The sequence below is a fragment of the Strongylocentrotus purpuratus genome, unplaced genomic scaffold (genome assembly GCF_000002235.5).
Source record: "Strongylocentrotus purpuratus isolate Spur 01 unplaced genomic scaffold, Spur_5.0 spur5_scaffold_21, whole genome shotgun sequence".
NCBI lineage: Eukaryota > Metazoa > Echinodermata > Echinoidea > Camarodonta > Strongylocentrotidae > Strongylocentrotus > Strongylocentrotus purpuratus.
The window spans coordinates 21800505-21872593 of NW_022145607.1; the positions used below are offsets into that span (position 1 = coordinate 21800505).

The 72089-nt window shown below is 38.8% G+C and overlaps 5 protein-coding genes across 5 annotated transcripts in view; 1 reads left to right on the forward strand and 4 right to left on the reverse strand.

Moving 5' to 3' along the window:
* Window positions 1-1181, reverse strand: part of LOC115928298 (S-methylmethionine--homocysteine S-methyltransferase BHMT2-like) — a 1829-nt gene extending 648 nt beyond the window's left edge. Inside the window, exons 1-2 of the mRNA XM_030995385.1 lie at window positions 1001-1181; window positions 521-602 (exon numbers count right to left, since the gene is read on the reverse strand). Coding sequence (XP_030851245.1) covers window positions 521-602; window positions 1001-1120 — 202 coding nt within the window. The 5' untranslated portion in view covers window positions 1121-1181. The remainder of the gene's footprint in view (window positions 1-520; window positions 603-1000) is intronic.
* A 6611-nt stretch (window positions 1182-7792) lies between these two features.
* LOC588895 (betaine--homocysteine S-methyltransferase 1) lies at window positions 7793-12145 on the reverse strand. The gene is made up of 7 exons (XM_788559.5): window positions 12130-12145; window positions 11413-11603; window positions 10833-11027; window positions 10145-10256; window positions 9765-9967; window positions 9074-9155; window positions 7793-8284 (listed from the first exon to the last, which is right to left on the reverse strand). Exons 1-7 carry the CDS (start codon window positions 12143-12145, stop codon window positions 7998-8000), a joined length of 1086 nt encoding a protein of 361 aa, XP_793652.3. The 3' UTR covers window positions 7793-7997.
* A 2801-nt stretch (window positions 12146-14946) lies between these two features.
* Window positions 14947-21967, reverse strand: LOC105447246 (betaine--homocysteine S-methyltransferase 1-like). The gene is made up of 7 exons (XM_030995371.1): window positions 21781-21967; window positions 19793-19983; window positions 18821-19015; window positions 18121-18232; window positions 17219-17421; window positions 16236-16317; window positions 14947-15323 (listed from the first exon to the last, which is right to left on the reverse strand). The coding sequence occupies exons 1-7, from the start codon at window positions 21794-21796 to the stop codon at window positions 15025-15027; spliced, it is 1098 nt and encodes a 365-aa protein (XP_030851231.1). The 5' UTR covers window positions 21797-21967; the 3' UTR covers window positions 14947-15024.
* A 10502-nt stretch (window positions 21968-32469) lies between these two features.
* LOC592537 (macoilin) lies at window positions 32470-53690 on the reverse strand. The gene is made up of 11 exons (XM_030995358.1): window positions 53357-53690; window positions 46182-46326; window positions 42934-43060; window positions 41735-41867; window positions 40464-40654; window positions 39315-39930; window positions 38701-38859; window positions 37996-38163; window positions 36392-36518; window positions 35047-35218; window positions 32470-34653 (listed from the first exon to the last, which is right to left on the reverse strand). Exons 1-11 carry the CDS (start codon window positions 53569-53571, stop codon window positions 34268-34270), a joined length of 2439 nt encoding a protein of 812 aa, XP_030851218.1. The 5' UTR covers window positions 53572-53690; the 3' UTR covers window positions 32470-34267.
* A 16327-nt stretch (window positions 53691-70017) lies between these two features.
* LOC115928283 (terminal nucleotidyltransferase 5C-like) overlaps window positions 70018-72089 on the forward strand; it is a 2913-nt gene continuing 841 nt past the window's right edge. The window contains exon 1 of the mRNA XM_030995360.1: window positions 70018-72089. This exon is cut by the window's right edge and continues 841 nt beyond it. Within this exon, the coding sequence (XP_030851220.1) occupies window positions 70256-71662 (1407 nt within the window). The 5' untranslated portion in view covers window positions 70018-70255 and the 3' untranslated portion in view covers window positions 71663-72089.

Below are 72089 nucleotides of genomic sequence, written 5' to 3' on the forward strand. Positions count from 1 at the left end.
AATTGTTAAGTTATGGGACTCAATTCGAAACTGTACCTTACACAATCTGTCTGTAACGCTAACGATATTACTGGTCAACACTATCCCACTTCAAGGATCAGGACCAGAACAAATTCAGATGCAGAAGACAGATGAAGAGAAATCAAAAGTTTTCGCAATTATGACTTCAGCAACTAATGGCTTAAGCTACGGGGTACATCAAAGCGAAGAACGCGGAAAAGAGAAATTTAGCAAATGAAGAAGAAAAGAGGGGGCATGAAAAGGAGACGACACGGCCCCCACCAAACACCCACCCCTTTTATTTTTTAATGGCCTTGTTAAGTTGCATTACATCCATCGAGCAATTGTGTACGTGCCCAGCCCCTCATCTACGCCACGCCCCTACCGTACACTGATGTAAAACCGAGTGATAACTGCCACAAATAACCGTTTATTTGCCTTTTTCTTTCTTTTAGTTTATTTTCCATCATCCCATGTGGACCCCCCTTGATAGGGTTTGTGTCTGTACACTACTACTGACCTGTCTTTGGGTCCGGCAATGAATGGAACGAAGGATACTCGTCCGTAGTTCTGTAGAGTACTGGCAGGACGGCTAATGGCACCTGATGATTAAGACATAAACAGAGACGGATATTTTTACCATGGACCCTAACACGCGACAATCTGATGACCGACCAGCAAAGTCAAAATCTGAGGACTACTTTCTTATAACTTTGCTTGTTTAATTTTCATCGACCCTGTACGCAAATTTGGTCCAACAACCCATTCAATATAGTCACCTATACACCCCCACCCCCTGTGAATACACAGTAGTATTAACTCTTCTTTGTGTTGCCGCTCACATTTCAATTGTCAAGATATTAAAACAACCGGTAAAGACTTTCATAGAATGTATTTCAAGCACTTGGATGGATTGTCTATCATAGTTGATTTACTGTAATTTATCTACGAGACAAGACGGGAAGTGTATCATTGATCGACAATTGAAACCCTTGTTGACCTTTATCCCTGCATTGGTAGCACTCTCAACCAATTTCATGATGGTTTCTGGTCCTCGTGTGCAGTTGAACCCAACCACATCAGCTCCTGCCTCGACCAGTCGCCGAAGCGCCTCATTCATTTCGACCCCATCTATCGTGCAAGGTCGGCCCTCATCGTCGTACTTCACGTGTGACGACAGCGTGACAACTGCTGGAACGCCTTTTTATTGCAAAGGGAGAGAGAGTTAAAATAAAAGGATGTGAAGCGTCATCATATTATCATTATTATGTAATTATGCAATTCTAACTTTATCCGATCTGATTTGACTTTTTTTTAAAGCAAATGCAGCTGTGAACACTTTTAGGCTCTTCATCATCTGCCTTGCAAAAATCCGGGTGATTGATTTTAAAAACATGCACTTTTCGTTTAGATATAAACCACTTATCCTAATAAGGCTATCATTAAAAAATCACTCAAAAAATTAATGCATGCGCTGTGTTTCTTGGTTTTTTCAGACGTGTTTCGATCAGATATGATTATTTACGTCTGGGGACCGACCTTTAACATCACCATCCAAATTCGTGACTCAGTTTCGAACCGGGGTCCATCTGAGCCAGTTTGTAGGCGAAGATAGAGAGCTGACCAAGTGAACGTGCCGCTAGACCAACTCTCATATCCATAATTATGCTGTACACTTTTACTGTGTTATTACCTACGCTACTAAAACCTTTGTAGTCAATACATTAGCAAGGAATTCAACACAGCTTTTTTCACTGTTAAGTTTGTCTACAATTTCGGTCCAATCCTTTTCTAACATGGCGCGTAAAAAAAAAAACACGCCAATCGCTGACGCAGTCGTACGTCAGAAAATGACCCTCGTGCGCAACGAGCATGTATCTTTAAGTTGCAATGATACCCATTTCATAACACTGAGAGGCGTGATATGCCTGACGCAGTACTGCGCAGGCGCGGATCCAGGATTTCTTAGGGGGGGGTGGCAAATTTGAAATCAATTTGGAATTGAGTGTGCTGAAATTTGAAAATCATGCCTGCCGATTTTCCCCGGTTTGGAGGGGAAGGAGGGGGGGGGGGAGTGAGCACTAATTTCTTTTTCTTTATTTTTTGCCCCTGGAAATTTGAAAATCGTGCCGGCCGAGATTTCGCTCAGTGGGTGGGGGGGGGGAGGGGTGGCATAGTGCCTTGGGGCAACAGAGAAAAGGTTCATTTCTGGTCACAATTTGTTCGGGGCCTGCATAATGTACAGTGCACACATTTGCATTATGAGCTGAAGGCCTTCATAGACCTGATAGGTGCGGGTAATGACGCATTAATGACCCCCTACCTCGACCCCGGGTGCAAAAGACATTGAACTTAGGCTGTATAAACGTCATCGTCTTGATTTGCCCCAGGTGCCGTTTCTAGCGCCTACCTTTGCCATATTCCTTGATGGCCTGTGCTGCAAGAATGGCCTCTCCGACGTACCCAAAGGTCTCACCCACAATGTAATCGGCTCCTTCGTCAACAGCCCACTCAACTTGTTCCTAATTAAAATCCAAAAATTTAGGCAATCAGGTAATACCAATGAGATTAATAACTCACTTTTTTTCTGACCTATGACTTAGAAAAATGATACGAAGCATTACCTTTTCTTCTCATATCCCAATTTTTCTTGCAAGATACGATTGCCAACCGCATTTGCATTGATGGAGTTATTCAAGGATATTCATTTCAAGATTACAATTTGCATTATTTGTCACTTTTATTTTTTTTGCAACGACGTATCTTAATTCGTTTTACTTTACATCCCCCCTCCCCCTCCTCCACCTCCCTCCGCTTACGAAATTTATGAGCAGTTATCCAGTTCTAGTGAGAAATGCGTTCGTCAAGCATTTCCATGTGATAGAGGAATCAACAGATTTTTGGAACAACCTGGTGGCTAAGTCAATTTGATCTATTGGCTTCTCTGCCATTGGAAGGTTTTCACGAGCACTGTGTACATACTATATAAACCACCATAAATAATGAATCAGAAAGGATTAATAAATGTATAAAACTATAAATGAGTGTGCAAATATCACTGTGCAAATCAATTTACAAGCCTCGAAATGTCCATTACAAAAGCACGAACTGCGTGACTGTACATGAATGAGTGCGCAGATAATTTTTTCAGGGATCTAGGGACCTTTTTTTTTTTTAAACGTCGTAACGACAACGCTGCCTTTCCTTTCGAAAATGACATTGAGCTCGTGCAAATTTCGATGACATGTTAAGCATATATTATCTCTAGAATTTTAGAAATATTCTAAAGTCAATATTACACGAATATTTAAGGGAAAATTCTTGGCTGATTTCATATCGAATCCTAAGTCCGGCGACGTAGGACTCCCTTATGATACAGACACCCGATATTCTATTCCTCCTGTTTTACCTTGAACATCTCCTTCGTTTTCTCGATCGCCTCGTCATTGTCGGGTTGGTAAACGAACGTGTTACTGAGATCACCACACATCAGGGTCCCAGTGCTGTCGGCGATCTCCCGTGCCATCTTGAGGGCGAGACGGTTTTGTTTCTCGAGCTCGTCGCCGCGACCGACGATGCCCATCTTATATCTGTTTCCATAGTACTGACACAATAACACATCGATTTTCATGTGAGTGTCAATATGTCAAATAGTATTCATCTCAATCGCTTTGACCTACAGCAGTTCAATGCCTCCTTTTATGTTACATTTAAATGATATATGTTGATCTAGAATGCTAGCGCTTAGAGACTTCGGTGGTAAGCGCTTTATAAGTAACGTTTTTATTATTATTATTATTATTATTATTATTATTATTATTATTATTATTATTATTAGGACTCACAAGTAGGCGTTGTGGTGTGCGCCTGTAATCTAGCTAACAATGGAAGTTACAAACTGGTTCAGCCGAGGACGCAGGTTCGAAACTGAGTCACGCCTTTCGGATGGTGACGTTTAAAGGTGGGTCCCCAGACGTAAATAATCATATCTGGTTGATACACGTCTGTAAAAACCCAATACGCTCACACAAGCTAGGAATCACACATTATGCATGAACAGTGAGAGAGAGCTGATATCACAGAAATAGTTGAGTCAATAAATCACGCAGGAGCGGCTGGACATTGGGCCGTTCGTGAATAAGGGAGATATAATTGTACATAATTTGGAATCGAGGTGCCAACATTTTGGGTGTACACAATTGGAATTGTTAGTTTTCATCTCTGGACAAGAGTAAGGGAAATACATGCATACACGGGGAGTAAAAATCATGCTTGATACCAATTAAGTTGTCTATCATTTTGTTAAAAAATGCCTTTTATAGGTAACAATAATTATATTGACAGGGCTTTTTTCGGGGAACGTCATATATACATATTGACCGCGCTAAGACCACATTGCCTTCGTCTTCAACTCGGGGCAATATGGTCTTAGCTTGGTCAATATGTCTGATGTACCCCTCAAGCCCAGTCAATATAATATAGATATTTACCGTGAAAGCTTGGACTACGTCACTTCCTGCGCGCACGAAATCTTTGTACATCTGACGTACCAGCTCGGGATGATCCATTACAACTTCAGGGGTGTACGGCCCTGCTTTCAGGTATCCCAGACGCTCAAATGCAAATATATACCCCTCAGCAACAATGACAGTTTCCCCATCTTGAATGCGTTGTAGTAGACCTGTTGGTCGAAAAGGAACCTGAATGACACACGAGAAGACTTCCAAATAACAAGAAGATTCATGTTCGAATTACGAAGTATGTCAACTTAAACATAAACTTTAGTACTAGTAATGCGATTGCATTGTGAAAGGAAAGGTGTGGAAAGGATCAGAAACAGTTGATCATGTAGCATGTAAGTATTGGTGTGCACTGCAAGGCTCTGGAGTCATCAAAATCATAATAAATTTGACCGAGTCTTGGTAAAGTAACAACCACAAAACACAGAAAGCTATATATGGGACAACACACATGGTGTCGGGGCTAGTACTACCTTGATTTCCTTGTCTTTCTATGCTCATTACTCAGCCAGTATACATTTTCTTCCAAAATTGTTTGGCACATGTCATTTATTTGTAATCTTGAACATTCAGTGTAAGTTTTGTTTGATTCTGTGAGAATTAATTTTCTTTTTTTACCAGAACTGGAGTTTATCTTTAATGTTCGCAGATTTGAAAAGGTGACGTGCATTGCCATTGAAATTTCGATTGAATAATAATATTTTCTTACGAATTGCCCCCCCCCCCCCCCCCTCGCCGCCGACTGGATCCGCCCCCGGGTCCACAATTTACAAGCTCTGCTTTTCAGTGGACCACGATCTCCATTTCCACAAGTGTATTAATTTGTTGTATTACTTCTTCCTCTGTCAATTGTTATAATAAGTTTACATACAATTTGCATGATATTATTTTATCTTTTGTGGGAATGAAATAAATGAATGAAACCCATACAGGCATGGCCCGCAGAAAAACAGCCTATAGCTCTGACACCTATCTAGGGCTATCGGGAAAATACATTTATAGTCAATATTATAATCGAGTCATTTTGCGGTGCAACTCAGGTATTAGAAATGAAAATAACAGATTGTGAGTACATGAAACAAAGACAGATACACCCAACAAGACTCTCATAACTTAGTAGGTACATACCTTTAGCCTTAGACATCCTCAACGACTTCCGTTTCCAGCACGTTTACAAGTCGGGTACAGGTTCAATGATAGCGACGTCTATATTTACTGCCTCTATTTTCAATGATTTCATGCACGCAGCAATATCAAATCATAACGGAGGCTCAGTTTTTATAATTCAATATCCATTGAAAGGTTACATTTGATTATTCGAGCGTTGCGGGCAATATGCATGTATTGTAATATTCAACAATATATATTGAAGTTTGATCTAATTGTGTTTTTTGCAATGCAGTTTCATGGATAAGAATAACAAGATTGCCTTTGTACATGAATCGAATATGGTTGCTAAAATGTTGGTTAACCCATTACAAAGCAGTACAAAGTTCACCTCAGACTTGTCGAAGTTCAGGTTTAGTAGCTTGTTGTCACGGCTGGCAGAGTTTGATTAAAATAGTTTAGTTTTGTTTCTCTTATATCTGTATGTGTTCCCCTCTTATTTTTGTTCATATCTACATGTAAATATGTCGGTTTTAATAATATGTTCCCATCTTATTCTTGTTCATTGTTTAAATATACATGTAAATATTTTATATGGACCTCTGCTCTTGCAGCTGAGTTTGGAATAAAGTCTTAAAATGAATTGAATAGAGTACATACACAACGTACATCCATCTTCTCCATTTTCTTATAGCAACGACTAGTCTGCCGGTACAGTCGCTTATTTGACACTAGACCACAATTCCTAAAGCCTTGAGCAGAGCCTTGCTCTGTCAGTCTCTGGCTTGGGGAGTTTTGAGTTGGTCTAGTGGTACGTTCACTTGGTCAGCTCTCTGTCTGAAGGCTGGCTCAGGCGGACCCTGGTTCGAAACTGAGTCACGTCTTTCAGACGGTGGCGTTAAAGGTCAGTCCCCAGATGTAAATAATCGTTTGTAATTGATACACATCTGTTATTACCCCATTACACGCACACACACACACACAAAAAAACACGCACACAAATACACTACAAAGGACAAGGATTTGAGCCTGCAAACTCACAATAGTCAATAAAACCATGATTTTTTTTTTTTTTTTTAATTTCTTCATGCGAATATATGGTTACTCGTTTATGTGAAATGTGTAAAGTGACAAGAAAAAAATATTCATCGAGTTGCATTTTTATCAAAAAAGTGTCAGAGAGAATTTCTTTTAACGGGGGAATGATTATTGGTTGGTGTTCTAGAATTTACATGTCTTGAAATGATATAGTAATGGTGCCTGGGCCCTTTTCTGATAGAGGTCATGAATCAGAACCCATCATAATTATTGCTTAAGTTGTTTGAATAACGCTGGTGTTATGAGTGTTATATTTGACTATGGACAAAGTAGGTTATATATTCTAGTTTGTGTAGATTACAGGGTTTTATTATTATGGTTATTCAATATGGACCTGTTTTGACATTGGTTGTAAATTTTAAAAAAAGACTTTATCCTTATTAAAATACACTGAGGTTAAGAGCGCTATATTGGACTCTTTTTAGTTTGCTTAACAGTGTACTGACATTTTATGACATCCGATTTCTCCTGAGGTAGATTTAAAAAAAGGAAGAAAATAGCGCTGATCCAACACAACCTTTACATATAGTCACATATGAGGTAGAGAACAACAATAAAATATAATTTCGAGATCAGTTTACTTTAACTTGTGTCCCTTCACTAACAATACAACGGCGTCTCACATCCATGACATCGGGGTGAATTAGGCAGTGTAGCTTTATTCTAAATTATGGACACGCTCTACGGTTCGGTTCATGTATAACGAGTGCTCAAATAGTTTAATTGATGATTTGTATTCGCCAAGCTTCCAATATACAACAATATACAAGAATAACAGGTCAAAATTAAGTCAGCTTGAACAGGATAACCCATGAAAGCTCGAGAGCTTATTTTCAGTAGCAACTACATTGTTCAATTGATGGATAATATCGCAATATTATTGAGCCAAACTGGAAATACATGTACATTATTATGTCAGATTGGAGGAAAGTGATTTTGTCACCATAATGGCAGTAATTGTGTTCCACAAGTTCAGAATTCCTTATTTTGTATCCATATTCTCTCGTCTCATTCATATTTCGATGCCGATTTTGTCGCTTTGGCATGTTGATGATGTATTTAAAGACACCTCTAGCGTCATCTGGTCAGCTGTATGGTTCCAGAACTCGCTGCGCTGAAAAGTGGTTTATCACATAATTTGAGCAGTGTAAATTTTGAAATATGGGCACATTTTTCTTTCGTAACTTAGTGCACGTAAAATACACCACATTGTATTTTTCTAAGCGGCAACAACCACCCCTATATCTAGCTAACCAGTGATTTCATCTATTCCTACTTCTTTACGTAGCTTGAGGAAGTTTTGTGTAGGTCTGTGTAATATGTATTGATCTTGGTGTCATCCGTGCCATACATCCCATGGACCGACATGTCCGGTGAGAACTTGGACGCCTCAGTGACCCTCCCCAGAGTTTCGGCCATGGCTCGGGTGTAGTGAGGGGCGTTTCCGCAGCACAGTCCCACGTATGGTATCTTGAGTTGGGCACAGCGCTGAGTGAACTTGACAACGTCTCCACGTGAGCAGAGGAGACAGTCCAGATCCAAGGGGAACGCCCTTTCACCTTGGAAAATTTAGACAATACACAAAGTATTAGGCTGTAAGGCGTATACGTCCCGGCGATAATTGATTCGCCTTTAAAGCCCACACCAATTGAATTCTTCTTATTAACCCTACATCAAGCAATATAAACCTTAACCCAGTCATGCTGACCATAACCATAAACATACCTAAAGCCCTCTTGCCAGCCACACCCTCAACCCTGTAAATCTTTCATAAATTTGGAGCAATTGTCACTGTATGTCGACGCGCTACACAATAAATAGAGACTTTTGTATAATAAATAACTCTGCTAATGTTTCAACGACTTGCATTAACCCCATTGTCCACCATATATGAAAAGGACCCATAGGGCAACACAAGCTACCTACATTAGTCTCTTAAAATACAGTATGTGTGTAAAAAAAATGGCTAAGTGATTAGGTTTCAAAAGTTTAAATGGCTATGCATGCCTACACATCCGGTTAGTCCGAGGTGTCCCTCTAGCCGAGTTGGCCCTGGGTTCCGTTGCACAAAACGTACCATTGGTGATAACTTTGCCATTAATGGCAGCTACCATGGTAACAGGGGCCAACAGCCAATCAAAGTCAATGTTTCCATGGTAGTTACCATTGATAGCAAAATTACCCTAAATGTTAAGTTGTGTGCAACAGGGCCCTGATCCGTTGAAACATCCCGTACATTTAGGAGATGTATAGGGTGTTTCCGGATCCAGTCCAGACCAGTTACCTCCTCGTATCATGATTATAGGCTTAGATTGTAAAGGAAAAGAAACGTCCACACGATGCCATACCTGTCCAAGGATCTGGTAAAGTAAAGAAACTCGGTTCTTTGATGGTTGTCCTGTATAACACGGGAAGCGCCGCCAAAGGAGCCTATAAGAGGATACACAAAATATTATTTCAGGTGACAGATCATAATTGAAAATCTACAAGTAATTGTATATTTACATGCTTCTCGTCTTCTCTTAAAGCCCCACTGCACTAATTATAGCTGCTTGCGCCCTCTATATAACAAACCATGCCTAATCGGTTACTGTTGGTTCTCCATGGTCCCCTTTATCTTATGTTTATTGAGAGCAGGGAGGTCTAATCCCTCCTGGCCAAACTAGTGCAGATGGACTTTAATCATCACAAGTCATGTTGTACGTAAACGCATCTTAAAGTCCTTTAATGACATTCTATTTCGAGAGAAAATGTCTACACTAAAGGCCATTAATACCTCAGTCACACCAACGAAACTGACATCTGGGGGGCGTTTCACAAAGCCTTTATTCAATGACAAATGACAAAAAGTAGTGACAAATCTGCTGATAACCAATCAGAAGCAAGGATTTCAGTAGCTTATAACGAAAACTGTCATTTGTCACTGATGACAAGTTTTGTGAAACGCCCCCAGACCGACAGCAGACCAAACAAAGAATTTTACTACCCCAAATGGCGAAGTAACTATGGTTATTTTGTTCGAATGTATTCCATCATTACCCCAATGTTGGCCTCCACGGCGCTCTCAAGGATGGGTATCATTGACCGAGGTCCTCGGGTACAGTTGAAGCCGACGACATCGGCACCTTCGGCCACAAGACGTCGAAGGGCTTCGTTGAACTCGATGCCGTCCGCCGTGGTAGGCTTCCCCTCCGTCGTCGTCTTAGTAAAGTGCGTTGCTATGGTGATGACGGCAGGTACACCTAGATACAAAAATGGAATGGGTTTGGTATCTAATTTTATTGAACAATGTATGTAAGATGATGTCAACATTGTCGGTATTGTCATCATTTCAGGTAAGAGTTGTAACCATTTGCTCATCATAAGTCCTTTAAAGCGGGGGTTTCCTAAGTATGAAATGTATTGTGTCATGAATGTACCTTTTCCGTATTCTTTGATTGCCTTGGTTGCAAGCACAGCCTCTTCAAGGTGACCAAACGTCTCGCCCACGATGAAATCGGCTCCCTCGTCCACGGCCCACTCGACCTGCTCCTAAAATAGTCGGTAACAAACAAAATAAGCTCCTACACATTATAAATGTTCTTATGAATTAATAGAATGTCAGAACTACGGAAGCTTAATGTGCAGCGAGAAGGCGACATGTTTAACTCGCCAAGGCACCTTGTTAAGACCAAGAAAGCGTAAAGGAGAATAGTTAAAACTCGCCAAAGCATATTGTTAAGACGAGAAAGCGAGAAGGCGAGTTGTAAAGTCATTGATTTTCCCGCCTTCGCGTCATAAATAAGGCGCTTTAATTGGTGAGTTTTTATAATTCGACTTCGCGCTGCCCGTTTGAGCGTCCGTACAAAACTAATTAAAGAAAGTAATCAAAAATAGAACGTATAATGCAATTTCTGGTAGAATATAGAAAATTCTACGTAATTGACAAAATTGTTTGTTCTTTATGATCTAAGTCATGTTATACATTTATTTATTGTAAGTTTGTTTAAACCAATTAGCAACGATGCCTTGCATATGACAACTTGTTACATTGTTTTATTTTAACTCTGTAAATGAAAATAAAAGGAATGAAATGAAATTGTGAATTGAATCGGGGCCCAAACTCACCTTGAACATAATTTTCGTCTTAGCAATTGCCTCGTCATTCCCCGGTTCGTACACCCAAGTGTTGCTGAGGTCACCGCACATCAGGGTGCCCGTTTCATCGGCCACTTCTCTCGCCATCTTGAGTGCGAGACGATTCTGCTTCTCGAGCACATCCTCCCGCCCGACGAGCTTGAACTTGCTACGGTTACCATAATACTATCGGCAAATTGGGAAGAAATGTAGGCGATTTTGAGCAAAATTTTCCGAATAAACAAACGGAGCAGGAGGTGAAACATTTGCTGTGCGGTTTTCAACGACTCAAAAATCATGCAAAGTGGTCAACCTATAGCTAGTAAATCAACAGGTAACGCCACCAATTGCCAACGAGACCGACATCCCGCGGACCGTCATCTCAAAGGACCGATAAAACAAAGAAAAGTATCAGGGAAGATAGGGGAAAATATAGGCCTCCTGGGCTGTGGGTCTGTGAAACCTCTGAATAGTTGCCACGATGCCCGTGATAGGGAGACTGTTGGTCTCATGGACTATCGACCCTAATGGGCGTTATCGAAAATGTCATTTTTCCTCAAACACCACTCACCGTAAAAGCTTGGACTACGTCGCTTCCAGCACGCACGAAATCTTTGTACATTTGCCGTACCAGCTCGGGATGATCCACTACAACTTCAGGGGTGAACGGCCCTGCTTTCAGGTATCCCAGACGCTCAAAAGCAAAGATATACCCCTCCGCAACAATGACGGTCTTTCCATCTTGAATGCGCTGTAACAGTCCTGTTGGCTCAGAATGTGAGAAAAAATAAATTTATGTTAAGAGAATATTTTATTACTAAATCATTTCATAGACGGGAACAGGCTTGGGGGTAGGGGCAGGCTGGGACACAATGTCTATAACTTTCCCGACGTAAATGGGGGGGGGGGGGGGGGCACAAGGTGTGCAGTATTCTGACAAGCAAAACAATGAAGAAGAAAAGGTTATCAAATTTGTCAGATGCATGATCTAAAAAACAGGTACAACAATAATGAGTACCGGAAGATATGAAGAAGGAGAAGAAGAAGGAGAAGAATATACATAAGAGGCGGTTATGTAGAAATGAATAAAAGAAGAAACATTGCAAAATCATGTTTAAGAAAAAAAGCGAAGAAATGTCAGCCAATTTTACTTGCACACTCTCACAGACTATTAAATTCTTTCCACCCTGCACAGCTATCAACGGAGATTTTTTTTCTCAATGCAACAAATTCAAGATCCTAATTACAAATTAAAATTCATCTTTAATTGTATGTAACATTTACATACCTGTAGTCTTAGACATCCTTCGGGGTCCAGATACAAATGTTTCCAATCGAAAAGGGGAAGAGAAATATGGAATAAAACCGATCTTTTCGCAGCTATGGCACACAACGTCGTCTAGTCCCAATATCAAAAGATGTCCGATTAACAACTAACTGGGTCATAGTCAGAAGTGGAGTCACAAGACCCAACTTTATATGTGGCTAAACAAACAACATTTATGTGAACTTTCCACCCGACATCTGTATACATAACAGACAAATAAATACTTTACAACTTTGAAGGACCAGTACACTTTCCCATGATCCACATATGCCATTTTTATATAATGTAAGCAAATTTAAAGGGACTTGGTAACATTGTTCAGATGAGAGAAAGTGGTGCTAAAGCTGTGACTTCAATGCTAGATGTGATAATCTGAAAGTTTGAGTGAAAACGGACCATTATTAATGATGTAAATTGGGAAAACTGATCTGATCGATTCCTTTATTCTCCCAACTATATTATTTCAATTCAATTACATTTTAGGTGAATATAAATCGTCACAAAGCAATGAGTCTGCTCTATATATCATTCCAGACATTAAGCGATGAAAGATTTTTAAAAGCCTGTCTTATATCTTTTTTTCCTGGAAAAATGGTTGGGAAAATCCAAAGTTGGTTGGGAGAATTCACGGTTAATCCCTGTTAGAGGGTGTTGCACAGTGACACCTTCAAGAAAACCAAAGATATCTTTGTGTTTTGAGAATTTTTTCGGGATTGTTTGCATGTTAGAGGGTTAGTACAGTAAAAGGAATATAATACGTAACATTTCATTAAAAAATTGGACTAGTTATTCGAAAGAATGGTTTGAAAAATCTTGCACCGATGACTGGAAGAATAGAGGGGAGGAGGAGTAGGGGTAGAAGCGGGATTCTATTTTAGACCAGACCTTCACTACGCCACAACCCTCCCCTTTTCGCGTGACTATTCTCTATGTATATATACGTACTACTTTTTTGCTGTTATTTCGTTTTCTGCTTAATAAGGATACTACTACTAATAATAATGGTGATAATAATAATGATAATGCATTGTTTTCCAGGGTATCCTTATTAGTTATACTATACTCCCCGAGGACCCTGCAATCATATCATTACCCAGGCTTTATTGAAACTAGCAATCATATCGCCTAGAAAATTAAGGAATTTTTTCGAAACCCAATACCAATCATTATAGACCGGTTTGATCCATTGCACACGAGGCGTAATTTTGATTTCGTTATTTCCTGCGCTAACCGTGCCCCTTAAAGACGCATAGCAGTGGGCTCACATGGGGAATTCGACACCATTCGGGTGTCTATCCATTAACAGGTGTTTTTAATCACCAGTATTGCTAGCCTTCACTTTATGAACAATAGGCTTTATGTAATGCTCTGCATTTTTCACCCACCATATGGAAAAGTCATTATCTTACATTTCCCTCACCAGAAGACTCTCCGAGAGAGTCGATGGGACCACTCGTGTCCTATGTGCGAGACTTGTACACCCATTCATGGTTTTTCTACCAAGTCTGGTGTCAGAAAATGATGTCCTACTGCACATGGAAACTGACTACCATCTCCCTGTAAGCCAGTTGGCCTCCTTTATAGAGTTATTCAATGCAGTGTTTGTAGCCTTTTTCCCCACTTTTTTGAACGATGTTACTCTTATCGTGTCATGTCGCGTCAAAGACCACGCCATTTGCTGACGGAGCGATACGTCATCAAAATGACGTCACGTGTGCAACGGGCATCGGGTTTAAAAATGTTCACTGCCTCCAAGGATGGTGTGTCACAACCATAGATCACAACACACCGTCATACAGAACGCCACATATAATTAATAAAGTTTTAACAAAAATCAACAACAACAAAACGGCAATGAAAAGTCCACGGTGGTTGAGACTCTCACACAAAAATCACAAATCAGAACTGTAAAATCAAAACTGTAAAATTTCAGTGTCGTTTATTTCAATCAGACTACAGGGAAAAAGTATTGCATACCACATTACATAACACAAACGTTTTAATCTTTTTTTCCCCATGCATATTCGCACTGATATCAATGAATACTAGGAAAAAAAACTTCATAAAGTTCACTAGTTACACTTCCACAGATCATACATAAAGACTACAGCTATTAAAAATTGCTGCAAAACACTACGATTTGCCTGTAAAACAGATTTGCTTTGTCATTTTTGTCAGTTTGTTGCTATATTTGCTTAGATTCAATTCAATAAAGATGATTTCATTGAAGGAAAATAGTAATTCTACTTGCATATAGTGAAAGCACCAATACAAAAATTTCCTTTTCAGTGTTCACAATAGAAAAAACGTAAACATGCCATTGTCACTGTGCATTCACAGATCAGTACAAAGACATCCCATACTACACCATATTAATGGCAGACCCATCAAAGGCAGACCCATCAAAAGCATTTAAAAGTTGAGTAAATAAAATTTAGGGAACTGTCTTGTTCATGATCAAATAAGTAATACTTGAAGTAGGCTTTGTGTAATTTAAATGGGTTTTTTCTAATAACTTTAAAAAGTCTTTTAAAGTCTATCACTTGTAGAAGTAAATAATATCGTTAGCCTCAAACGTAAAATATTTATTTTGCTGTACATAATTATGATCGAATTGTTTGTGTACGTTTTTCATAAAGACCCTTTTTTATTTATGATAATCTTTGAAGCTAGACTTAGTCTACAGGACTATGCTTTACATTTTGAAGATTTCCTTTCTCTTTTATCTCATTTCTGTTCTATTTCTTCTTCTCCTTCTTCTTTTTATTCTTCTTCTTCTACTCCTTCTGCTCTTCCTCTTTCCCTTCTTTTTTTTCTTCGTCTTTCTCTTCCTCCTCGAGACGTTCGCCTTGTTTTCTATTCTTTTGCGGTCATAGCCTTAGTTGCTGGCAGGTCTTGGGTCATCTTGGTGTAGTAAGTGTTGACCTTGCCAGCATTCGTGCCGTAGAATCCGTGTAGAGACATGTCTGGTGAATACTTGGACGCCTCGGTGACCCTCCCCAGAGTTTCGGCCAGGGTCCTGGTGTAGTGAGGCGAATTTCCGCAGCAGAGTCCCACGTACGGTATTTTGAGTTGGGCACAACGCTCAGCGAACTTGACGATGTCAGTGCGAGAACAGAGAAGGCAGTCGAGATCGGTATAAAATGCTCGTTGTCCTGTAAAGAAAAGGCATAATAAAATGAAGAAAGAAAGGATTAAGAAAGAAAAGGGAAACAAATATGATATCGGGTGGTGATTTCAGTTCTTGTCAGCTAGTAAGAAAGTCACCCGGACGTTCCCTGACATTCCCGTTCAATGCCCGTTCCCTCAAATTAAATGCTCACGGTTGACCACGAGGCGTCATTAGGGACTTTTAGATTCGCACGAAGACAATAGGTCTATGCTACGATCGACGTCCTTTTAAAGCACTGCCGTGAATGGATGCACCACGTATCAGTCCACGCAAATCTAAAAGTCCCTATTTCCCGACGAATGAACTTGCCAGCTAGCAACCGACGTGGATGGGTATTCAATGACGCTGTCACATGGAGGATATGACGCACTGTGACGTCAGCAAATGCATCTTGTACATTGGGTATAGAGTACCGAAGGGTGACACCATAGGCCTATACTGGCCAAGTTGTCAAGATTGCCGGTTCCTAACAACTTCGGGCTTAACAATGATATGTTGTGCATGGTGATATGCACACCAGCCCCATAATAAACACAATAAATTTGCCCTGCTCCATCTCTAATTTGCTTATGCGCAGGCTCTGTGTTTAGAACCAGTAACATGGATAACGAGTGAATAAGACGTTAGCACTTCAGTAATCTATTAGCCAAGTTTAATAATGACATTCGCCCTTTACCTGGTTTGAAAACAACCGTCAAAGCGGTATAAATTAGGATCGCGTTTTTGCGCGCCTGTAAAACAGTGTCTAGTTCGAATGCTACAAAGAAGAGGGGAAATTGACCAAATAATTCATTTAATATCCCCCTTTGAGAATCAGTGAATCAGAATCGTAAATTACCGCATCGTAAAAATATATATGATATTTACATTTCTATTAAGTATTGAAGATTCATACCTGATACGGGATCTTTGATGGTCGTGAAGTTTGGTTCCTCCATAGTAGTTCTGTATGGCACTGGCAGGGCAGCTATAGGAACCTACGCACGAAAAAAAAAAAAAAAAAAAAAAAAAAGTGTATATATTGGCGTCAGATCATTTTCCCCGCGTGTTATAAAACTTCAGACTGTACTTCGGCCTAAAAACAAATATATTTACGGGGGTGTAGCATGGGAAATACTGGTTAACGCCATCTACGACTTGTTTTGGACAACTGCGTTCGCGAAACAGACTGAAGTTCTCCTCACGCTTCGGTTTCACGTATGTACGTTTGCACGCAAGTGAATACTGCGGTCGCGTCGTCCGTAGTCATACCCAATTGGCCCCGAGTCAGGCTACGGAAAAAACACTTAGTCTCGTCATGCTACAACCCCTTTAAGGAATACCGCAGCAAATACCGAGGCCAGGCTTCAATATAATCGTAACCAGAACATTTAGCAGTACACTGCACATAGTTGTATTAGATACCGCATTCTGCATGCGACTCCTTATTAGAGAAATTTTGTTCAAAAAAATATCCATCAAATGTATTTATTTGTAGGTATACGAAATGCAACTCGTAGGCCCGAATTCACAAAGGAGGTTTGTCGACAAACCTAGGTTTATGTGCGTCATTTGACGCGTCGAAACAAAAAGGGGTTTGTCGACAAACCTCCTTTTTTAATTCAGGCCAAAGTGTTTGCGTAGTGCACATGTCTTTTTGTGTTCAAATGTTCAATGCGTGTGAATTTGATGTGCTAATGTGTTGTATACAGAAAACGCAATTTCCAAGACAAAACTTAACTGTTATGACCCAGTTAGCAGTGTAGCGGTCAAAAGCAAAAGCTATGCTCACTTTTGACCAATCAGGGGCCTAGATTCCCGAGGTTCATTACAATATCACTTTTTCAACTTCAAAAATCATTTTTTCTTTTGTGTTAAAGACAAGGATTCCTTAATTACCCCGATATCTGCCTTTGATGCGCTCTCAAGTAGAGGCAGCATGGACGTAGGTCCAGACATGCAGTTGAAGCCGACGACGTCGGCGCCTGCAGCTACGAGACGTCGAAGAGCGTCGTTGAACTCGACGTCGTCGGCAGTCAAGACCTTGCCATCTTTGGAGTACTTGCTGAAGTGCGTTCCGAAGGTGATGACTGCCGGTACACCTGGGGGATGAGCAATTAATGAGATGGTTGGGTTCTGAAATGATTTGTTAAAATTATTTGTGAGTTTTCTAGCCCCCCCCCCCCAAGGGGTAGCATATCATAGTAGCTATATAATTGCTTTTCATATGAAAAAGATTGTGCTTGAAGTGCTCTCTTAAAATCAAGTGAAATAGGTTTAAAATAAAACTGGATCGAATGCCTCTAACCCTCCATTTAAAAATTGATAAACATATATGTCTCTTTGTATAAGCGATGGGATACATTTAAGTTATAAGATACATTTAAAAGGTTTTATTTTCATAGTACGTTACACCCAACTTCAATGTATGTTCTTTAACAAAAAGCAGAATACAGCAACATTTTCATAGAGCAACGAAAAGAGAACCTGTCCGATACAAAGTAACGTCATCAGATGTTGAGAGCCAGGAGGAATTGAACTGAAAGTAAAAGTATCAGATAATGTCCTTATGACACTGATCAGCAGGCACGTAGCCACGGAGGGGGGGGGGGGCACGTGCCCCCAACAATTTCCAGGATCGGTTGAACTTTTTTAGACCCCCTTTTTGTTTTACCTCGATCGATTACATGTTTGTGCCCCCCCCCCCCCTCCCCCCCCCCCCCCCCCCCCCCAACATCAAACTCTGGCTACGTGCCTGCTGATCAGAGGATCAGAGAATATACTGAATATTCAATGCTTACCTTTTCCGTATTCTTTGATGGCCTGGGTTGCAAGCATAGCCTCTCCCAAGTGACCAAACGTCTCGCCCACGATGAAATCAGCCCCCTCGTCCACGGCCCACTCGACTTGTTCCTATTTTATCAAGATAAATAAAGAACCATAAAAGACACGAGATACCTTCTGACTGCCAACTGAAATCATCTTCTGATCTTATACTTCCGAAGCCTACAGGGTAGAAGTGATGCTGAATTTTTTCCAAAGTCCAAATTTAATAATAAACAAATTCAAGCGGGACCCATGTAGAAAATGAATGCCAGAATTTCAACCTCCCCCCCCCCCCCGCCCCCATTGAAAATTATTATTTTCGAATCGCACCTGAATAGTTAAATGAACGACGATTTGCTGATAGTGGGATTATCGTTTTGTATTTGAGCTGATGCTACGAATAACTTCTACCAACAGTCCTACTGCAGCCAAATATGCAGCCTTTATGCAGTGCAGTCAGTGACGGTTCTAGAATGGGCTTGAGGCTCAAGGCCCCAACCCCCCCCCCCCCCAAAAAAAAACCCCTCTTGATTTTGAATTAATTTAAGAGAGGCCCATGTATGAATGCAAGAATCCCTAGCCCACCAAAGGCCCCCACGGTGATTCTTCTAGAGAACCGTACCTATACATTGTACTAGGTAAACATTTGATATTTTTAACGACATGTCTATTTACCTTGAACATCGCTTTTGTCGTAGCAATCGCCTCCTCGTTACCAGGTTGGTACACAAACGTGTTGCTGAGGTCACCGCACATCAGGGTTCCCGTCTCATCGGCCACTTCTCTCGCCAGCTTGAGTGCTAGACGATTCTGCTTCTCGAGCTCATCCTCCCGTCCGACCAGCTTGAACTTGTTACGATGACCATAATACTGTTTTGAACGAGAAGGGGAAGTTCCTATGGTCAAATATAATAGAGATAAGAACTTTATTTGATTATAAAATAAGTGAGGAGAGTGGATCAATTTTCATGATTAAAAGAAAGAAGTGTATAAACGAAACTTGAAATAACTGAATACAAACGAGCTTTTCATTGAGTCAATCCAAGATTACTATTTTCATCAATTTGTTATAAGGTTTACATATTGGATATCATATGGTAATATTTTATGGGTCTTTTCCAGAAGCGGATCCGGGAATATTGGGCAGCAGGGGGTGAGGGGGGGGGGGGGCGCAAATCAAAAAAAAAATCTCTGACATGAAAAAAAGAAAAAAGAAAAGAAGAATCAACAAGAAACAAAATAGAGCAAAAGGCTTTAGGGTATAAATTTGTCGCCGAGGGCCCAAATGGAGAGACAATTCCATGTTATGCTTGATGTGATCAAACAACATAATCGGAGGGCCAAAGTCAGACAAGAGGGGTTTGCCTGCCACTTCCACGGAATACTATTTTTCGTCAAAAGGGCCTCTTTTTGGACGCCCCCTCCAAATAAGGGGTGTTCGCTACTGACAATCTGACATACTGTGTATCATGATAAAATGTTTAGAATGAACAAGGTGTGCTTAGTTTGTGTGGTAGTGGCAGGCAAACCCCTCTTTTCTGACTTTGGCCCTCCGCTTAACATGCCAATTATAAAAATTTAAAGGGGCCCGTGCCCCATGCACCCTCCCCCCCCCCCCCCCCAGATCCGCCGTCGCATAAAGCTTACCGTAAACGCCTGTACTACGTCACTTCCAGCGCGTACAAAGTCCTTGTACATCTGACGTACCAGCTCGGGATGATCCACTACAACTTCAGGGGTGAACGGCCCTGCTTTCAGGTATCCCAGATGCTCAAAAGCAAAAATATACCCCTCTGCAACAATGACGGTTTCCCCATCCTTGATCCTTTCCATAAGACCTGTGGAAAGATAACGAAATGACAACACTGCATCATAAGAGATAAACTTACAATGTTTATCTATTGTAATGCGAAGTTTGAAGTTCAAGTATCAACTATCAAGTATCAAGTTTATTTGTCTTCCAGTAGTCACATGTAACAAAATATAATAGAGCATAATCATAACAGTAATACAATGTAGAATAAAGAAAGACGAGGAGATTTTGGTTGAAGCACAACTTGTTAAGTTAAGTTAAACAACTACTCAACGATGCATCGGCCACAGCATGGACCTCCATGACCACAACAAGTATATATAATCGTATCCGGACACCTACCCCCTGGACATCCACCCCCGGATAACCACCCCAGTCAACTACCCCCTAGGACAATTACCCCCTAGGACAACTACCCCCTAGGGCAACCACCCTCTAGGACGACTACCCCCGGGACAACTGCCCCCCAGTAAAATACCCCCTAGGATAGTTGTCCGGGGGTAGTTGTCCTAGAGGATGGTTGTCGTAGGGGGTAGTTGTCCGGCTGGTAGTTGTACTAGGGGGTAATCGTCCTAGGGGGTAGTTTACTGGGAGGTAGTTGTACCAGGGGGTAGTCGTCCCAGAGGGTGGTTGCCCTAGGGGTAGTTGTCCTAGGGGGTATCATTGTATACGGGATAAACGGGGTTTTTCAATGATACCAACTTCAAGTATGATAATATAGTAACAAGAGAGATGCCAACGTTAAAACTTGAACTACAAAACTGTTTTTTGTATAGGAGTTTAGTATACTATTATTATTTTGTTTTAAAATAAGGCTTGAAAATTTCGCAGAGACGCAAAAAAATTATTTATGAAATAGGAGGGGGTTATAATTATGTCCGGCCGGATAACACTGTTTCCCTTTCGGAATATATTCAATACAAGTATTACTTACTTATCAAGTTAAAAATAACAGCTTCCTTGAATATGGACTAAAAAAAAAGAAAAAATCATTTGTAATCACAGCCAGCTAAATCTTTTAAAATTACGGACTTTTCATATTGCATGTGTATCCCAGAGATCGTAAATGTATGATTTGTTCAATCACATTATTGTTCTACCCCCTCCGTTTTTACCAGTTTTGCACATAAAGGAAACCTTATACCTTACCCCAACTAATAATAGATTTATTGGATCTTGCCCATTAAAAATTCCACACCAAAGTGTATGAAAAGGATATTCTAAGTATAATTAATGTAAAGATCCTCAGCACGACATGGGCACCGCCGTTTTCTTAAAAATGTGACGTACTATACGAAGTCTTTTATCAAGTGAATGTATTCAAATTCTGTGTGTAGTTAGGAAATATTTCATTCACATCTTTTTACTATAATCATTGTCAGAACGCAAACTCTCTGCGGTGAAGGTATTGCTTAAACGAAATAGATTTCCAATTTGTTAGCATTTTAACATTATTATTAGTTACACAAAATTATTGTTCCCCTGTGATATATTTTTCACCAAATAATTGATTTATCTTCTCAGCTATGATTTTCTCCCATTTAAAGGTAAATGTTTTGTTGTTGAATTAAAGAGTCTTCTAAATTAGAGCTTGGTGCATAATTCTTGTACAAGTTCGCCTGATGAGTCACATTATCAAGAATATGGCTGCGCTCATGCCATGTCAAAAGACATTCCATCATGCCAAGAATGTCTACATCGTTATATCTCTTGTACATTTTCGTAAAGAATATTTATTTCAATAGGCAGGAATAAATCTCATCTTCCAGCCAACCTACACTTATTCTTTGGATTAAGGTTTCCTTTACCTGTTGTTATTTACCTTTAGACTTCGGCATGTTGTTGTGATGTTGTACTATACGGTGATACTCAGCATAAACAGAACTGCAGAATGACGGAGACAAATTTCCCACTCCTGCACATGCATGAACAACTCCAATCGACTTCAGAAAGAACAGATTTTTAGCGACTGAAAACGATGTACCTCTATCCAAGGGTGTCAAAGATCTGTATATGGGCAATTCCACGGTAACGGAATTACATTTCAGAGAAATTTGGGCTCTATTTTGATATACTGTAGACAGGTGGTTAGACCTAGGTGATTATTTATCTTTTTATTCTTTCTGTATAATGCACCTGTTAGCAAATCAAAATTTAAATTTTTTTTTTTCAACATTCGGAACACCCCAGGACCAAAAGAGTGTCGGTAACGGAATTACGGCAGAAAAATCAGGTTATTTTTTACAATAACTTTGAAAAGATTTCGTCTGAAATCTGCAGCCAATTGGGGGTGAAGTAATGCTAATAAAGGGAGCTTATATTGTTGACTGTCCCATGGCAAGATTTGTTTGGGTGAAGTTGTCATGGTTTATCTGTGCTGGATGGTTTTATGAAAGAAGGTAGCGGTAACGGAATTACATAAATGGTAACGGAATTACGTCTTCTGAAATAAGCTTGAAAAAAAGTGATTTTGTAAACGTTATGTAGGCTTAAATTGTTGTTTAATTGTTTCAGGGGTTGCAATGATTGATTTTAACCACAAAGCAATTCATATGTGTACTCAATTTCTAAAAACTTTTGGGAAACGCGTCTTATATATTGTTAAATGGCAAGTAAATATGATATTTCTGAGAAAATATTGGTGTGTAGTGGTTAAATTTATGTCAATATGTGTTATCATATATACTAGTTTACAACTAATTTTAATTTGGTTTAGTTTGCAAGTAGGAACATCACACAAAGTATGACAAACTACATGTATTATTGCCCATTTGCCGGTAACGGAATTACACTATACATATCACTTTTGTGACCATACATGACAAACTGGTTGTGAAGTCGCCAAGGCCAATTTATAGAAACAGGTCAATAAACTCCACAGTATTCAATAGGAAACAATTAGGATATTCAATTGTTTTATTGACTATTGTGAGGGCTTATTAACCAAGCAAATACCACTTGCAATACATTATTTCAAAGCTTATTTTATGCAGGTTTGATCAAAATCGATTGAAAATTGCAACATTACAACCTGTACGTCGTGGATGGTTACATTTAAGCATTCAAACAATTTTAAAACACTTAAGTGCTACTAATAACACTGCCTACACCCAACACAGGGATCTTTGTGTTAATTAAAAACAAAACACATGAATATTTATTTATAATGATTTCAGTCCATAAAACCAACCACCAAAATCTAAACTAATTATACAAAGAGAGCTTAATATAGCTCTCATTTTGTCAACATCGTTTCAATAATATTTCACACCAGAATTTGTAAATCATTCCCCTATCTCATATTTCTGTCGAGCCAGTTTTTCAACCTGCTGAGCCAATTTTGCGACATTAACGTAGGGCCTTAGAGGGAGCACTGGTTATCATTCTTTTAAAATTAATTACAAACCTTGTCAGATACTTCCATATTACAATTTCAATCCACAAAAGCTAGCACCCCATTCAAAACTAATTAATTAAGATAATATCATCAACAGAGTTGCAATAAAATGTCAAACCTTGTAAATCATTACGCCAATTCACTAAATTGTTATCATTCTTTAATAGTTGGTTATCATTCTTTTAAAATTAATTACACACTTCATCAGTGTTCTTGAATTTGTTACAACATGTAACAAACTTGAACATTGTCATCATTCTTCATTCCAAACAGTTATATTTTCTCTGAGCGCTAGCGATCTAGTAAAAGGCGCCCTGCCACCCCCCTCCCCTTCTCATATGTATAATACGTAGAGTATGGAAATTTACCGTCTGCACGAGGGCTAGTCTGCTATGGTCGTAGCCATCTAACTTCTAATAAAATACATGTTTTTTGATAGATTAGACCTTCCCCTTCAACTTCAACCTTGTCGTTTTTTAATGTATTTTCTCTGAGCGCTAGCGAACCTGTACAGTAAGTTACACTGACACCTTCCCTCAGTCCCATATTTTTTACATGTTACGAGTCGGCAAAGTGACCGTCTGCAAGAAGACTAGTCCGGAACCTGCCAAAGCCTTCTTACTTTTTATTAAATATTTTTTCGCTAGATTAGACCTTGCTTTTTCAACCTCCACCTACATGAAGTCATCGGCAAAGGTATTTTCTCTGTGTGCTAGCGAACTGATTCAAAGTCACCCCCCCCCCCCCCTCCAATGGCCCCATCCATATAACGAAAGTGTCCATCTGCAAGAAGACTAGTCCGCTATGGTCTTAGCCATCTAACTTTTAATGAATTATCCTTTTTTTTGGTGGTAATTTACATGTAGACCTTGCTTTCCAACCTCCACCTAGCCGTTTTTTAAGGGTGTTTTCGTGGGGTATTTTCTTTGAGTGAGCAGACATCGTCGAAGTCACCCTGCCCCCCCCCCCCCCTTCCCTTTAATAGTCCCATATGTATAATACCTAGAGTATGGAAATTCACAGTCTGCAAGAGGGCTAGTCCGCTATGGTCTTAGCTATCTAACTTCTAATGATTTTGTTTTGATTTTTTCAATAGATTAGATGAGATCAGTGAAGAATAAAAATCAGAAAAGGCACTGTTTAAAATCGCCATAGGTGAAATAATATGAAGTATTTCCATGCTTAAATTAAATCAAAAGGTTTCATAAGAGAGGTTGGTACAATTTTAATTGCAAGTTCAGAGTGAAAGAAAAAAAAAACACATCTAAAATTCCCAGCCTAGTTTGTAGTCTTTATGCAAATTTGAAAAAAGTTTTTAAAAACATTCATTGAATTTATCAAAGCCAGATCCTTAGTCTTTAGTTAGACAATTAATATAATAAGCCAATACTTCAAAAAAAAGGGGGCAAAATCCATTAAAAATGTTGTAACACAGCATACAGGTCCATCTGTTGAAAAACATACCACTCATTACTAATGCTGCTGCCCTTTGTAATTGTGTTACCAATGTAATTCCGTTACCATGTAATTCCGTTACCAGTGTTTTAATAGGAAAATAATTAGATAACTCTGAAATTGATGTTTAGGGCTGTTGGTATGTTGATAAAGGAAGAGAATTTGCGACTACAAAGAAAAAAGTAAGAAATAACTTTGTGAGTAAAACTTCTTTCAAATTTTGGTAACGGAATTACGCCATTTTAAGGGTAAAATTGAAATATCTCTCATACAAAAACTTTTTTCATTTGTTGAAAATAATTTGCAAAACTTGATTCCTATTTGTGATTTTGTTCAATTAGGAATAAATATAGAGGAATAAGTTTTAAACACATTGCTCCATTTAATTTTAAGAAATTAAATCATGATCATGTAATTGAGGCCCCCAAAATAGCCCCAACTTCAAATAAATTTTTTAGAAAAACCGTAACAGATATTTCAAAACAGTTTTCAGTTCCGTCACAAGTGATTTCTTGTCCACATGAAAAATGTTAAATTATTGAAGTTGGATCAAATTAAGAATTTGGTGATTTTCCTCTTTCCCATACGGAATTGCCCATATACTCAAGTTTGTGGGAATGACACTATACTGCGTTCAAAAAGACAATAATAGACTTAGATGTTTATAGACTGACATCGCACGCCCCGCCTCCTTCGTATGATAATAGTATAGTAGTAGAGTGTCAAGTGGCGGATCCTGGGGTGGTGTTTAGAGGGGGGCACATAGACTCCCCGCCCCTCAGCCAACCCTGTTCCCTCCCTCCCTCCCTCTCTCTCTCTCCCTCTCTCTCCCTCTCTCCCCCCCCCCCCCCCCCCTCTCTCTCTCTCTCTCATACTCTCTTTCTTCCTTCCTTTCTTTCTTTCTTGTTTCTTGTTGCTTGTTATACAATTGTTTTAGTTAAAGACAAAAGGATGCATCTCCTGTCAGAGAATCCTACCGGAATTCGCCTCTGGTGTCCCATGATACAAAATTCCCTAAAACCTTGTTTGACTTAAAAAAAAAAAAAAAAATCGTTGGGGCCAGTCAAATTTAAGATAACCCTGAGATCGCTATCAGACACCTTGTACCTGGTGATATCAAATATTTACTTCAAGTGAGAATGATTAGAACAATCGATGAGTCAGCAATTTGTTTTATTCGGATCACACGAATCTGCTGAGTAAGCTGATTTGGAATACGGGCCGGAAATTACACACCTATATCAGACATGATTATATTTACTACGGTGAAGATATGAATTTGGTGTAACAAGACAAAAATAATCATTTCGATCCGCTGATATGTATTGGTACATATTGGTTTAGTGTGTATTTGCCGATAAAGAAACGATAAATGTCTTGGATATTAAGGTCGAATGATGTCAATACAATAGCATGTGATTATTTACAAAGTACTGATCATCAGGGAAACGAATAATATAAAATTTCATAATTATATTAACTATTGCGAACGACCCAACGTCGTCCGTAGGCTGTGTGGAACATAAGTTGACGAGGAAAGGGGAGGGGGCAGGGGCGAACAGGGATTGATTTTTGGTTGGGGAAATTTAGATGCGACCATGCATATTCCCAAATTTCCCAATATCTTCTTCATAATAGTAACACCGTATCGTGAGACAGACATTCCTCTATACCAGACATACGCACGCAATTTCGCCAGGGGAAGCTCCCCCCAAAAAATCAACTTTTCATTTTTGTATAAATAATAATTATCATATTTACGAGCGAGAGAAGCGAGATAGGAAAATATTGCACTTCTATCAAAAGACAATGCACAAACGATTTCAACATCAAAATAGAGTAGAAAGTTAAAACCACTTCGCTGTCCAAATATTGGTAATTTCAAAATTATCGGGGTATCTTGCCGGAGGGCACAAGTCATGACCCCCCCCCCCCCCCCTTGCCCCTCATCCGCCACCGAGTTTCGTATAAGGACAGTGTCTGTCATTACAAGGGACTGGCTCCTATAATCTCTTGATTGTTATGGCTAGGAGAATGAAAGTTCATTGTTGATCTGATAACGACAATGGTGTATTTAAAGTAGGGGGCAAGGGGGCAAATTGCTCCTCAAGGCAAAAAAAAGGGGGGGACACAAAAATAAAATGCAACCATTGTCTTGTTATAGATATACGAGTAGTTAGCCGGTCAGCAAATTATTGCATATCAACAATGTGAACCCATGAAATATAGACATATTCCAAACTTTTTTTTCCACCCAAAATAAAGCAATTTTGTTCGATACCCGCCCCAAACGCAAAGCATGCTCTCAAAAAGTGGTTTTCGGACTTAAAGTCAAATAATTAGGCGTTGTTTTTTTTAGGAAAAAAAGGTTAATGAATAAAAACAAAAAATATGTATGAAAGCATTCAAAACCAGCACAAAATCAGCCCAAAGAGAGGAAGAAAAAAAAAAGAGAAAAAAAATATTTCCGACCGACCGACCCATGTTTTGGTACCTAAAGGGCTATACAACTTTTTAAAAATCTTTTTTAGGCCTTACTGTAAGTTGGGAAGTTTTGCCCCTCCTCAAGCCACGGGGCTGGATACGCCACTGGATAACGGGATTAAGAATTTCGAATTACACCATAGCCGTTCTCAGGCGCGGATCCAGGATTTCTTAGGGGAGGGGGCCCAACTTTTTTTTTTTTTTTGCTCCCGAAAATTTGAAAATCAGGCCGGCCGAAATGTCGCTCAGTGGGGGGAGGGGGGGGGGCGGGGGGCGGGGGGCGGGGGGGGGGGGGGGTAGTGAGCACAATTTTTTTATTTTTTTTTTGCTCCCGAAAATTTGAAAATCGCGCAGGTCGAAAAGTCGCTCAGTGGGGGGGGGGGGGGGGGGGGGGTAGTGGGCAAATTTTTTTTTTTTGGTCCTCGAAATTTTTTCCTAAAAAGGTAAAAATCACGTGAATTTACATTATTTTTTTCTCAAGGGGGGGGCGGGCCCCCAGGCCCCCCCCCCCCCTGGATCCGCCACTGGCCGTTCTGCCTTGGTAGGTAGAAGTGAATGCCCGCTCCTGTCCCCATGTTAAAGTGACTCGGTAACATTGTTGAAGGTTGATGAAAAAACTGCGTAAGTTTTGTACGAAATATTAATTATAGTCCTTTTACTGTACTAACCCTCTTACATGCACAAAATTCTTTAAAAATTCTCAAACCACAAAGATAATTATGGTTTTCTTTGAAGACGTCACTGTGCAACACCCTCTAACAGTAAAATTCTCCCCAACCATTTTTGAATTTTCCCAACCGTTTTTCCTTGAAAATAAGACATAAGACAGACTTTTGAAAATCTTTCGACACTTTAATGTCTGGAATGGTATACAGAGCCATTCCATTGCTTTGAAATGATTCATATTCACCTAAAATGTAATAAATGATATAATGATATAGTTGGGAGAATTAAGGAATCGATCAGATCAATTTCCCCCAATTTGTATCATTAATAATGGTCTGTTTTCACTCAAACTGTCAGATTATCTTTAATTTTACATCTAGCATCTACATGTTCGCGTGTGATCCGAACGTGTTCATGGTTTTACCGAAATCTGGCACAGATGGATTTTGACATGCCATTTTCAAAACAATGTTGCTCCGTGAAGCATGTATGGATTGAGATAATTAATGTATCATTTTAAAGCATATTACTTTTACTTTATGAAAAGCAATTAATTATATATTTACAACCTGTTGTTTTCGAGTTTCGTTTTTCTGGTGCGCACTGTACATAATTATATACCATTTCCGTAATGTAATCCAATTTTAATTAAGGCTCACATCTTTGTTAAGTGCCTCGTTGTACCGGTTGTAAATAATTTTATCTCAAAAGTCAGAATGTGAATTGCATACATTAATTGTTAAGTATATAGACAAACATTATGACTTCGGATCAGTTGAAATAGTTCTCTTGTATAGAACCAAGGATGCCAGTTAGAATTGATCAGAGGGCCTGAAAATCACCTAGAATGAGCTATTTTGTACACAAAAAGCCTACACTATGTTCTGAAAATAACTCGCCAGGGCCTGAATTCAGGCTATTGCCTGAAAACTGGCATCCACGTAGAACTAGTAATCTTCAGGTGGTAGGGCTCTATCCGTCATTACCCCCCGATCCTGGAACTCTTTACCCCCTGTACTTAAGAACTGCCATACTGGCACAGTTTTCAAGAATCGTCTGGAAACATATCTTTTCTAATTTGTTGGAATATTCCTCTCCGTTTGTAATTGATGTAAGCTTCGTATGATAATGTTCTCTCTTTTCGTTTGTTTGTATTTCTTGTTTATGCGCCTTGCATCTAATGAAAAAGTGCATTATTAATGTAATATTAGATGTGTATTTATAATTAGGATACAATTCACACAAACACATTTAAGTTAAATTGACCGTACGTCACCAATGTGCAAAATACCCTCCCTTCCCCCTTTTTTCGATCTCTTTCCTTCTCATTCTCTCTCTCTCTCTCTCTTTATGTCTCTCTCTGTCTCTCTCACACTCTTTCCTTCACTGCTTCTCCCTCCTCTCTCTCTAATCTTCAATCATCACACATTCACAGCACGATCGAGAATAACGACCCAATAACAAGACGCATACAACATTTCGCCTTTCTTTTCAATTTTACTTGAATGAGTGAACCCAGATGTATAACATTACGTGTAAGCAATAGTTGGGACCTGAGCTTAGGTTGCTTAGACCAAACCTGTTTACAAACTGAAGCGTAATGTCTCATAACTTATTCTCCAAACTCATTACCGATCGAGCAGATCGCTTGAACAGTGCAATGTAAACTTGTAAGAATTTCAACGGCTTCTCTTCTGAAACCGTAAACGTTTTGTTACGTCATCATCAACTTCCAATACCGCTGCTACAGACCATCTACATAGTTTTTAGGACACAAGAAACCAACTTAACTAGCCACTATTACTCACAGAAAGATAAGCCTAAAAGTATTACACATTGACCAATGGAGAAACGTAACTATACCGACGCGCGGAAGCAAAGTGACTTGCGCAGTGTAAGATAGTGGTGCTTGTTTTAAATTCACAAAAGGACTAATCTGGTTATGCCTGGTCTGGTCATGCCTGTAGAGGGCAGCATTAATGATTCCACCTTGGTGCAGACTTTAGTATATCTTGAATGAAATCATGTTCATCTTTAAGACTTTGCAAAATTAATAGGTCAAATAATGTGGCTTTTGATCATTAACAATGATCAAAAGAAATGTTATTAGATGCTTGTACTTCTAATTTAAATTTCAAGGACTGAAAATATTGAACATTTCAAAAAATATATCTGGCTTAGAAGACTGCAAATGTTCCAAGCTAATATCGAGGGTTCAGTGACACAAAGACGTAACTTTATATTTTGCCAAATGAGTATTTGATATCAAAATGTTCAGAAAAATGTGGGCTTTCCAGGAAACATAAAGACTAAACTCCAACCCCATTGAAGTCAATGGCTAGTGACACATAGACTTAACTCCTTAAGGCCCAAGTGCCCAGTGACACATAAACCACTTTTTCTCAAAATGGCCAAAATGGAGTTACGTCTTTGTGTCACCGACCCCTCAAAATGTTCCAAGCCAATATGTAAATATAATATTGGGGGGAGGGGGCAGTATTCTGAAAGCTCAATAAACTTTCCATCAAACTTTCCTTGTAACTTTCCCCTTTATACCAGACCAGGTGAATATCTAACCAGTGTCTCCTGTGTAGTCCCATGTGCTTCTAATGCTGTGTGTGACAACAAGTACAAAACACAGCTCACATATTCTTCTACCACACAGTGCTGAAGCTAAAAGCTTTCAAACGGACATGTAATGTGCTACCTACAGCTAACTACACATGTATCGAGGTGAGATTTGTGATAGGTAGCCTTGTTCCACAATGCAATTTTTGTTTTAAAGGTAAATCCAGTGTTGGTTAAGAGTCAATGGGGTGAAAAAAAGTCTTCCCTTGTAAACATTTGTTTAAAAATGCAAATACAAGTACAGTGTTGGTCAAAATATGAACAAAACAAAAGAAGGCAAAAAAATCCAGGAGTGAGAAAACATATTTCCTTAAAGTTTCCTACTTCTATTCATCAATAAGGGGATAACAAAACTTCATAAACATTTTCTGTGCGATGCTTGCATGTTTTAGAAATTATAAGTTTAATGCGGGTCTGTCAACAATACATACAACTGTATTGTGATATGGCTAATATGGATTTAAGTTTTCCTGAGCATAATAATTAAGTTGTAATTATTTTTAAATCACAATTTGGAATTTCTGAACAGAGCAGCATATTTAAAACAGAAAAATAGTAAACAAATAAATAAATAAATAAAAATCCGGCCAGCAGATAAACCTGACCCATCTTCTCCCCGTTTTAATTTTCAAAGCTGAAGAAAACTGATGACCAACTGGGTCTTGTGCTAACTAGATCCACAAAGAAAAAGAAACAAATTGCATTTTGATACAATGGGAGTAATGGTGTTTTCTGTTACACAAATGTGAGGTAAGTCTTTTGACATAACCCCTAATGAGACTTTGGGGGGGGGGGGGTGGTGATGCATGATCCCCCTCCCCCCCCCCAAAAAAAAAAAACAACGTAGGAGATTTTGCAATCCAAGACTTACACCTCTTCTTACAAAAAACTATGAAAATCGTACATACCATGATTTATAAAAAAAAAAATGGAAACTAATCAAAAATTAAAGCATCATTTTGCAACTGTTATTATGACAATGTACTCGATCAACTTTGTAATGTGTAAAGCTTTTTTTTTTATACCTTGTTGTATTGCAAGGTGTATCGTCCAAGGTATAAAGCTGAGATGGTCAATTATTAACAGGGCAATACTGGTTTAATAGCAAAAGAAACAATTTCTTCCTAGCCTCACATAAAAAATGGGTACCCCGTTAGGATGCTAAAGTCAACAAGAGTGATGAACACGCCCGTACAACAACTGGCTGGACTCCTCCCCTGAAGAATGATCTAATCCAAGTGATCGGGGGAGTAATAATACTGGAAGCGCTTTGGTAAAGCACTTCCAGTTAATTGGTAAAGCGTTTCGTAATAAACAATCATTATAATTATCACCATGACTTATGTGCAATGTAGTTTTGTATTGTTTGCAAGTGGAACAAGGCTACCCGAACTGAGTGGTGTTTCCTACGTACATTTACCAACGGTGTTAACGACCTCTCCCCTTTTTGTGCTAATGTTACGTGTGAAAGGGTCCTTCATTCTATACTGATTCTAGTGTGAGTAGACTACAGGAAATAGGGTGCGTTCACATGTGATGCTTCATTTCTCATAGCTGTCTGAACTCGTCCTAACAATAAGGTTACACATCAATGTGAGCGTATCTGCTTCACAGAATATGTTTATAATGATTCTTGAGTGCATAAATCTAGATTACAGGTTAGAGGTCTTGTTAACATATGATGCTTCATTTCTCAAAGTTGGAAAAGTTTATATTAGCTACAACACAAATCCTGATTTTAACCCGTATTAATGCCCTTTAAGGGGGAAATTTCAATGATTTTTAGTCACTTTTAGTCACATGACCACGTCAAAGGTTTGTATGGTTAACAAAATGATAACATAACTGGCATTACTAGTAATTGACCTGTATATGTGTTTGCTTAACTCTGTATTGGCTTATCTTTGTCTACACTTGAGACATGCATATCACCAGTCTGCTTCGAGCCCGAGGGACGTTGCATGTAACTCTGAGTAAAAAGACACAAGTCAACAGTCTTGGGCGCGAGACTCAAATTATCGACTCTACGAGACTCCCATCCATTCAAAGTCAAGTACTCGAGCCTCGCCATTCCACGGCTTTGTGACTCGATTCCGTTTTATGATAAAACATAGGAGCTTTGGCATTAAGCAGAACATATTTGGAGTAAAGGGATAATGCCTTTAGATCACTATACAACCTTATCTTTACCCATATTTCACTGAAAATGTTGTGTATACTTATTATGAAAAGACCTTGTGCCGTTCAGTTGAAAAATATTAGATTAAATAAAAAGTATTACCGGTATGTTAAGAGGTAGAATGACATTAACTCTGTATCAAATTAAGTAAACTTAACACCCTTTTGGCACTGAGTAGATGACACATAGTAGCTTGAGAGCAGGGAGACAATTAGCTCTACCACTAACTTTAAAGAAGTACTTTGGGAATATGGGGGGGGGGGGATGGTGGGGGGAACAGTTTGAAAATTGATTGACATCATCCAAATTTGATGGTAATCCAGGAAGAGTTCCCATGAACAAAACAAAAAGCTTGATTTATCATTGACACAATTTCACTATTGACCTATACCTGAGAATGCAAGGGCATTCCCTCACTGAAAATCCTTATCATTTAACCTAAAGCATATCTTGATAAGGTCATTACAACAATATCATTATTGAGGATCGCCAAAAAAACAAACAAGCACACAAGAAAGCCTCAGCCTCAGACTGCTCACAAGAGCAATATTATCAAATTTGATACAAATTCAGTATTAGGCTCAAGACAGCTGTTTGGTCAGTTCTGCTTTACAACACTTTTTTCCTTCCAGTTCCTGATTTCTATGTTTTGAAATGTTATCACACTTTTTCATTACATCCTTTCTATAAAATATATAGTTGGGGGGGGGGGGGGGGGGGGGGGGGAGGGGGCTGCTTGACTTTGACAAGATTGAAGGGATCATACCTGCTAACTCAGCTACACCACAAAAACTGAATAAAAAAACCATCTCCAAACCCAACTTTTTTTTCACCACTGGGGTAATGCTTTGTTTTCTGACTGCAATTTGTCTGACAGGTGTTTTATGGAATAGATCCTAAATCAACTCAATGTTCATATGATTGTGGTTTTTGCCTACCTCCCTTTATAACTTGCTGTTTGAAGCCAGAAGGGAGTTAACTCCTACACATCAACTCAAGAGTTAACGCCCTTCTGGCTCTCACAGATGAACTCTACATGTATGATGGAAAACAAATTGTTTTACCCAGTGGCCCTGAGAATAGGCTGATACAGTACACGCTGAAGCCCCATACATTCTGTAAGCTACTAAACCACTGAAGACCTGAATTGGAAAGATGTAAGGGCTAGAAATGGAACAATAATCTGAAAACTGGCATCCCTGATGGAAGCAATAACTGGTTATCTACTTGTGCATCAATCTTATCAAAATGTTTGTGATCTTTAACTTTAAATATCTATCAATGTTCAACAGGAGCCATTGAGGAAGCATGAGACAACACATGTGGACACCCTTTGTTTTTCTGGAGTATGAATGAAACGGACCGTTCTATGTGAGCTATGTTACAAACAATAAAGCGACAACTTTGACAAGCACGAAAAAATGAAGCATCACACCATGACTAAGCACACCTTGGCAAGAAGATCCTTATCTGTTTTCTCTTTCTCTCTCTACTTATGTTCTAGTTACTCTTAGGTCTGTAGATGGCTGCATTGGGGTCGAGCCCCGATGACTTGGCGGGGGAAGTCCCCTGCGACTGTGCACCAGGGGGAGGGGTCCCTGGGTTGGATCGCTGCTGCTGCGGTTGCTGCGGTTGGGGCGGTGGCGTTGGTTGCTGCTGAACGAGGGGAGATACCCCCGCCATTGGCTTGGTGACCGCCGCTGGTTTGGAGCTCTCGTCGGCCTGTGACTGACGCGGGCTGCAGAAGTTGACAGAGTACCGCGGGGTGGCGGGTGCACTGCCAGAGGTGGAGGTTGAAGGGTAGTTGGCCATGGGCATTACTGCCATCAGGTCAGCTATGGTTGATTTTAACTCACGGATCTCAGAATCCTTGTGATGTAATTGACCTGCACGACACAAAATAAAAAGGCAGAGCACATTTCTTAAGTATTATCCATTCAGTGAAAAAATACTCACAAATGTATCACATCATTATATTTCAATGGTGTAATATGAGGCACCAGTAATATAAGGTCTTATAAAGTAAATGAAATAAGCTTTAACAAGGACACAGACCCAAGAGAGGATGTGGGACGGAGTCCTCCAATCTTATGTTCATGTTTCCTTTTTTTCATTTACCTCCTTTATTCTCCTTTATTCACAAAAACACAATGCCTCCACAACCACCCTCAGTGGGCTGAGGCATAAAATAAAAGAATTAAAAGATCAAGTTTGAATACCACTGGAGTTTTTGATTCTCTTGTAATAACCTTGCCTTAATGACACCACTTGAAACTTACTAGCAGCTATTTCAACCTGTCGCCTTGCGTCACCCAGAGCTGAGAAGAGATCTAGCTTGAGTTTGGTCTCCGCCCTAAGACTGTTTTCCAGCTGAGCTGTTTTATCTTGCATGGCTACCAGGGCGTTCATCAGCCTCTCGTTATTGCTCTGGATTTCCTGACGTTCCCGGAGCTGTGAAAGGCGAACAAAAACATAATTTCTACTGCTAGCTATCAAAAGTCGTGTATAAAATTTGCAATGATTTGTTTGTTATATATTTTTAAAACTGCAAAAGAAATAGAAAATCAAACAGAAATTTAAAAAATCAAACTAAGTAATAATAATAATGAATTAAAAATAAAAAAGATTGAAGAAAATCTCTACTCAATTTAAGAGATTCTCTATTAACTGAAATATCGATGGAATTCTTTATGATGAAGAAAACTATTGATATTGGTACAAAACTTGGAATTCCGAATGCTCATGGATTTCGGACTAACAAAAGACACAATTTTACGTTTAATCTCTTCAACAATTCCTTAGTTAAACACACCCATTTTCAAACACTTGAGAAATAAACTCTGAACCAATATCAATACCCCGATTACCTTGCATACAAGATTGACATCAGGATGATATTTGAAGTAAACACAATGATTTTGTATTACCAAGGGAAAAGTGTTTGGCTTTTCAATTCAACAACTGACTGTGCAATATAACTTGTATTCTTATTGAAGCAAGAAAGTTGCTTAAGCAAGGTTTGGTTAACAATGTGATATGGTTCTTAATTTAACCCTAACTGTACTGGGGGGGGGGGGAGCCTAGGAGGCCCCAACCCACCCCCCCCCCCCCCCTTCAGAGATTGCACCGCAACCGTTTTGAATTTTGAATTGTCGTTTCATGACTTTTTCCCCTCAAGTCTTATGCACATTTTGATACCATTTTCGTCGAAATTGGATATACCTGTAAGGTGTTACATAACAATTAGTATGCGCATGTCATCAAAAAAGTGCTATAATTGCATATATTCACGTACAAGCAGAAATGTGAAGAAATGCATAATATTAGCATTTTGCATAATTAATTAGGCTATAACGACAAAAATTTGCATATTAGGAAAAAACTAATTATACCATCTTGTTCCTTACGTAAATATCTACAAACATGCAAATGTTCGTGTTCATCTCGGGGGGGGGGGGGCTCCCAGGCCCCCCAGTCAGTGAGATGCTCAAAATTAAGGGTTAAGGTCGTAAAGAAATGTTTATCAACAAAAAAAAGTCTGACAGTCAGCCACAAAAATCTAACAATTTTGCCTCAAAACAGCTGAGAGAATACTATCTATGGCTACGTGGCTGGATAGCTTACCTCAATATTTTGTTCTAAATCTCTTAATCTATCTCCTTTGTCTCTCGTTTCCTTCAATAAATGTTGAATCTCGCTTTCCTGGTCCTGGCGTCTCGTGCGACAGTTTTCCGTGCACTCTTCCACGCTACTGTGTCAAACAAATACAAAGGAGCAAGATACAGACCACTACAACAAACACAAACAAACATATATTCATCAGTTACTTCAAGTGGTTTTGCAAGGATATGTGTCTAACTTTTTTTAAAGTCCTAGTAATTGTGACAATATATCCACTGAACATACAGGCCAAGGGCTGAAATTGTTCAATTTAAATACGGTAACAAAGAGTAATATTGCTGAGAAATGAATGAATTCTTAAAAAATAAAAAAATAAATAAAAGTTGCACAGGAAACACAAGAAACTTTACCATGGACCCTAAAAAGCAAATAGACCATTGTATTTTGTTGATGACTTTCATTTGCATGGATGTATTGATAAACAAATTCCCACATTTTTGTCTGGGTGAAAAATTTGCGGCCCTAGAAAACAGCAATTTTAATAACGCTGAGGCTCTCCTGGGTAGGTAAGACCATACTGCAATATAATAATAATTTATATTTTATATATTAAATTATTATATACACTCCTGACGACAGACAGAAAGTCAACCTGTTTGAAACATTGAGCTCTTCCTACTACCCATCCTCTCCAACCGGCATTACAGAGCTGCCAACCTCCAGAACACAAAATCTTTAATCATAAGGCTCAAAATCAGTAATTTGGGGAATAAATCAATAATTTCTTATGCAGCGCCATGAATCTAAAAAGAATGGCAAGCGGACGCATGCGCCCATGATTATCTGGAATTTTGTGTAATTTTACACCCACAAAGTTGCTACATATTGATTTTCAGTTCATCACAACACATAAGTTTTCAATGAAAAATTGGCTTCTGTTAAGAGAATACTTGATACTTTTCCATCTTTCTCATGCAGCGAGTGTTGGATGACCACCATACTGCACAGCACTTGCTTACGATAGATCCCTATGCGCAAACAAAACAAAAAAATGCATTTTTTTTTTTCTTTTAATCCGTAATTTTTAGACAACATTCTGTACTGCCGTAATGGTCGTTAATTTCCGTACCAATTACGGGAAATCCGTACTAGTTGCCAGCTCTGGCGCGTACTATAAGCTCAAGAAAGATTACCAACAGTCCATTTGAGGGCTCCCCAATCCTCCCCCCTCTCTCAACTGGTGCAACCTTAAGCCTGCTGTATATTATTATATATATTATATATCATATTTTCAAAATGATACACATAATTTCTTGACAATGACGGCATCCAATCAATGCATCATTTTAACTCATAGCATGCAATAAGGCTGCATGCACGCTATCGTTGTACATGCGAGCAAACCATTGCTATGCTGCCATGTGCGTGCTTGCACACATTCGTATTTGCAGTTATTGTTAATGCTCATTGTAGTGTGCTGTGTGTTTTGCACTTGCTATTCATAGAACCATCGCGTTAATCAGATTATCTCAATATAAACTTGGCACTGGGGGATTCGGGGCTTGGCACAATGGGGATTAGCCCTGTGGCATGATAAGAGTTAATACCTTGCATGAGAATATTGTCTGCAGGATTCTTCAGCTTTTCTACTTTTCCGTTCTTCCTTGAGTAGGTTCTCAAGAGAGGTTCTCCCGTCCCTCTCCTGCTTGACCTTCTTCTCAAGCTGAATTATGTTCTGCTTGTCCTGCTGCTTCTGGGTCACCAAATTATGCAATCTGTGATGAGAGGTCAAAAGGTTAAAGGTCGCGTTAAATTTTAGATTTCAGAAACTGAATGGCTATTGAACTGTACAAACAGGCAAATGCTCTCCTACGAAATACAGTTTTCATTCTGGGTCACCGAATCATGCAATCTCTGATAAGAGGTAAAAAGGTTCAAGGTTACGTTCAATTTGAGGATTTCAGAAACCAAACGGCTATTGAACTGTACACACATGCAAATGCTTTCCTTTGAAATACATACATCATTTATTTTGATTTTTAGCTCCTAATATCAGAATCCATAAAATTTCAGATATAAAAACATATCTGTTGTACGATGCCTAATTGCCTATCAAATGATAAGAGAGAGAGAGAGAGAGATCGACAGACAGAGAGAAAGGGATAGAAAGAGAGAGATCGACAGACAGAGAGATAGAAAGAGAGAGAGAGAGAGAGATCGACAGAGAGATAGAGATAGAAAGAGACAGAGAAAGATAGCGAGAGAGGGAGGAGAAGGGGGAGAAAGAGAGGAGGAGACAGAGAGAGACGCACCTGTTTTGAAGGGATTCATTATCTTTTCTATACTGTTCCATGACCTCCTTATCTTGTATTTCATCAGCTAATATACTGTTGACTTGGTTTCGAAGGTCACTCTCTACCTGACGACTGGCCTGAAGGTCAGCCTTCAGCTTCTTTATATCAGACTCCAACCTGTAGAAGATCAATAAGACATCTCTTAGTTAACTTGACTTCTCGCTTTAAAATAACCCTTTAAATTGTACTAAAAAGAGATAAAAACTGACTAAACAAATTTGACGGGTTATACTTCCACTAAGCTGATGTTAAGAATGACTAACAACTTTATTAATCACAATAGTCCACAACAATAAAATAGTATTGAAAGAATGCAAAGGCTCATTCCTGATTGACTGCTACAGCCAGTGAAACTAACAGCCCAGGCCACTGAAAGCACGGAAGACCTACAATGTCAGTCTTACAGGGACCGGTTTCACAAAGAGGTTACACAAAGAGGTTACAATCGTGCTATTGCCCGAGTGTAACCTCCCCTTGAGCGTATAAAAACAACAATTTCTCTCAAAGCAGTCATTATTACTATACTAATGCCCTCACTGCTGTGAATTGTTTGTACACTGTGCTAATCTTACCTAGCTATGGTATACTTGGAAGGATCCGTCTTAACTTGCTGGTTGTTGCTGTTCATCGTTCTCGCTTGCTCCGCACTAACGTTTGTATCCTTATCTTTATCTTTATTTTCTAGCTTGGAAGGCAGCGGCTTCGGCTTTCTACTCCCCTGCCCCGAGGAACTGTTCTCTTTCATCACGGGCGAAGGGTTGCGCTGCCGCGTCGACGACCCCACCGAGATCTGCTTCAGATTCTTGGCTTGCGTCTGCTCGTTGGCAAGATTTTCCTTCACGTTGTCAAACTCATTCACAGAGTGACTGCTCGTCGTCGACGTCGACGATGACGACGATGATGATGACGAAGTAGAGGAGGAGGAGGAGGAGGAGGATGAGAGTTGAGAAGTCTTTGTTTCTATGTAATTGCCATCCTGCGGAGTGGTCGACGTGGACTTGGCATGCGTGCTGGCATTGTTTGCTCCGACATGTTTATTACGGCTGTCTTTAGTCACATTGCTTCTCTCATTGCCTCCACCACCACCTCCGTCCCCTGTGGGGTGGTTCTTTGGTTGCTTGCTACTCGGAGACTCCTTCTTACCACCGACTCCATTTGCTACAGGCTCGTCAGGCTTTTTACTCACAGCTGTTGAGGATCAAAAATACAAATAGTTCCAAGCTTTATCCCTTTCATTGCCATCAATATCACAAACGTCTCAGAGTAAGTATGTACTCACTAATGTTAAGACCAGTCAATAGAGATACAAATTAGAAAGGCAGTCTTTAATGTTTCTGCTTCTTGTTATTTCAATAAACAACATGCGATCTAGGGAAACAATGTGGTCTTTACAGGCAGATGGTCACTAAAGCGGGTTAGACTTTATGAAAGTCACGGAAAGACATCATATACAGGGCAATTTTTCACTCTTATACGTATCAATGTGCATTAATCCTCATTACCAGGTCCCCCAGAGAGGACCTAAAGCAGTCGGTTCTCTGGTAGCTTACGAACAAGCATTTATGCTTTCTTAGCAGTCAGGTAACATAACCACCACCACCACACAAGTCACTCATGAGTTAAAACTATGAGTATGAAAACTGGTATTTTATTCTTAGTAAACTTGTGCTTTATTCATAATACGCTGTGAAAAATCAAACGATACTCAAGAATATTCTCACCTTTTGTAGGTTTTTCAGCTGGAGCGACCGCGACGCCATTGGCTGCCTGCTGCTCTGGGGGCAGTGCCTGCTGCAGGAGCTGCATATAAAAATCATTCTCCTTTTGAACCTCTTTCTGCTTCCTCAGCCTCATGCGATAGCTCACATAACTTTTGAAGTTGAACCCTAGAGTAACTACCGGATAGCCAATACTGAAAGCAAACAGGATCAAAGAATTGTATTCATATAATTTATCCAAAATGTTCTTGACACAGCCACACTGCTTTGGTAGATGGTCGACAGTTGAAATACAGGCTTGCAAAACATTCAATTGAAAAAATTGACAAAATTGACAACAAAATATGTATGAAAAGAGATAAATAGATTCAGCATATACTCCAGGGAGTGCCCATTAGATATTGTAGATGGTTTGGCGATGTTTCTTTCATCCCTGATATTAAAAAATTACCTTATGATGGAATTGGAAACAATATACTTTATAATCAAATCAACCTTGCATATTGGGAATGGTGGCAATTCTTACCTGGTAATCTCAAAGGAAAATAAGTGAATGCTTCTGAAAGGGTTCAAAACTGTGATTAAAAACTTGTTCTCCATAAAGTCTTTTTTAAACTGACAGTCGTAAACCCTTGCAACGCCTCCACAATTCTTCAGACCAACACTACTTTACTTTTTATACCTGATGTGACCTTTACAACAGTGGCAAATGGGAAAAAGATTGTAATAAAAGTATTGGAAATCTCATAAATCATGTCAATATAAAATCAATAGATTTACTCTCAGTTTAGGAGGCTTTGTCTGATTAACGGGGTGCATAAAAGACTTTTTCACACATAAGCTGAAGCACCTTTTCATTTGTAAATGAATGATAACAGGGGATGAAAAAAGTAACTGCACGCAACACAGGTCCTTTGGCATATTCAATCCAATCCAAGTATTTATAAAGCGCCAATATCTAGTTGCCTATTAAATCAAAGGCGCTGATGAGACTGAAGAACTACCAAGCATGTCTGTTCATGATTCTAACTGGGAAAGACGTTAAAGCAGTGACTAACTGTAAGCAATCTGAAATAGGTATGTCTTTAGTCGAGTTCTGAAGGTGGCATACAGGTGTAGTCGCTTTATCTGTATGTTATAAGATACAGAAATGTAGAGCATAACGTTATAAGTCATTATAAAAAAAGAAACATCAAGGTCAACTGCCTGCTATATAAACGATGTACGATAGAGCAAGATGTATTTGCTTAATATTACACCAAAGATCTACTTACCAGTGAGCAGCGAATGGCCTGCATAAATCCAGATGAAATGGAACCACTGATCTTAACCCTCTGAGTCTTACTGAAGCTTCAATGTATACAAACAGCAGCCATAAAGCCACTGTCGGTAAACAGATGCCTCGATCTATAAAAGGAGGAAATGCAACGGAATATGAGATCAAGGAAATTGTGATCAGCATGTTAAACAAATGAACGTGTACATCACATGGTGACACCTGACATTAGCAGTGGTGGATAAAATCTGATCAATCGTGACAAAGAATAGATTTTTTAGCCGATAGTATCGAAATCATGAATTTGTTGCTGATCATGTTTTTTTAAACAGGATTTCCGCTTCCTGACATCTCCGTAGGTCGCAAAAGAGTTTAATAGCTTGGAGCCCTGGATTACAGCTAGGACTCATCTGAATAACACACTTCAGTTCTTACAGTACATACCCTAACATTAGCAGCGATGGTAACAACTTCCTAAACTAAGTTTTTATCCCTCTATTATAACAATTGCAGAAAAAATGGACCAACTTTTTCGGTTGGTGCCTTTCCACAGAAGACACCTTGGGGGTGTTTCAGAAAGGTCCTAAATAATAATAATAATAGTTTGTTCTTTTATAGCGCATTTCAGGACCGAAGGCCCTCCCAAAGTGCTTTACAATGTACAATGTACGTTTACATAATAATTACACAAAACATTCATCAAAGAGGTGAGTTTTCAGCGCTCTCTTAAAAACTTCAACATCAGTCATGGAGCGTAGCGACACTGGGAGAGCGTTTCAAAGTTTTGGTCCACCACATGCAAATGCCCTGTCACCATAGGTTTTTGTGGCTCCATGATTGAGGGTGAGAAGGTGTTGAGAAGATGACCGCAAACGCCTTGGTGGGATGTACGGTGTGAGCAAATCTGAGATGTACTCTGGACACATGCCATGGAGAGTCAAACTTAACTCTAAGTTGGACTTTAAAATTATGGAGAGCCATATGTAGCCTTAAAATAAAATATATTCAAAAGCGAAAAATCAAGTATTTTAGACTTTTTATAAATTCCACATCAAGAAAATTCCTTTTAATATAACTTTTATAAAATATTTTCATAGATGCTAACGGCTTTCCATAATTGTTAAATCCAACTAAGAGATAAGTTCAACTTAGGATCTTTGTGAAACAGCCCCCAGACAGTGTAGAGATGCTACTCACCAGTATGCCACACAAACTGGACCCACACGTAGGTGCTGGCTGCAAAGAAGAGCCAGTGCACTGGGATGAAGAGCAGGCAAATCATGTCCGATGTGAAGGCAATGAAAATGAAGAACACCGAGAAGGCCTGCCAAAAGAAATAGTGATGAACAATGGTTAAAGATAAATGTACAGTGTACATGTATATATATGCTAAAAAGAAAAGGCTGAATTCAAATCTTGACAGAAAGAATAAAGGCAATTAAAAAGAAGAACACTGGGAAGGCCTGCTAAAAGAAATATTGACAAAGAACGGTTAAAGACACATTTAAATTCTCAAAAATGGAAAAGATTGAATTCAAATCTTGACAGAAAGAATGAAGGCAATGAATACGAAGAGCACAGAGAAGGCCTGCCAAAAGAAATATGGATGAATAACGGTTGAAGATAGCAGATACATGTATATTCTGAAAAGGAAAGGTTGAATTCAAATCTCGACAAAAAAATGACGGCACTAGAAAAGGAGAATATAGAGAAGGCCTGCCAAAAGAAATATTGACGAATAACGGTTGAAGATAGCAGATACATGTATATTCTAAAAAAGGAAAGGTTGAATTCAAATCTCGACAAAAAAATGACGGCACTAGAAAAGGAGAATATAGAGAAGGCCTGCAAAAAGAAATATTGATATACAATGGTTAAAGGTACATGTTTATTATTCTAAAAAGGAAAATATTGCATTCAAATCTTGACAGAAAAATTGAAGGCACTGAATATGAAGAAGATTAAAGAAGTCCTTCCAAAAAAGAAAATGCTAAACAAGATACTTGTATATTCTAAACAGGAACAAGTTAAATTGACAATCTTCATCTTGAAATATATACAATCTAGCTTTTGATGCAGTAATGTCTGAAGATATAAACTGTAAAACTAGAAAGTTCACTACATGAAACTTTGCAAGTTGTTAATATAGCGATTTTCATTGCTACACCTTTTACAAATCTTAAAATTCACTGATGTGTTGATGCGGTTCCAAGTGAAATCAATATAAAATCTGAACAAGACAAGATAAAAAGGCCTTATGTTTTGTCAGCTATTTGTGACTGGTTTGTTAATTATCTCATATAAAGAGTAAGAAGAAGATTATAAATTCTACACAGCTCATCAATTCCTGTACTCTCAACTACGCTAAAATGACGGAAATGTCAAGTGAAATGTTTTGTTCGACAAACATCAACATTTTGAAAAACAGATTTACAATCAACAGAACATTTCTATTTTTAATAATTCCTCACTTGGAGGACCCTTGAGAGACTCTTTGCATACACAAAATATTATAATGTAATACTCAGAAGTCTCCATAAACAACATGTATGTTTTCTTGAAAGGTTACTGGTACATTTTGTAAATCATATGCTTTCACAAATTCAGATACATGTATAAACTGTATTTCATTTAATTCAAATCTCTCTCATCCATTTTGAGATCAAGACGTAGAGGCACAAAAAGAAACGTCCGGAACGGAAAAAGGCATAATTGTTTATGATGTCGGTGAATTACAGTCGTAATTTGACATACACTGTATTAAATGTATGTGAATGACAGGTTTGACATTATGTGGCCTAGTCTGTGTCATACAGTTATTTCACCTGCTCCTCATCATCACGTCATGCCATGGTTACAGTTTGATGCCATAAAGTTAAGATTATGCGTATATGTAGCGTTCTGGATGCATTTTCTGTGCCACTACTACGGTTCATTGTAGTGTCAGTATACCTACATGTACATGTACAGTGTACCATCCTCCTAGTCCAACATAAAAATGGGAAATCTCTCAATTTCAAGACAAAATTAAGAATACAGTATACTTTGCATATATTTATACTGAAATTTAAAAATAAATTGAATCTGTGGCTCAAAAGATCAGCTGGAAGCTCAAAAATAGGAACTGTGCTTCCAATTGCACTACAAATCTATGGAATAAAACCCCTGTATTTTTAAGAAAACACATATAGTACATCATTTGACTTCTTCATAAAGCAGCTGAAAACATACAGTGTACCTCTACAATTCTTCTTAATTCATTTATAGACTTAAAGGGAAAGTCCACCCCCAAAATAAGTTTGTTTCGATAGAGGCAGAATAATAAGAAAATCAGGTGAGTGAAAGTTTGAGCAAATTCTGAATGAAAATAAGAAAGTTATGAATTATTGAAGTTGTGTTCAATCAAATACAAATTGGCAACTCTGGGACTTATTATACGAGCTCTCCTTCATTTGCTTTGTGCATAATATTCCATAAAATCATGTTTTCTTCGTTATTGATGACGGAATATATATTTGTTCCTTGCAGGGGGAGTATAGAAACATATTTGCAATTATTATATTTAGGGTGCATGTACAGTATGGTTGAAATTTTTCTTGAGGGAAAATGAAAATTTTAGATTTTTTTAGTACTGAGCAAATGGAAGTTGAGCTCGCATGATACGTCATAGAGTTGCCAATTTGTGTTTGATTGATCACAACTTCAAAAATCCTAACTTCCTTATTTTTAATCGGAATTTGCTCAAACTTTCACTGACTTGTTTCTCTCATTTTTCTACTCCTATTAAAACTAACTTAATTTCAGGGTGGACTTCCTCTTTAAGGACCTTTCTACAAAGACCACCTGTCTACAAGGACCACATTTTTTGTTTCCCATGAAAATGGTTACTCATTAAAACATGTACTAAAGATCCCTGTACATGAAGACCACCTGCCTATAAAGACCACTTTTTTTATCTTACTTGGGTGGTCTTCATAAACAGGTTTCACTGTACATGTACGGTCTTGAAGGTACATGTACAGTAGGCCTGTCATCACTATCTCAAGATTGCCAAATATCCAGCTATTTGAACTATCCTGATCGCAAACTATCCAGCTAATTTGCGTCTTCATCAGACCGAAGTAGCAATTAGAAGGATATTTGGTCAGGATTGTCATCCCAAGATATCTTGGGATAGTTTGCAAAATATTCTACTATTTGGCAAAATATCCAGCTATTTGTCCTGTGCGTCTTTACTAGACCGAAGATTCGCAATACACGCTAACGTAAGGCAAAATATCTCGAGTTAATTTCTCAAAGTCGAGTTTCAAGTTTCGAGGTCGAATCTCGAGATAGTGAAGACGCGATTTGTTACTTCAGGATTTTTTCCCAAATAGCGGGCTATTTGGCAATCTCGAGATGATGAAAACGCGCCTAGTGTATGTCTAAGGCATCTATGATCTTACCAGGCCTTGGTACTTGTAGGAGTCGTAGATGCTTCTTAGCAGCAGCCAGACTGGCCAGAGATACTCAAAGCGGAACTCCAGGAGAAAGTCAAGCAGCAGGACAAAGCCCCATATTCCAAGGAATTTCAGGTAGAGGAAAGTACTACTGTGAACGTGAACGGAAAAAGGGAGCAAGAAGAGGAGAAATGTTGAAAATGAGATGAATTTTAGCAATAATAACAAATCATTACAAGCATTGTACAAAGAGAGTAGTATCGTGGTCGATAAGAGGAGTCCCCACAAAAATCTATTGTCATGTTATTAGCTTTGAGAGCTGTTACAGGACGACATAATGTAGGTCGTGGCCATCCGTCTGGCCAGACAAAATCTGTTGTCCTCTTTTATAAACTATTTTCCTTTGAGAATTCCAATTTGTTTCAGTTTTCATTATATTGAAATCTATTCAATATTAATACGTAGTACCTTATCTGCAAACGTTTGGAAACAACACCATCAAGGAGATCTTCACGATTGAAGTAAAGAACCACAATGCTGTAAAATCTATTGCCAAGGGCTAAATCCTAAATTTCAACACCAAAAAATGAACATATATGTCTCAAAACATAAAGGTGAAGTACATGTGCATGTACCTGTATTATAGGGCTGTGAACTACCCTTTTTTTTAACCAAGGGTACCACTTCCCAGCCCCCCCCCCCCCCCCCACACACACAAACAAAAATGATAGTTATTTCTAGCCACTCCATCTTTAACAACACTACAAAATATAGAAAACATTTTACATTGCCATACAACATGTAAAGGTGTACACAAAAAGGTATTTACAACCAGTGGCGTGGTATGGCATCGTTCCAGCTGTTGAGGGGACACTGGAATTTTAGGGTGGGCACTGGTCAAAATGAAATACAAAGCAACTGTTTGGGGGAGAATGTGAAAGGGAATATTATCGTCTTGTTTTCTTTCTTTTTTCACCATTTGATTGAGGGGTTTGTGCATCCTGTATCTATCACTGTGTACAAATCAAAACAAGCTGGTACATTTCCTACGTGCCTCAACAAGAAAAGCATTTATTTATTTCATACATGTACTTTGTGGTTTACATCTGAATGCCAATCTTAGTCATATTACATGTATGTACTGTAAGGGACTGTACAATGTATGGGACTCAAACTGTACATCCGAGATTGGGGAAATGAAAAGTGATATTTCAATGGCAACCTGCATAATAGTGAAGTACATTTCCCCCTCCACTTTTCAGATAAAGAAATAACAAAATAGGCTGTAATAACAGCAATACTCTATAAATACATATGTATGAATCGATATGGATTATTTACCAAGCACAATAGACACTAAACAGACCTGATACAGAATTGACACATACATTGTATCCATTTCAAAACAGGATTTATATTTAGGGCTAAATTGACCACATATCATTCTATAAATTGGCAATAATGATATTTTTCTTTTGTTACTACCATGTTTAAAGAATATATGATACCTCTGAAAACAATATAAATAGGCGAGAATGTTGTTGAAAAGTTGACAAAATTGCCAGTTCCGAGAGAAATACAATGACTTTGAATCTCTCAACAAATTGCAAATTTAAGGATTGAGAAGCATTTTTTCTTTTCTAAATTCCTAGCGCAACAAAAAAAAGTTTTAATCAAGTCACAATCCAAAACTTGAAGTAATATGTCACCTTCCAGACTTTGTAAATCAATTCTTCTTTTTTTTCCAATTATTTTTATTTTTACTTTTTATCATCACACTCTTTTCCTCTTTACCTTTGTTCTTTCACTGACAACGATTTATCCCTTATAACTCTCAAACATCTACAATCTACAAACGTGTAAATGATCTAAAATTTGTACCTCATATACTATACAATACATATTAAATATAATGATATGGCATACAAATGCTCTATGCATACATGATGTACATGTACTGTACATTTGAATTCTGAAGAGAAGAAAAGAAATATGCCTCATTATTCATGCAGCTCCACATCCATTACCAAACTTGACAAATTTTGCAAGCATGCTCCTTCTTTTCCGTTTCCCATAATTATGTCCTCCAACCCCGAGGCAACATCCTGATGATTTGTAAGGCACGCATCCAAAAATTGGAAGTTACCATGGCAACCGAGGATGACCTAGATGCATGCTGCGGTGGTCCATTTTTTATTCACCTTCCTCTCCCGGTTCATCACTTTCATCATAATGAGGTAAAGAAATGATACCAGTCTGGCTTAGTTGTGTATTCAGTACTGGTAGTCATAACTAATGATCATGATGATGTACACTGCACACCTGTACTACATGTACATAGGGCGCATTCATGCTTGATTTTGACGGCCAGAATCAGGCATCTGTTACGCGTTTAGTTTAAAACACGATTGCGTTCATGCTCACTTTTGTAGAATCACCGAAAAACGGCGATCACGATCGCCGATCGTAAACTCACAAAAAGATGCGTTTACAATTTGTAAATGCGTTTAAATGGGGTCAACGCACTGACCTCTAGTGGGTCTAAGTAGCATGCGCACACAGGTTTGCGAATCCAGCTGAAGGCCACCCAAGGAGAATTGCCTGGAGAAGTGAGCATGAACAGTACACAGTGGAACTGCGATTACGATGAGCGTTTACGATGAGCGTTACAAATTGCTCATTCTGCCTTCAAATTCAAGCATGAACGCGCCCATATACATGTACATGTACATGTAATACAGATGATGATGATGATGATGACTGATGATGAAGTTGATGATGATGATGATGATGATGAAAATAGTAAATGATGATGATAAAATAATGATACCAATATTTCAAAAATAATATTAATAACATGAATACAAATAACAATAATATTGTAAACAACAAAAGTAATAATCATAATGATAACAAATTATTATAAAATATTTAGGAGTGCTAAAAGCAACATGTACAATGTACAAAGCAAATAGAATTAATAATTTGATACACCTGTAGTTCTTTTTTACAATAAAATGTGATTCAAAGTCACAGAGGTTATAATTTTTTAATTAGAAGCTACCAAAGTTGGGTAAACTTTTTTTGATACACAATGTATAGTACATGTATTTATGCAATTCAAGATTTCCACAGTCCAAGAGAGTTGTGCACAAAATAAAACTACTTGTACAGAAACTTTTTCTATCTTTCATGTATATCCTATTTATCTACTTTTCTTTGCTTTATTTTTTCTCTCTTTCTCTCCTTCTTTCTTTCATTATTTATTCCTTTCTTTTTCTTTCTTGTTTTCCACTCCAAGTAGAATCCTGCCTAAATACAGGCCTACAGGTACCCATGCATTGCATGTTACATGTACATATTGCACAGAACAGTACATGTGTAAGGCCGGGTATCCCATGACTGTGGCATTGCAGAATACAGACCATTGCACAACAGAGATGAAATGCATTGAAAATTTAGCCTACATCTTAGTACTGTACAGAACATGGTGACATGTACAAATGTAGTGTATGTGCTCTTGCAGGTTGAATGTTCTGTAAAGCGTAAACGCCTTTTGAGATTGTGCTCTGAACTATCGTATTTTTTTTATTTGTAATTCCTACATGTACATTGTGTACTTCCTAATAATGCAATATTTAAGCATGATTGGAGTAATTCATCAATCATATTCAATTTCTCACTTCCCATTTAAGTGCATCGGTGAATCCTTTCAAATTTCAAAGCAGAATTTTGTTTGATCACCGAGACTAGACTGACAAAAAATAGGGAACTTCTGCCTATTAAAGGTACTATGTCCCATTTGCAGGCCAAAAAATGAAAAAGTTAAATTCCAACTGCATTTGAAAGATAATACTAATTTAGAACTTCCCTAAAAAAGGTGGGGCTTTAAAATGTCTTCAAGTGGGAAAATAACGACTATTAGTTGTCAAATCGACTTTAGGGCTATACATGTAGAGCCCAAAAGTAATAGTCTTGATTTTCAGACAATTGTACCGAATGGTCATACGTTTTATGCTGCGCAAAGATTCAATCAGTTTAATCTTGGCCATCACAAGAAGTGGGTTATTGATGTAGACAAATGCTCATGTACCCTTTACAACTCTTTTCATGTATGTTATTACCAAAGAAAAAAAAAATGCCAGTCAGTCACTCAATAGTGTCTGACAGTGAAGTCTAGCAAGTAAACGGGTTTCCTTGCATAATTTGAATATGAGGACACTGCTAACGTTTAAATTTCACAGATAGGACATACATGACATATTCATAATTCCTGCAAAGTTCTACAGAATTTGAGGATGGCTGCATAAGGGCCATAGTACCTTTAGATCTATATTTTTAAAAAATAATAAAAAGGGCGGTACATCTACATATCACATAAAAAGGGAAGGATGTTCTACCCGTAATAGGTTGTAAAATCATGCCACTCAAAGTGTCTGCATTATGCACATGACTGTTCATGAAAGTGTTAATATTCTACAAAAGAAAGGTACAATACAAAGCCTAATTCACACACCAAACTACATGTATGAAGAGATGTGTGTATATGTGAATGGCATCCTTTTTATTCTGATATATTCTGTTTCGATGAACATAGCACATCTTGAGTTGGAGTATGTTGTGTACAATTAGATATACATTGTAAATAACTTTTTATACTACTGAAATTCATAGATACTGTATGGCAAATGTTTTATATCAATAACTTAATTTCAATAGAGACATGTACAAAATTACAAAACCTGATATGCTAAAACATCCTCTATAGGTATGGCATTATAATTTATTCCTACTCTTCCTGCCTAAAGCAACTACATGTACTGTACAGTTGTAATAATACACTCAGAATATTATATAATGCAATGTGCAATCTCCATCCATATGAATTACAGTCCCACTGCACTACTTACATACATAGCTACTTGCGCCCTCATGTAGCAAACAATGCCTAATCCGTGACCCTTGGTTCGTCATGATCCCCTTTTTCTTACGGTATGTGAATTGAAAGCCGATTTGATGAGATAACCACCTGTCAGTGACCATACAGGGAGGTCCAATCCCTCCTGGCCAAACTACATGTAGTGCAGTGGGGCTTTAATGAAGATGATATCTTATCGTGTAACCAGTGTATTTTTGTAATGGGGGCCCACACCTTTTCAATTCCAATTTTGATAAAGTTGCCTCGACACAAAATTAAATTGAATTCAGCTAAAAATCGGTTGTTAGAGACTTTTCTTCAAGTCAAGAAAATGATTTAAAAAAATATATTTTATAACTCATAGTTTAACATAACCCTGTAAGTTGGGGCTTTGATCGGAATCGGAAGATCAGAGCGACACCCTCGCACCTGTGATTGGTATCGGCAAAAATAATTGGCAAAAAAAAAATCGTCAGAATTTTTTTAATGATGAAAATTTTCAAGTTTTGGGATGTCAAATACTTTTAAAAATTCATGGCTGGGATTATTTTGTCATTTGGAGTTGTCGTAGACCATGTTTGTTGATATTTAGTGCCTTTTTATGACTTTGAAATTAATAATATTGGTCTAAGAGAAGAGGCAAAACATGCGGGCCGCCATCTTGGATTATAATGCATGCTTACATTATAATCCAAGATGGCTGCCTAAGTATCAACAAACATTGTCTACAACAACTCCAAATGACAAAATAATCCCTGCTATGAATTTTTTTAAAGCATTTGATAGCCAAAACCTTGAAAATGTTGGCATTTAAAAAATCATTTTTATTGATCGGCGATCGAATATTATTATCCGATCACCCCTGATCGGCTCAAGATCGGTCTATGATCCGATGATCTGTTACAGGCCTAGTTTAACATTTATTTACCAAATATTTATGTGCTATGATTTGTATCAAGATTAGGCTTTAAAATGGAAAATGTCTAGAGAAACACCTTTACAAAAATTTCGTCATTCTCATTGATCTGTAATTACAGACTGTTTGATCTTCGGTGACTTCTCTATAGTAGACTGATTTAACTACAAAAGATATTTTTATTATTTACTTGTTAAATGCATTAAAACCTTATAAGAACAGTTTGTATGTATTTATTAAGAACTGATCAGTGAAATGAGCCAGAGCTTAAAGATCAAGAAATAAGTTTTAAAATAAAATTTCAGTTTTAATTATTTCGCTTCCCATACTCTTACACTAACTTAAAGTTGCCTTGAGATGGCGTTCTAAATGTGGTGGGGGTTGGTGGTTATTTCATTTTTTTACCTGACTGCTAAGAAAGCATAAATGCTTGTAAGTAAGCAACCAGACGGCTGACGGCTTTAGGTCCTCTCCGAGGGACCTGGTAATGAGGATTAATGCCTTACCAAAGAGCACTAGTGCATCGACTTGGTTTCGAAACCGGGTCACCGGATTACGAGACCCCTGCTCTACCGACCGAGCTATCGCGCCTCCTCCTAAATAAATATGACGGGTTTGGAGTCATGACAAGAAATTCTCGCTCATCTTGGCAAAGACAGTTTTGTGAAACACTTAGATCTACATGTACACTGTACATGTAGGCCCGAATTCACAGAGGAGGTTTGTCGAAAAACCTAGGTTTATATGACGCGTTTTCAACACGTTTTTACAAACAAGGTTCGTCAAAACCGCGTCAAAACGCGTCATATGACGCACATAAACCTAGGTTTGTTGACAAACCTCCTTTGTGAATTCAGGCCTCAGCGGACAAGTTAAGCGACAGTGTCGAGATGTCGTTTAATGGAGCATCATGGAGTAAGATCATGGAGGTATCCGTTTTTTCTCATCGTAGGCTCGTGCATGTGGGTGAGATCAGTGAATGAATGACCTCATCATATCTCATAATCATCTTCTTCTTCTTCTTCTTCCTCCGTTGTTCATCATATTCTTCTTGAAATATGGAATTGTCCATTGACCATGTTGACATCCATTTTGTTTGCATGTTAAAACTAAAAGTTAGACAATGCTTGAATAAGGTTAACCTTACACCCATTTCTGAAACTGTATACATTTAATGTTGAATATCCCTAGTTTAAGTCAACATCATCCTTCACAGTGAAAACAAACAACAGTTCATACACTTTCAACTTGACAATCTGTCACCCACAATCAGACCTTATCATCAAACATGCACAGGGCCAGGGACACTGTCACTGGTCACCGACATTATTTTGTCTCAAAAATTACCTGCCGTAAATACCCTCCGTGATCTTTGTACGTTTCAAAGGACGTCTAGGTCTGCCGCAGTCGGCAGTTCGCCTCTTCATATTCCCGATAGCGCCCAGCTTGTGAGAAATTAGTACAAATTCGGAGAGAATGGGGAGGTATTTCAGAAAATAACTTTCACCGCTTCTAAAAAAATCTGGCTGCTGCGCTATACACAGTGTGCGTCCGCTATGCATATGTTGACATGTTGTATACAATTTACAAGCGGAGCGAAGCTGGCTGGCTACGGTACGGCGAGAGCTCCCGCACGTATTTTACAGTACGAGGATCGACATAGCATAGACTGAGAGCTCCATAGCGAATACGTACGTGCAAGTACATGTGTACATGAATATTGTACACATATCATTGCGCTTGCGCAAAGCAGACAAGGACGCCATTTCGTTTTCAACATAACTTCGGAAGAAGTAATTTTCATTCTTCACTCTTCAGTTTATTTTTTTCAAATCCACTGGGGCAAATTTTATCGAGACGTTTTCTAATCTCCTCTTCATTCTGACCATGTACTCATGGGCGGCGCTCCCGGGGGGGGGGGGGGGGGGGGTAGGGGGGGACACAATGCCACCTGCTGAAGTGCCCCTATCTGCAAAGGAAAAAGTGCCCTATTACTTTGTAAGAGTGCCCCATTTTCACCTCTGATAATTACCCTCATTAAAAATAATAAGGGTCCCCTTATCCTCCCATCATTAAACGTGCCCCGAATTTAAAGGGACTAAGAGCGATTTACCCAAAGCTCGCTCGCATTTATAAGTTATTACTTAATATGTTACTTAGCAAAGGTCTTTCAGTATACGCGTACGTTATGAGAATGTGTTTGAAAGAACCACATCAGGATTTTTTTTTTTCTTTATAAGATGTAATTTTTCGCACTGAGACCTCACAATCTTCGCTCGCTAGCAAATGAATATTCAGACCAGCACACCTAAATGCAAAGTATGATGCACCGGATGATGCATAACGAGAAACTAACATTGAAACCTTCCCTGGTAATGTAATCACAATGTAGGGGTATATACAAATGTCTAATTTTCCCCCTCTTTTTTTTTTGCTTTGAGATTTTTCTTTGTAAGTGCCCCTTTTTCATTAGCGCCCCCCCCCCCCCCCTCAGGAAGTCGCTCGGCCACCCCTGCGTTTACTTGATGTTCCTCGCCACTAACCCAGGCGAATCTGATCACCATGCTACTTTTACTTCTCAATCGTAGTTTTATTGTCCAATATCCAATTTAAACTGAATAATAAAAATCAAAATATGTATTGATAAATAAATTACAAATGGTCTCACAAACATGGTCACAATTCACACTGTTATTTTATCTTTTGAAAATAGTTTATTCAGACAAGGAATGATCCCATTCATTCCGATGAAGATGGTGATATCGTCACGAAAGAGAAAATTGGTTCAATCTTCCACGCGTCCAAAACTAAAAGAGCGCCACCTCTTGTTATTCATGCATATACTTGTCAGTTTCTATGATTTTTGTATACAAAACAGAAGGTAGAGAGTAACTGCTGCAAATGGCTAATCTGGTTTGTGGTCTTAGTTTTTTGTTTAAATACAAGATGCACGGACATGCATAAACGAAATGTATATAGGTAAGTGCCGAAAGGTCTTTTTTTTAATGTCACCCCCACCCATCGAAAGGTGCGTATCGAAAGGCCAAAAAGAAACTGTCATGGCGTGTGAGCACTGAGCACAACGTCAATATAAATGACTATGGTCACTAACTTATTTGAATTTGAATTTGAATTGATTAACAACATAACACAATGTTACAAATGTACTCAAGCGGGTAACAAGATAACACAAATTAAACAGTTGATGTCGTATACATATCCATGTACATGAGTTACAAAGAAAGAGAAAATATCCATAGTTGACCATTATGACTGTACAAATTAAATTAATCATTATCATGTAATATAAAACCTGTGAATTAGCCATAACTTAATAATACGCAGAGATTTGGTTGGATTCCTTAAAGATACATAAAAATGTGACTATGGAGATTCACATAGTTCCAATAGTGTATAAGTGATTCAAATAAAGGATATTTTAAACTTTAAAAAACTTTAAATGTTGTTAAAGGGAGAACCAGAAGTTAGCACGAGTGCTAGTCGGGATAGGTTCTCCGAGTTTCTAAAACTGTATGAAAAGTCATGTTAAGGTATATTATTATCTTCAGTGTAAGAAATTTACAACGTTTTACTAGATTTAAAATAATAAAAAAACTGCTTCAAGTGCATTTCAGTAACTATAGTGTATCCCCTCTTTGTGCATATTGCACGTAACCTTACTAAGCATCTCAAAGTTTAAAAATAAACTGGCGAGATTCGGGGGGAGTGAAGACGAAAATCGATGGCTTCAAGTTGTGATATTCCTGACAACAATAAGATTTGTCTGGCTGTTAAAATCGAGCCAGATGTGGAATTCGAGGATCGTGGAAACCCCCCCCCCCCCCCCCCCTCTCCCGTGCCCAGCCCATATGAACAGCTTAATGTGACATGGGCACCGTCTTATACAGAGTTACATGTACGATTGATCCCAATCAATCACAAGTTTGCAGTCTTCTATCTCTGATGTTCATAATTACGAATGATATCAATTGCAAATAAGCTGTGTTTAATATCAACTCTTTATAAGGCGGGGCCCTGGTTAAAGTACACATTTCACGCAAAATGTTAACTTCTTTAAGTACTGTGTTCCTCATAATTTATTATCATGCTCACTTTCTCAGTGTTCGCCCACACATAATACTCCAGTCCGGAGTCATTCGAAATAATTTCTGGAAAGAAATATTCATAATCTATCACGACCATAATTTTCACTTTCATGGCCCCTTTTCTCGCTGTGCTATAACATTGGCCCAATATCAAGAAAATTATGTTGGGCCAACATTGGGCTGGCGGACATTTTAACATCGGACCAACGTCAACATTTTGATGTCGAGCTGACGCGACGTCTCAAGGTTCAATCATTTGGCCAAACGCTGGCACAATCTCCTATTGCTAGCTGGGAGAATACACCAGTTCACATTCAAAAGTACTTTTGAAACGAAATGTTTAAAATCTTTGACGACCCATTTTCATGTTCTTGGTACCCCTCTTCTCGATCCCTGGCCACAATGACGTCACGATTACCTTGATAGCACGATTTCTTATTCACCTTCATGCACTTGAGTGTATCTCCGGTGCTAATTTCACGCCATATTCACCCAGCGAGTACATTGAGGCATTGGTGTAGCATGGTTCTAGCCAATGAGGGGGGGAGGTGGGGGGGGGGGGAGAGAGAGAGGGGGGAGGGGGGGGGGGTCATTGGGGATGGCGGAGGCACCGATTAAACAAGGCCTACGATCGGCGTGATGGTGTGGAAAAGGGGCAATCATCTTTCATGTTGCCCCCCCCCTTTTTTTTTCTTGTCCTCCTCTCTCTTCTAAACATCTTTCTCTTTCTCTTTCTCTTTCTCTTTCTCTTTCTCTTTCTCTTTCTCTTTCTATTTCTCTCCCTTCTTCTTCCTCTTTCTTTCTCTGTCTCTTTTTTTCTTTCTTTCTTTCTCCTTTCCCTCTGTCCCCCGTTTTTTTTTTTTATCTCTCCTTTACTTTCTTGTGTGATTTTAAGGATTCGAGCATAATCTGTTTATACTTTTCCCTTTCATTTATCATTCTCTTTTTCTTTGCTATTCAATGGGAGGCACGTGCCCCCATTCCCCCTGTCCCGTCCCCTGTTCAGCTACGTCAAGGTATGGTGAAACATTGCTCACAGACCCGTTGGCAATGTCATAAGAGGCAAACCATTACTACGTCACAATGCTAAAATAATACGAATGAAAGTCAAGAGGTAAAGTTGTTTACACTTTGTTTAATGTCATAGGGGCCTTGAATCTAAAATAATATAGCTAAAGGCGTGAACACTGCCTGTCTTTAATTTTGCAATATTGGTATTCATTGCGTATAAGACTGGCGTATATTTTGTTATTAAGTTTTCACAAAAGAATCATCTTATCTAGTTTACGAAAGGGATATCTTTCGAGCGAAATATATTCGGTAAGTCTATCTATAATTATGCACACATGGATTATTCACTAGCGGTAAACATTTTCCTTTCTTGTCTTGTAAGCCCCAGGATATCGATGAACTCAAAATAGACCTTTGGTAAAAACCCGCAACGATGCAGACTCAATCACTTCATGTTTTTAGCACTTCTCGACGTAACAAGACGCTTTTTTAAATACTTCTAAAGCTATCCCTGAGGTAAGAAATTTCATGATAAAGTATATCCTATTTCATCATTATCATAGTGTGAACTTAGTGTTGTGGATTAGTAACGGGGGCACAAGGGCATGTGTCATCAATCAATGGCAAAGAGGGGGAGAGAGGGAGAGAGAGAGAGAGAGGGAGAGAAATAGAGAGAGAGAGAGAGAGAGAGAGAGAGAGAGAGAGACTAGAGAGGGAAGAAGGGAGAGTGGGTAGAGAGAGAGAGAGACAGAGAGAGAGAGACAGACAGACAGATACAGAGCCGAGAGAAAGAGAGAGAGAGGGAGAGAGAGAGAGAGACTAGAGAGGGACGAGGGGAGAGTGGGTAGAGAGAGGGAGAGAGAGAGAGAGAGAGAGAGAGAGAGACAGACAGATACAGAGCCGAGAGAAAGAGAGAGAGAGGGAGAGAGAGAGAGAGACTAGAGAGGGACGAGGGGAGAGTGGGTAGAGAGAGGGAGAGAGAGAGAGAGAGAGAGAGAGAGAGAGACAGACAGATACAGAGCCGAGAGAAAGAGAGAGAGAGAGGGGGGAGAGAAATAGAGAGAGAGAGAGAGAGAGAGAGACTAGAGAGGGAAGAAGGGAGAGTGGGTAGAGAGAGAGACACACACAGAGAGAGAGAGAGACAGACAGACAGACAGACATACAGATACAGAGCGGCCGAGAGAAAGAGAGAGAGAGAGAGAGAGGGGGAGAGGCGGACATAGTACGTACAGACATACGGACAGACAGATGGGGGCAAAGTGGAAAGGTAATTTTTTTTTTAATCGGATGATAAAACCTGATATAGCTGCACTCTTCCCGTAAAGTTTAACCATGGAGATATAAGATGGATCTCCATGGTTTATCGATGGTCTTGATAATTCGCGTTCCATCCACTGGTCAAAAACCGGTGCACCCCCGTTCCCTCACCCACGCTTTGGCATATAGGAACCCGAAACAATGTTAACGGACGCACATTCCGCTTCCCTTCTGATAATAGTATTGATATTTACAAAAGAAATAATTTGATTTCTAGATAAAAACTGAAAAGGCCATAAAAATAATGAAGGCACATAATCATTCTGTACGCCAGCTGAAAAGATATAAAACGCTTTATCGCAATATTGCTCTTTGAACGCAGTAGATCATAATTTATACGCAAGATTGTCGCTCTAAACTAGGAAGAGCCCTATACCCCCATTTCAAAATTTATGCCAATACAATTAATAGGGCCTAACTGTTGTCGCACATAATGTTTGTAAATCAACTACTCCACTCCTCTGCTGTGGTCGTTGAGGCAATTAATCTTAACATTCAGGACTTGTTTTACCTTAAAAACAAAATATCGATGTCAGCACTTCCCCCTTCTATTTATAAACCTCTACTGGCAATACCCCTAATTCATTACGATGACGTCGATAAAATTGTTTGTCGCTATGGTATTAAAGCTTGTTTACCCCCTAATAACGAAAATGGAACTTGAATAACAATGCTGGAAAAATCGGTCATGTCTTGAGAGAATATGAAAGAAAAATAACAATAAAACAAGAACGGTGTATTGTTTTTTATCTCGAATAAGCGCCAACTATCCCACTGGAATCAAATTCTAAATTAGCATCCATTTAACAGCCAGATAAATCTTATTGTTGTCAGGAATATCACAAGTTGAAGCCATCGATTTTCGTCTTCATCTCCCCCCGAATCTCGCCAGTTTATTTTTAGACTTTGAGATGTGACAAGGATGCTATCTACAAGCTCGAACACGCAATTGAGAAGCTGCCAGCCCATCGGTGAATGCAGTGGGTTTTTCCTTCTCGTTGTTTCCAAGGGGCGTGTTTCCACTAGCCCGAAGACACAAAAACAGCTGTTTTTATATAAATTCGAATTTCGAATTGAGGGCCATGCATAATTATGTTATAAATAAATTAATATTGTATATAAAGCATGTGTTACTTCAATCCTGCCAATAGTTGTTTGTCAAGTACTAACGCTTGCCGAAGGTTTCCAACGTAGCAACAACCAATGTTACTGATTATACTAAATCCACATTTTTTAATCTAATTTATTGTTCATAACAGAACAATCTATATTTTTGCTGTCGTAATGTAAACTTAGTTTTAAAACATATACAAACAAGTGTGCCTACACGAAACGCAGTCGGATAATATTATTACAACGTCTAAACAGATACCACTGAGAGTGAATTCTTACAAATAACGTCTAACAGGCAGGTTATGACAGGTTATGATGCTATTACGATGCAAATTGCCCTACTTGTCTTACTTGTTCTTTATTTATTTTTTTAAATCAAGATTTTCGTTTTTCGTGTTTATACGTGTTTTTTCTTTGTTCTTCTTCCATTCATCATTTTGAGGATTGTCTGGGGGGAATGTTAAAGAGTAGACATGTAGGGGCCTATTAAGAACGCAGTCAAAATGACAGTCGGGTCATCAGCGTTATTTTGTTGTATGCAAACAGAAGCCATGCTAAACTATTTTGTTTAGAGATTGAAGGAGTCGGCGTTTTTAAGACTCGCCTCAATTCCTATTTTGTGGAAATGTCCCAATAAAAATAGATACAATATCGAGACATTTAAGATTCTGTTTACTTGAAACAATGGTTATAAATAGGCCTATGTCGTTTATTCCGAAGGTTCGTATTTCCGACAATGAAATGGAGCTCATAATTCCGAGAAAAAAAGCTTCGTAATTCTTCGGTATAACGAATCCTATCTATGAACAGAATTAGGACAAATTTTGAATAATGAACAAGTAGTATACAACTCGATACGCTTTTTGGAATAATGAGAACGGGGTTTCATTACTGCGTGCAGAACAGCCCTTTGTGCCTAAAAATAGCCGACGCGGGTAGACTGTTTGCCCGCTCGGGACGGCATGCGACAGTGAATGAGTGTTGACGTCACACGGGGTTTCAGTGCAAGGTGGCTGCTTGTTCAAGGGAGACATAGGGCGCTATGCAGACTGTTATCTTGCTTAGATAGTAAACGAGTACTGGGCCATTACTGTGGTTGGATGCAGTTCATATTATATAATGGCGCTGGAAGGGGATTTCGCTATGTTTTGCCTTAGTTAAATTCAACATTCACGATTCAAGATTCAAGTTTAATAATGAGATACGGGGTATATGGGGGCACCTACCCCCTTCCCCCACACATTGCAAGGCGAGAGGGGATAAATGAAAATGATACAAAGGGGAAGAGAAAGGGAAAGGTGAAAAGGAAAAGTAAATTGGCTCCCTCCCTGCACCCATTTGTCTGTTCAGTGGACCGATAAGACCCAGTGCCCTCACCCTGCTCGTTGCTTGTGATTCTTCATTGGCCGGATCAACGCTTCGCCAATAGTGAGGCACCACAGGCAATTGAGAATCTCTTACATTTTCGCCAAAACTACTTATATTTATTAATAAAGTGGGAAGTAAAAGCAAAATATAATCGGTAAACGCAACAAAGATTATCCTGTTGAAAAGCAATCATGCAACCTTTTGAAACAAGGAATATTATATTATTGTGAATTAACTGAAAGTGTATCATTATAATCATATGCGATTACGGTGACGATCAACTTAATAGCACCAACACGTTGATGAAGTACCTTTATCAGTAGGACTACCCTTTCAAATCAACAACAACAAAATCACTGATTTTAACGTAATTAACCCCCTCCCCTCCCCCAACTGAGCGCGAGGCTGCACTATTGTACAGTAGCTGTGTGGCGCCACTTTATTCGCAATGCTTCGGGACATTGTCTGCTGTATGCATCCTACTACGTAATACGTTGTCCGGAGCCGCCTTGTGACGATTTTGACGTCACCGTTTGCGTAGGCGACTAATCCGGACGGAGAGAGAAACTTCTAGAATGCATATACCGTATATTGCCTAAGAACAAATCCGATATTTACAGGGAGAAAATGAACAATTTTAAAAGATTATCCCAAGATCTTCTAATGCAGCTTTACTCTTAAAAATTCGTATCGAATCAATTATAGATGTCATTCTAAAGACAGATTGTTAGTTGTTTTTTTGCACCAATTAAGCGGCAAATCCTAGTTCCTAATATAGAATGGGTATTTTGGGTATAAACGAGTGCCATATGGAACCAATCGTTTTGCCAGGAAATCGATTTTAAAGAAGCAAAACCATATCTAATTAAGGATAGCTTACACAATGAAAACAAGACAGTAACCTCCCCAGACGCATGCATTGGTTGTGTATTTTCGGCATCGATGATTTTCGGCAAAATAAATAAACGGTACTCAATACACGATGTTTTAATATTCATGAGCGGGAGGACGGGACTACTTTTGGAGAGTATTTTGCCATCTAAGGATGATTTCCGCCTCGGTGTAAAATGGAGGATGAATGAATGACGCTCTCAAAATGAATAATTGCTAGGGATCTTGTGACGTCATCAAAATCATCGGTACAGGGTATCCTGAAAAAAATGACCTTCTGACCTACATGTTATTTGGTTATAGGGAAAGAAACGCGATATTATACGAGTTTGATTTGAAGAAGTATATTTCTTATTGCAGATATTTACATAATAGTGGTGGAAACATAATTGTAGGCTAAGGCCTTATACAGCCATGAGAAACAAGACCAATGGCATATTTCGCAAAGGATTACGTTAATGATGAGACTTATACGATCAAGTATAGGCTTTTTAAAAAAGGTTAGTATCTGGTCATGAATGTTTCCTTAGGATTATGTGAGCTTTCGTGCCACCCCAGCAAAACGCCTCTTCTGAATAAAGCTAATACAAATTAAAGACTTGTAAATATCTCTGATTTTAAATAATAATTTCAAAAAGATCAGCACAATTACACCTACGTAACTTATACAATAATGAATAACGGCTGACGTTGAACAGAGCTTTGTTTCTATGCTGGAGACAAAAATAGGCTGCGTTGAAAGAATGAATTATCGCTAAAAATAATAAAGTATACTCGAAAATGGATATAAAAGTATTAAATGTGTTAAGCGCCAAAAGGGCCTATTTTCTAAGGCCTACTTTAAGTGAACCGGTAACATTGTTGAAGGTTGATCAAAAAACTGCGTAATTTGTGTATGAAATGTTATTAATATATTCCTTTTGATTGTGCGACACTCTCTAACATTTTCCCAACCGTTTTTCCATGAAAAAAAGACATAAAACAGGCTTTCTAAAAATCTGTCAACACTTAAATATTTGGAATAGTATATAGAGCCAATACAATGCTTTGTGGCGATTTACATTCGCCTAAATTTAATTTAGTTATAATAATATAGTTGGGAGGATTAAGGAATCGATCAGACTAGTTTATTCGAATTTTGTCATTAATAATCTGTTTCCATTCAAACTTTCATATTATCTTTAATTGTACATCTAGTATCGAAGTATACCTTATAGCACTATTATCTCTCATCTGAACAAATTTACCAAGTCCCTTTATCATGCTAAACAGAGTAAACGTCCTTGTATAGAATATTTCTTGTGTGTACAGTGTCGGATCCTGGGACTGGCCAAATCGGCAACGGACCCCCCCCCCCCCCCCCCCCCATTTTGTTTATGGTGGTCCTCAAAAATAGGGGGAAAGATAAAATCGGAGACAGTGATGGGGGAAAAGGGAAGAAAAAAAGAAGAAGAAGAAAGAAAAGAAAAATCCTGAATCCGCCGCTGGTGTATATTGTTTATGTTATGTTAAACACGATCACAAAGACTTTCGAGAAATCAAACTCAATAATGAGGGGGTATCGCCATCATCATTTGAAATGTGCGAACATCGCAATAACATCTTACGTCATCTGAACATGATTTCAATTGGCATTAAAAGAGGGTATCAAAATTCCCCTTGAGTTGATTTTTCCAAAGTCTTTGCAGGAATGTATTTACAAAGAGTCAAAATGAAATACAAAAAAATCTTTCTAATATCATATTCTGGATGCATTTTTCAACAAAGACAAACAGAACAACTAGACATGACCATACAAAAGTGATGTTGAACAGGGAATAAAGGATTAAAAGAGTATACCATACTTCATGCTATCTTTTTTTCTTTAATGCCATGTACAACTGAATTTCCACGTGAAAGAACTGGGATGCTTGCGTAGGAAGCAACCCCCATTGCATCCTCCGGGGCGACTGAGAGAGTGATGCGGGGGCGTTTGTTTACTACGACAACTATACTACAGTTTGTGAATGAACCCGCCATGCATTAATAGATGTCTTCTCCACGTGGGCGAACGCCTACTATCTCATCAAGATAGTAACGTACTGACATGATGAGAGTTCGCCTTTAATTTCCTCCCTTTTTTATAAGTACAACAAAAGGTATTGATGATATTCCAATGATGGCTTGGTCGACAGGTAGTGGGTATTGAAGTTCCGGAAGCAGGTGTGGATTCTTTAAAATGGTGATGTGTTAAAATAAGTGAAGAGATATGACTTTTTTTATTTTATTAATTCCATTTTAGGGGGGGGGGGTTACCGGTTGGTGGTGAAACGAGTTGAACGTAGCAGTATATTAATCAGTTCCGTACAATGTTCAAAAACGTCCATTTCCCTCTTAAACATAATCAGTTTGACCATTATTATTTAAGGAAATATTGGGCTTTATGTACTCTGAAAAATAGGGCATATTGACGCGATTGATGTTCTAGCCCCGTTCCTAATCTGTATTTTTTCGTTAGTGTCTTGTTCCTGTCCTCCCCTCCCCCCTCATTTATTTCCAAACATTAAATGAACGAAAATCTTGGCGCTCATCGCTATTCTGGTCAGATAATTGAAATTCAGCGTGCAATGAGCGACGTACTTCAATTAAGTTTTCTTTGAAATGCCCATCAGTAATTTATCATTAGGATATTGGAGAGGGGATCGTTGAAGTGGCATTTCACTGTTTCCATTCATGGAAAGACGTGCAATTAATTATCATTTTCACAAATATTCTAGGGCAAATTGGAGCGCACCCTCTCTTTCTTTCTCTCTCTCTCTCTCTCTATTACAATTATATAAGCCTATATACAGTAAAAGTTGTCTGTAAAGACCACCCAAGGGAGACAAGAGAAGTGGTCTTTATTATATAGGCAGGTTGTCTTTGTAGACAGATTCCTTTAGTACATGTTTCAACGAGAAACCAATTTCAAGGGAAACAAAAAATGTGGTCTTTGTAGACAGGTGGTCACTGGCTAAAGTAGGTTTGAGTGTTTGACTGTATGTATCTCTCCCTCCCTCTCTCTTTCTCTCTCCTTCTCCCCCCTCTCTCTCTCTCTCTTTCCTCTCTCTCTCTCTCTCTCTCTCTCTCTCTCTCTCTCTCTCTCTCTCTCTCTCTCTCTCTCTCTTCCTCCCCCTTCCTCATCCATATCTAGCTCGCCCACTCGGATAATAACCAAGACCGGCATATAGTTTTATTATTATAATTAGGATGAAATGCGGTGTTGTGATTTATCATAACGTTTCATGAGCGGCCGGCCAGCCTAGCTACGTGCCCGCATCTATACAAGGTCGCTGACATCCTGTCAAGCTAAACGGCGACATAATCCTCACAAATGGTTATAATTTCATGTGGGGAAATAATATTACCCAGCAGATGTTTCATTCAAACCGGAAAAGAATCCAAAAAATCAGACTATACAAGTGCAATTGTGATTCTACTTTGTTCACCTCTTTGTATATGGGTGATTCAGGTGAAAATTGCAAAAGGAAGTGAAATAAATAATTACTGATGAATACTATACACTTTCTGTTGATGAGATCACAGGGAGGGGGGTAAATAGCAATAGTTTCCCATTGACCTATGATTATTTTCCCCTGGCGCTTTCCAAGCCTTAAATGGCTATTGAATTTGTTGATATATTCATTTTGCTTTTTAACAACCATGGCAATATCTTTTCTCTTAAGGTTGTTTATCATACCCCCCCCCCCCCCCCAGCAAAAGTTATGAGAAAGATTTAATTGACGGAAGAGCAAGTAGCGTGCGGAAAACAATATGTAACTTTTATAATTATAGTTATCATCATCGTTATTGGTGATATGGGATTTCGTCCTTACCCTACATTATTGTATCGATATTTGAATGGCAGCCTGTCCTCGATTCTTAGAATTAGCTTCCACATCACTATTTTTCATTCTACAAAGTATATAGGTTAACAGGTTTCAATCTTCAACAGCTGTTCATTAGACTTTGATGTGTTATCATGGAGGCCTTGCATGGAGCTTAAGTACGTCATAATCATTAGTGATGCCGTGATTCGGTGGTTGGTGTAGGGTTTTTACCATTTCAGTGGGTATTGGCATCAAAAAGGCGGGGGAGGAGAGGGAAATGGGGGCACCGCTCTTACTCCATAAATGAATTGCGAATTAACCTATTATAAGGTGTTTTTTTTAAGGAGGGTTCCTATTTTTTTCTCGTCCTTAGACACCTCTCCCTTTTTTCCCCTCACCTTTTTCCATTTGCCCCCCCCCCCCGGCCCCCTCACCAGTTGACTGGGGCACGCCCCATGCATTTACTGCATCCCCCCCCCCCCCTCCTATCAATCTTTACAGCAACTTAACCGAGTAGAAGCTAAGAAAATTGGTTAAACTAGCAATTGGAAGTACTGTATGAGGAAAATGAGACATAAAATAAGAATGACAATTTCCGGTTCGGAATTATTGACGTCACTATAAACGGGAATCAATTGTCAATTCGGTCATTATACCTGTGCAATATCATATTTTACACACTCAGTGAGAAATTAAAATCATACATTAAACGCAACAACCAGCATTTTCTAATCCAAATGCATTGTGAAATCCATGATAAAGTCACGATTAATAATAGGTTTGTATGCTTTCAGCAATGGGTGGAATCATGATTAGACGCAACGGAATATTCAAAACATTTGTAATTCTCAAAATTGTATACAGTTCGTATAATGAACAAACACTCCGATACTGAACTAGCAGTTATGGAATTTAAACACAAGGTGATACCACGGATACCATTATACATAATGCAGTCAAACCTGCTCTAGTGACCACCTGTATACAAAAAAAATGTTTTGTTTCCCTTTAAAAAGGTTTCTAATTTAAACATGCCCTATATAAAAAATATAAAAAAACCTGTATATAGAGACCGCCCGCCTCTAAAGACCACTTTTCTTGTCTCCATTGGGTGGTCTTTATAGATCTCTGTACACATGAATAATACCTTCTCATTTTAGGCAGTGTGTTCTTTATGAATTATAATCATGATAGTCATGTTGCTCTTTATAATTATCATAATTAAATGTTTGTTTGTTTTTAAATGGGGGAAATTATTAATTTTTTTTTTTAAAGAAAAGAAGATAAACAAAACAAAACAAAATGAAATAAAAAAAAAAAATTATTTTACGATAGTATCCGACACTAGATCTTAACTGCCAGTCAAACTAACTAAAACAAGAGTGCATCAACCTTGGTAACATAATCTGCTTTGAATGATCGAGGGAAGCATCCTAGATTTACAAAATTGGTTTCCATTTTGCATAAATTGCTGGTACATTGTTGTTATAATTATGAAATATTGTAATATAAGATAGGCATCTAAGTATAGACATTGGGAGACGTGCGGATGGGTCTTGCCCGTAGACCTATCATAAAATCGTCTATATCATATATTTTTTTTGTCATAAATGTGTTTCTTTTCCGGTTTAAATATACCACCCAAATTTACTGTACCCATTTTAACTATCAAAGGGGAAGAGCTGATAACTATTTCAGCACGCACATGCACACAGCGCCCCCTCGTGTCTCTTCAAAAATGAAAACATAATGAAGGGTATTTTCACTGTGAACCTGTCAAAGTTTGTGAAAGGATTTCCTTAAAAACAAAGCATACTATCAAATTAAAGAGTGGACTAATCCCTGTGTTGTTTCAAATGTTCACCTATTATTAACCAAAATATATTTCGGGTTCAAGTCCTATGTCCCAGACTGAAAGGCAATGTTGAGATAATCTTGAAACGACCCTACCTCAAAAGGCGCCTAAAATGACTGTACCCCCCCCCCCCTTTCCCAATTTTCTATTGCTTCAATGTTTTGCTTGTTAGAATCTTGTAAGAACATTGAAATAACCCCTTTATGATATAACATTTCCTTTTATTCTCATAGTTTTTCATTACATTTTCACTAATTTCATCTATCTATATCTATCCATCTATTAATTTACTCATTCATTTATTTATTTACTCATTTATTTATTTATCAACCTTTTTATTAATCAATTAATTGATTAATTATTATGTGTTGCCTGTCAAAGACTTTATTCGAAATTTGAAATTCGGACATTGAAATAACCCCTTTGTGATATAACATTTCCGTTATTCATTTCACTTATTTATCTATCTATATCTATCTATCTTTCACTCATTTATTTATTTATTAACCTTTTCATTTAATTATTACTTCATTTATTATTTATTATTTTGTGCCTGTCAAAGACTTTATTCGGACTTTACCCCCCCCCCCCCCCCCTCCCTCCCTCTATCTTTCCGCTGACAAGAGAGTCATGAATCCGCCACTCTTAGAGGGGAAAACACTTCTAAATAATTCCCGGTTGTATATGCCGTCTTCTTTGTATTACTTTTGTAGCTCAAATAATTCATACATGTCAAAGGGCGATGACCCAAATCAGGTATCTTGTGGATCATGTATAGAGCGTATAATCAACAGAAACCACTCAAAAGAATACCTACATTTTTAACAATCAGCAATCCAAACGTCGTACAAAATGTCTAACAATACAAAATCATAATACTTTGATTGAAAGCAATGAGCGTGTCTGGTATGCCACTATTATGCGAGAAACCCATGCACTCCGGCGTTATCACGTTTAGAGTATTTTCGTAGATACACAAGCTATCTAATTAAATGTACAAAAAGTGGGGTTGAAACTGACACTTCGAGGGTTTTCAGGCCACGGTAAATCACGAATGCTCCTGCTTTTGCGAGTATACTCAACGTGACTCTTCTTGTACCACTTGAAGGAAAACAAATTACAAGTGCTAGTTATTGAGACAAGTCATCACGTGCATTTCATATACATGTATTTACTCTTTCATAATTTGTTTTATTATACGTTTGGTTATCCCCAGTTCCTTTGGTGGGTTGGTGGAGGGTGGGTGGGTGGGTGGAGGGAAGGCCATGGGAGGGGGGTCCGTCCGGTCACTGGCTGGAGAACCACTTGCATGCTCCTTTTGTGTTCGTCTCTATTAAGTGACCATTTACATTAATGTTGTTAACATCTGCGTCAAGTACCCTCACCTGTCCGTGCTTGGTACTTCTACGAAATGTTAGGTCACATGTTCTTCGTAACTTACTCAAAACGTGATACATGATGCCGAGGAACCCTCTAGTAGCTCACATCTATACAATTATGTATGTAGGTTGCCAAACGTTTGGTTTAGACGTTTATAATGTCATCTTTCTCGTAAAATGATGGGGGAGGGGGAGAATTCCCCCTTTCCAATACAACCCTTGCCCTCCCCCTCCCCCCACCCCTCCCTCCTCCACCCCTTATAACTTCCTCTTTTTTTTAAATTCTTGCATAAAGCCCATTTGAACCTATACACATCCTATGCTCTCCACCCTCCCTTTCCTGTTTATAGCCGTATTATCGTACATGCATATGATACCACATGTCGTGTCAGTATAAACTCCTATTTCACGAGTGAAACAGCAATTTGTATACACTATTAATAGCAATGGCCTATTCATCACATTTTCCCCTTCTGATCCTTTTATTATGAAATGAATTGAAAAATCAGACCAAATAACAACGTAATCAAAACGTGTTTTCGTCTCTATTATTCTCCAAATGCGAAACGCCCAAATCATATCCCCAATTCTATGTACGCATGCACCACGGCGAATGATTTTCGACAAAAGCCCAGAAATGTGGAAATTTTTCCGGATTTCAAAAGATGCGCTCTGATGTGTTTCTTCCATTGAGTATTATTGCACCACAGTTCTCTGAATGAACCCGATTTCGTGGGCGAGGCAATCTGCCTTCATATTGCTATGGGTTACGCACAGTTGACCAATCAGCGTAAAGTCTATCGGAGGGGGTGGGGTGCAATGCCCAGAGTGCCGATGCACTACTCAAACACTAATTGGATTGAGTGGAAATCCATGCGCGTTATCTAAACATAGAGCGAACAGATTTCTAAATAATCCTCTCAAAAACTTAAAATTTATAGCATTTGGAGTTTTATTAGGTATTTCTCATACAGTAGAGCAACTCATGTAGAATAAATGTGTTACAATTATCTGTCATAGTATTTATGCGGAAGGATATTATTTTATTAAAGAGCCGCCGTCGACATGTCCCAGCTGGAGAATTACGTATGTCGCAACATCGCACCAAATACGTATGTAGAGAGATGCCCGATACGTTTTCTTACCAGCTGTTTTTAGAAGCGAACTGACGGCAATTGAAGATACACGAACATTGGCAGCTGTGAACAAGTTCAAAACGTGAACATAGTTTAGCATATGGATATTTCTATTTGAAGCATATTTTCTTCAGTGAACTTGTAATTCTTGTCCTCGCAGAACATTTCCGATTAACACAATTATCTTTAGGAAATAGTTTTGTTTTCCTCAAGTTCATCATCATGGCATCCACGGAGTCTGGCGCACGATTTCAGGTGCTTAGCTACCCGCAGGTTGTGCGGTTAGACGAGGTGCTGACTACCCCTGTTGCCGTGCATGGAAGGGGCAACTTTCCCACCTTGGATGTGACTCTCTTGGATTTAGTGGAAAATGTTCGTGAAAAACTGGTTGGCAGCAATATTGATGTCCGGTGCATTCGAATGAATGGCGGTGCGGCTAGTTACATCTTGAGCACGGAAACGAATCAATCGTACAACGACTTGGATTTGATTTTTGGGGTTGACCTCTCGAAGACGGAGAACTTGGATATCATCCGTGATGCTGTCTTCGAATGCCTGCTCAACTTTCTACCCGAGGATGTTAATAAGGAACGTATGACATCATGTACCATGCAGGAGGCTTACACGGAGAAGATGGTGAAGATCTACAATGATAATGACCGGTGGAGCTTAATCAGTCTCTTGAACTTGGCTGGTAAGAATATTGAGTTGAAGTTTGTGGATCTGATGAGAAGACAGTTTGAGTTCAGCGTGGATTCCTTCCAGATTGTTCTTGATTCTCTCCTGTTCTTCAGGAAGATATCCGAAGTGCCCATGACCAGGCATTTCTATCCCTCAGTCGTGGGAGAGAGTGTCTTCGGAAACTTTGAGGAAGCCCTTTACCACCTGCACAATAAGCTGATCGCCACAAGAAACCCGGAGGAGATCCGGGGTGGTGGCCTGCTCAAGTACTGTAATCTCTTGTCACGGGACTACAGCCCTGCTTGTGAGGAGGAGATCAAGAAAATGGAGAGGTACATGTGCTCGCGATTCTTCATCGATTTCTCAGACCTTCTCCAGCAGCACCAGAAGCTGGAGAGCTACCTTAACACGCACTTTGCAGAAGACGTGGACAAGTACGAGTACCTGATCATCCTCCGCAGAGTCATAGACTCAAGCACGGTGTGTCTGATGAGCCATGAGCGCCGTCAGACGCTAAAGCTGATCACAGACTTGGCCCAGAGTGTTCAGTGGTCTCTTGCCTTCCAGTCGCAGTCGATGCAACCCGTCAACCTCTACTCCCAGCTTCCGATCGCCTTCGCGGTGCCACCACCACCTCTCCACACCTCCTCCACCACCAAACACAACAGCTGGCATTCCGGAGTTGCCACTTCCCGTCACCACCAACAGTACCACCCACCACACCATCAGCAGCAACACCACCACAACAAAAACAGCAGTCAAGGAAGACATCACAACAACATTCCCTTCAGGTCACATCAGGGCAGGAACACATCCTACAACTCCAGCAATTACGGGAAGCCACGATTCATTCCGCACATGAACAGCTACAGGCATGATGCCAACAATAATCATAGCAATGTGTTCAGAAGTAATAATGTTGATCCAAGGTGGACAAGTTGCTACTAATGCTCACATTAAGTCATTCAAGACTGACTTTAAACCTATTCTCATAATTCTAATAATTCTACAAGTGTGCGCTTCCTGCTATTTAAGTGTACATGATGTAGATATTGTTTCAAATTATCAAAAAGAAAAAGCTTTAAAAAGTACTATGGAAATGTTTTATGTTATGTCATATTTGTGGTGTATTGAAATGTTCAATACTGTTTATTTTTGGTTTATGACTCAAACTTGCCAATTTATGTTCAGACAATCTGAGACAGGTAGATTTTATTCAGGAAAGATGAACTAATATGATGTACTCTTTCGCACTTACAACAATGTCCACTGATTCCATTAGAATGTTCAGATATTCCTGTCTCCTTTTCCACTAGTATGTTTGTGGCTCTAGTTTGGAATGGAGAGGGGTAGCATTCAGATGGGACAGTGCTTT

Excerpts from the sequence above, each read along its gene's own strand:
- LOC588895 (XM_788559.5), bottom strand. Across the intron at positions 10,257-10,832 it reads AGACGAAAATTATGTTCAAG|GAGCAGGTCGAGTGGGCCGT; the intron begins GTGAGTTTGGGC and ends CGACTATTTTAG. Across the intron at positions 9,156-9,764 it reads CCGTGGAGGCCAACATTGGG|GCTCCTTTGGCGGCGCTTCC; the intron begins GTAATGATGGAA and ends ATCCTCTTATAG.
- LOC105447246 (XM_030995371.1), bottom strand. Across the intron at positions 18,233-18,820 it reads CGACAAAAGCGATGTTCAAG|GAACAAGTCGAGTGGGCCGT; the intron begins GTAAATAGACAT and ends TTGATAAAATAG. Across the intron at positions 17,422-18,120 it reads CATCAAAGAATACGGAAAAG|GTGTACCGGCAGTCATCACC; the intron begins GTAAGCATTGAA and ends CTCATCCCCCAG.
- LOC592537 (XM_030995358.1), bottom strand. The coding sequence starts at position 53,571 with ATGCATAGCGGACGCACACTGTGTATAGCGCAGCAGCCAGATTTTTTT. Across the intron at positions 46,327-53,356 it reads ACGGAGGGTATTTACGGCAG|TAGTACTTTCCTCTACCTGA; the intron begins GTAATTTTTGAG and ends TCACGTTCACAG. Across the intron at positions 40,655-41,734 it reads AGGCCATTCGCTGCTCACTG|TATTGGCTATCCGGTAGTTA; the intron begins GTAAGTAGATCT and ends GTTTGCTTTCAG.